The sequence below is a fragment of the Phyllostomus discolor genome, chromosome 8 (assembly GCF_004126475.2).
Source record: "Phyllostomus discolor isolate MPI-MPIP mPhyDis1 chromosome 8, mPhyDis1.pri.v3, whole genome shotgun sequence".
NCBI lineage: Eukaryota > Metazoa > Chordata > Mammalia > Chiroptera > Phyllostomidae > Phyllostomus > Phyllostomus discolor.
The window spans coordinates 15,805,651-15,877,739 of record NC_040910.2 but is presented as its reverse complement, the minus strand read 5'-3'; positions in this window follow the sequence as shown (position 1 = coordinate 15,877,739).

Sequence of the window (72,089 nt, the reverse complement as noted above, 5' to 3'; positions counted from 1 at the left end):
TGTTTCTGTAAGTCAAGTTTTCTTGGGTAATAGCCACACACATTCATTTACATCTTACTTGTGGTGGCTTCCATGCCACACGGGAGAGCTTTGCAAACCATAGGAGGAGTCTGGATTTCAAAGTACCACGGGAAACCTTTGAAGAATTTCAAGCATAGTCATTGGGCAACCAGCCCTAAGTGTTTCTAAATGCTTAGTCTTTTTGTTTTTTGTTTGTGTTTCTTGTTTTGCTTATATTTATAGAAACGATGAAGGGATACTTCAGCAAATGTGTGGTACAGAAGTGAATCCACATATGAAGGGTCCTAAGTCTTACGCAGTTTGGGAAGGTCTCTTGAAGAAAGAACTCAAAATACAGATATAAAATTGGAAGGGGCCCCGTGCAGGTGAGGGGGTCTGGGGCTAAGCTTCATTGTATCGCTATCTATCTGCTCACTCCTGGTGTGGAGAGGACTTTACAGGTACCCCTGGCCTCAGGCGGGATCCAAAGTTGATTTTCAGGTTTGGGAAGTGCTTGGGACACTCTGTGTACCATCTTCAGAGCCCAGTCCTTTTTTCCCTTCTCTTTTTCTCCCTTCTTGTATCCTACTATGCAATTATCCATGACTCAAACAGCTCAGGTTAAAAACTCTGGTTTCCCTATGATAATTGGTGCTGGAGGGAAGGGGGGTTCCGGGCAGAGGGGGACAATGGGGGAAAACTGGGACAACTGTAATAGCATAATCAATAACATATACTTAAAAAACTAGTTTTTGTGATCATCTCATAGCTGATTTGAAGTTTTTCTGTTGAACTATTTAGTCTTCCGTATAGTGTATACATCCTTTGTAGCAACCTACCTCTGAGGGTTAGCGTGGAAGTATCTGAAATGGTGTAGGCCTCGGGAGATGGAATGGAAAAAAGATAATGAGATTTATGTACATTAAGAGCCATGTTTTAGAGATTCCATTTTCTCAGAAGAAAAAGACTGGAGATATTCCAGGAGCCCGTTGCACTGATGTTTCAAAGTCTCCAAAGATCAAATGCCGTGGGAAGTTCAAGGTGCTTTATTGTGGCGAACCCCTGTCTCTTTTCGTTCCATGGTCCTGTCTGCTTAGAAATCATATCGAACAACCATTGCATATCTCTTCCCGTATCTCTTCTCACAGCGTATTTGTCAAACTGTTTCACTGCCAGAAATTGTGCCTATTCCATGAGCTGCTCTCTCTAAAGAAACAGTACTCTGTTCTTTCTGAAATACAGGGAAGGATGAGCTGGCTAATTTAGTCCATTCTGAATGCTTTGTAACAAACGTTGAAATGAATGAACATGATCGCATTCATAGGCCTGGTCTGCAGATATGAAAAGCTGCTGGAAACCATTGAGCGTTGGAATGGCTTTCATTTACGAAGTGGCTCTCAGCCCGTGATATGCCTGCTTTTTGTTAACTTATATAAAAGAGGAAGAAATGCAGAGAGCAAAAGCTTTCAGAGTGGCTGTAGCTGAAAAGAACCAGTGCCTGAAGTTCTAAGATCATTATTTACATTGGAAAGATGGGGTACGGTTCTGACGGAGTGGAAGAGGAGGGCGCAGGACTGCGGAGGGTACGTAGAGTTGGGCCGACAAGCTCGTTAGTGAGAACTCAGACGGAGGCCGGGTGATCATGTGGCTTCTTCCGGTGGCAGAAGGGCCCGGAGATGCCTGCGACAGGCAAAGCTAGGTCTTGGCGTGATAAATGCGCAGGTCGTGAGGATACCGTTTCACTCTGCACCTGGAATAGTGTCCCTAGATTCTCCACATGTGATGTAAATAACGTGTTCGATACAGACTGGGCCAAAGAGTGGTAAATGTTGCTCATTCTTTTGTCTTTCTGTGCTAGTGCTGATGCTTCATTAGACGAATGCAGGGGGAGGAAGGCCTGCGGTACACCTATTCTTTGCTCCTCGGTTTCCACGTGCTGCTTGAGTCACACGGCACTGCGCTGCTGAACACTGGGACCCCCGCCTCCCTTCAGAGTATGAGCAGTGGGCGTCCTGGATGATTTATAGCAACATTTAATCATCAGGCCTTTGATTTTCATGCCTTGTAAATACAAAGTTGGAGAAAACAGTCCCCCCCACCCCACCCCACAGAGGACAGAATGGTTATTCATGTCTCATTATCGAGCCCTTAATCTTCCTTTTTTTTTAAAAGGTAGTATTGAAACCATCTGGGCTGCTTTGAAGTCCGTTTATTTTACTAAATTAAGCTTTCTCGGACTGTGCCCTTCTTCTTTACACCACACCACGAACATTTGATTAATTCTGGCACAAGTACACCTGTGTTTATACGTCTGACAATTTAGTCTGTAGACGAAGGAAGCTGGAGTCAGAAATTTGGCCAAATTAAGTCTATTGGTAGGTTCCAGGTTTTTTTCTCTTCTTCTTGATATAATTTTAGATTAAACCTTTCTTTGTGTGGATTTAAGCATCAGGCTGCTTAAAGAGATAAGTATAGCATAGTGCTAAAAACATGGGACTTAGAGTCACAAAGAGCCAAGTTTAAATATTAGGTCCGCAGCTTCCTGTGTGACTTTAAGAAAGTCACTTTGCCTCTCTGGCCACAGTGGCCTCAGCTGTAAAACAGCGATTGTGGTACCCAGCTCCCTAGATGGCTCCCCTGGTCCCTGCCTCCTGGCATTCGTTCTCTTGTGTCTCCTCCCAAGCTGAACAGGGTTGGCTTGTGTCACCAGTGTGATGGCGTGTGACTTCTGAGTCTAGGAGATCAAAGGCATCATGGCTGCTGCACTGCTCTTCCTTTCAGATCGCTCAGTCTGGCGGAAGCCAGGGGCTGTGTTGTATGGATAGTCCAACACCTGAGAACAGCCCACATGCAGGAACTGGGGTGTCCTGCCGACAGCCAGCACCGTATGAGTGAGCCGTCCTGGAAGCCCATTTTCCAGCCTCAGCGAAGCCTGCCAATGTCTTCGCCCCTGGCTGATGTCCTGACTGCAGCCTCATGAGAGATCCTGAGCGAGAAACACCCAGTTGAGCTGCCTACAGATTCCTGACCTATAGGAGCTGAGAGAGATGAAAAATGTTTTTTGTTGTTCTGAGCTCCCAAGTTTGGGATAATTTGCCATTTAATGATGGATAACTGATACAATTACAATGATGGCATCCCTCATCGGATTGTTGGGAGGGTTACCTGTGGCAATGGAAGGGCTTTGCCCAGAGTCGGGCACTTGGCAAGTGTTATTCCCAAAGATAAAAACATTAGTCATGGGCGGAACTTGATACTAGAAGACAAGTCTAAGTACTTTACGCCAAATGTTTTATGTGGGCTTGCGTTTAGTTGATGGGTAACTTCAGATTTATAGCAGGCTCCCGAGTGAATGGCAAGTGGCGCGATCTGTCTGTCTGACAGTCCTTGTGTATTGCCTCACAAGCTCTCATCCCACTTTGTAATTTTAGCCTTGCTGTTGAAACCAAGTGTAGAGTAGTAGTCACTGATGATGCCTGCCTCAGCTACACGGGTGCCTTTTGATCAATCCTGGGGCTGCCTCAAGGCACCTGGCATGGACCCTTTCAATCTGTTTAATGCATGCACAAACTTGGACCCATTAGGAATGGGTGATGGTCCGTAAATCCTCTTCCTTTCCATCACTTGGCCGGATGATCCTAAGGCACCTTCTACGTGGCTCTTCGGAGCTGTCCCTTGTGGGGTGTAGACCTAACGCCCACAGCAGAGATCTGCTGAACTGCACCTTTGGATCGACTCTCTCTCCTTTGTCTCACTCCCCCCAGCTCCCCATTCCTGCTCCTTGGGCTCACTACCCAAAATAAACTACTGGCTCGCCAGTCCTGCTTGTGTCCAGCTTTGCTCCTCGGTGCTAACCTTCGGCTGAGACACATGGCTCTAATAAGAGTTGGCTGAGTAGTGTTTCCTTGATGTGTGCTCTTGAACTATTACCACGACACTTGCTTTACCCTCTTTCAATAGTTTTCCACTATTCTGAGGAAAAAGGCACAACATATCACGTGGCAGTAAGAGCTTCCAGAACTAGGTGCTGCCTACACTTTTAGCATCGTCCCCCAGCTTGCTGGCCCATTTCTTCTCTGCCTTGGCCTTACTGAGCTTTGTTTAAGTCCTTTTACTTGACAGTCTCTCTGTTGCCTTTGAACTGGGAGTGTGTTGTTTCTTCTTATTTTGCTTGGCCGTTTGTCACTCATTCAGCTCTCAGTCTAAATACAGTATTTCCAGGAAGGCCTCAAAGATATGACTTTAAATATCTGTATATCAATCTGAATGTCTGTTTTCTTAATATCTATTGTACTTACAAGTATTTTCTTTTTATTTTTTTATTGGGGTGACATTGGTTCATAAAGCCATACAGGTATTATCTGCATACTGCTTAGTGCGCTCATTGCCCAAAGTACGCAAGTACTTTCTTCAAGTTCATGTTTCCCTCTCGAGTGTAAACCGTGAGGACAGGTGCTGTGATGCTCTAGTTCTCCACTGATTAATGTGTAGCTTAGAGAACATGTCAGTGAATGTCTCGTGAATGGAAGAAAGAATTTACCTTGGCAGAATCCCCACGGCTGATGATTTTCTGTGTTCATTTTTTTTTAACTGCCTTAATCTGTCCCTTTAAAATAGGAATCATATCCAAAAGGGTTTCTTCAAGCTGCTGAGACAAGGTACCACTTTAATAACACAAGTGACAAATTCATTGGTAGTAAAAGGATTTATTTTTACAATTACATTTACTTTTTCACCACTTTCAAAAGGCGATATCATAGGCTCAGCTCAACTGATGAGCACCCCTGGTAATTTAAAGTTAGTTACCAAATTTGATTGACAGACAACTTGAGGAGATTATCTATATTGGAGAGAGTCTACCCCTGCCTGCCGAAGTGAAACTTGTAGTTTCAGTTCATGTAATCTGAGCTCTGTGTAAATAGAAAAGACTTTTTGCTTTCAGTATATGTAGAAGGAGCACTGTACTGTGAGTCAGTGGGAAATAGGAGGTGCCCATCCCAGGCAATCTTCTAGCCATTTTGACAACAGCAACACCATTCAGATGACAGAGGGTTACGTTAGGATCCTGCTTGTATATTTACGAAAAGAGAGTCTTTTATGAATGAGATCATTCTTCAAAATATATTAGGGCCAGGTCTAGTGGTATCTTGTAATAGTTAGCATCAGATGGTCTAAATTTGTAAACTAATTGTGAAAAACTGACATTGCATCAGATTTGAATAACGGTACAGTTAAGAAGCCTCTGAACAATGATGTATTTGAAAGAGGTTTCATTGATGAATATGTTTGCAAAAATGGAAGTCGAGGCACAAAGATAGCTCCTTTGATGTTTTACAAAGGACCGTGTACTAAGTTTATTATGTCCTTCACAATGATAAAGATCCCATACTTTATGGGGCAAGAAACCATTTCTTTATTTGACAGACATTTATTGAACACCTACTACGTTTCAGGCACATCTCGGAGCACATGGGAAGATGCAGCAAGAACAAAATATATCTTAGCATGTTCTTTTCAAGAGCAAATTTTGCCACGGCGAAGGGCTTTGCAAAACCTCCTGGAGAGGAAATGGCTGACATCAGTGGGAATTAGTGTTGGTCCTGCTACAGGAAATTGCCAACAGATTTCCCACGGTGGTTTCTGAAACACTAGGATCTTCCAAAGGGGAAGTAGTGTCATATATTTCATCTAGGTCCAGCTGTTACAGCAGTTTATTTGAAGGCTAGAAATGTTCTTTTTCTCTAAGGAAATTGAGATAGCAATGAGCTAAACTAATTGAATTCATGCCTCATGCAGCCGCAGGGGTTCCCGCTGGTGGAGCTGAGGCCCTTGTCCTCTCTCTAGGACAGGAGGAGCTCAACAGGACACAGCGGTTTGCTGCCGAAGACCAGAGAGTAATCAGTACGGAGAAGCCAGAGGCTGCAGGCAATCCTAGAAATGAAGGACAAACCACATTTTCGCCCAGATTTGATCAGGCAAAGTACGTTAAAAATTAATTCCTGGGACAAAATGGAAGCGATCTTGAACGGCAGCCTTGGGTGGGCATCCGTCTCACCTGTGAAACTGACGCTGAACGACTATGGGAAGGAACCAGAACATAATGTTAAACGGCTATTTAGCAACTGTTTGCAAAGCTTCCAGCATGTTGGGGAGGGAGCAGGAAATAGTAACTTAAAAATAGTTCCCAAAGCCAAAAGGAAGTGGGGAGAAAAAAAGCATTTTATTTCTTAATCTCTTTGGATTACCTCTGAGGAGATGAGTAATGAATAAAACTCAGGATTAGTGTGCAGGAAGGGCTCTTTAGAGACCGTCTAGACTCTGGGCCATCTTTCTCTTTCATGGAACTCCTCCCAGAATTTTTAGAGAGCAAATTCTGTGCCATATTTTTAAGTCCTTTGAAAGAAAGGCGATTAGGAAGCTCTCTGAATAATCGGTCCAGAGCCTGATAAAGTTCACCATCATAATTGTTTTCTTTGATATAATTTTTTAAATTTCTCTGATTGCTATTTCTATTTTCTTGGGACTTATACACTCAGTCATTTCATAGCTTGAATTTATATAGTTTATCTTTTCTGCCTGTTTTAAAAAAATAGGTCATAGTTATTTTTAATTCTAAAGCTCTTTGCAAAATCACTGCCTTTTGTCTAATAATTTTAAGTTGTATGTTACTTTAGCCATGGTGTTTCTCTACCTCATCAACAAAGATTATTTTTTCTATAATGATTGATATATTTGAACCTACTATTAGGAAAAAATTGTAGTAAAGTTGTTTTTTGTCTTTTCTAGGGTGGTTATGGAAAGGTAAAGTGTAGAACTCAGCTAAGACAGCCCCAAGGAAGGGTGAGTTCTCTGTGTATCTCCCAACTCCAGGGCCATATAAAGGAAGAAAGAGAATTTTGAAAAAGTTATCTGTTCATGCAACCTCTCTAAAAATATAAATGAATATTGCAGACCCTGGTGAGCAATTACAAAATGTCTCTAATGCTATACTGGCATTAAGGAACAACCACATCTTTTCCTTACGGCTCCCATGCAGCAAGGGACGGCTCGCTCACCTTACTGTATTTCAGCCCTTTCTACAGCAGAATTTGTCACCCGCCACCTGGTCCTTTACTCCGGAAACCATTTTCTGCTGCTGTGGGAAATCCGATTGTCCTCGATGAGCACTTCTGCCTGGCCGTAGAATGGGTAGGACTACTCCTGGGAACGAGTGCTCCTTGTGAGTCACCTACCGGGAGGCCCATTTTCCGTGACTGCCACGTCTCTTTTGAGACAGAATGCAAGGCCTTTCCCCGAAACCCTATCTGCATTTATTCCGAAGAGTTGCCTGGTGGTCTGAAAGCTCCTGGCTACTGCTCCTCTGCCCTCCTATTCCATCTTCAAGTTGAGTTTCCCCCCCTTTAACAAAAGGTTTCCATACTTTACACACAGATATGACTGTAAAACCGTTTAACAACTTACTGCTTTTAAAATCATCATCTGTGGGGAAATGGGTCTGTGAAGTTTGGTAAATACATGTGTTGGAGAGTAGGCCACCAATAAAAATACAGAGTTTGTGGTAACTTGGAGACAGGCTTAATCTTTAAATGAGAAAAGTGGGATGCAAAATGATGTGTGCACTATAACCAAAACCAAGTGAAAAAGAACTCTGCTTCCTTGTGAAAAAAAGTATGCTTAGAAAAAGTCTGAAAGCAAAGTTGACAATGAAAGGCAAAACCACTGGTAATTCCTTTTTTCCCACTTTAATAGTTTTTAGATTTTCTGTAATATGTGTGGTATCACTCTAAGAGTAGCAATAAAAATTTAATACTATTCCTTTTAAATAATGCAATATTCACGATCAGATTCCCGTTTGCTGTTCCATAACCTGAAAGAAGAATTCCTTGCTCTGTGGGTGATATTGATGGATGGAAGAAATAGAGAGGAAAACAGCATGGAAATAAAAGTAGTGTTGTTCACCTCATTTCATAAGATGTGTAGAGACTAATACATACTTAATGAGTAACTAAGTGATTGAAACGATTCAGTAGAAACCTAGTTGTGATTTCTTCCTTTGAATCATTACACTTTCCAATCCTGGCTGTGACAACAGAGATACAGTTTTAAACAAACCCTTTCTCCTCCTCCTTCTTCTACTTTCTCCTTCTCCTCCTTCTTATTCTTCTCCTCTGCCTCCTCCTCTTCCTTCTTCTTCCTCTTCTTTTTATTGTTGTTCAAGTACAGTTGTCTCCATTTCCCCCCACCCCTGCCCTGCCCCACCCATCCTCGCCTCCCACCCTCAATCCTAGCCCCTTTGTCTCCTTGTCTGTTTATAGGTTCCTTGAAGACCCTTCCCCTATTTTCTCTCATTGTCCCCTCCTTCCCTCTGGCTACTGTCATTTGGTTCTTTATTTCAATGTCTCTGGTTATATTTTGCTTTCTTGTTTTGTTGATTAGGTTCCACTTATATTCCTTTCTTAATGTGCAGAAAAGTTGTTGAAGACTTTAATGGTCTGTGCTCTATTTCACTCGTGATCATTAATTCTTGCTCTCAGACGAAGTCTTCAGTTCAGAGAGGTAGCAGTGGAGACTCAGAGAGCAGAGTGATTTGGCACAGGGAGCGACAGCACAGAGCCTAGAACACACCACCCCAGGCTGTCCTGGGGTGCCCTTCCCACCATGTTGCTTTGTCTCCTGCAAGCCAAATTACGTTTAAAGTGTTCTTTGGACTGGAACGGTTTTAGTTTGTGTTGCTGTTTCATCTGACATGTAAAGTGTAAGAGCCAAAAAATATGAGAAGAACAGTTTTCCTTACATCTGCTCTGCCAAAACTAACATGCATTGGCAATTGAACCACTAAGGCAATTAAGAAGCCTTAGGTCCCAGGGCAAGGCCCTCTTCCCAACACAAATCACTTGAACGGCGTGCATGACCACACGTTGTTGCACCAGACAATGGGAAGTGAACTTGGGAAAGGGTATTTCCAAAATGCAAATATCCACACAGAGCTAAGACAGAGACCTGGTGGGAAATAACTCCCCATCCAGCCTTTGTGTGTCTTCCTCTACTGAGAACTAAGGAAGGGGTGAGTGTGTATTCATGCTTTCATTTTTGTTTGTGTTGCAACACTCTTTTGAAGGCTGCTCTGTTTATGACTGCTTCAAAAACAGTAATTCCTCACCACAGAACAATTATTTTGGCTAGTTGGAAAGAAGTTTGCATGTTGTCTCTTCAGAAGATGGGGAATAAGAAGAGCATTTATTGAGGAAAATGTGGCACGCCTCCCGTCACTCTGTTAGGCAGTTCCTTGGAAGACTAGTTAGGTTAGCCTGGGACTTCTGTCATTGACTGCAATCCTGCGCTCATGGCTTGAAGCGGTGTATTTCTACGTTACCATCATAAACAATGCTCTCTGCGTTTCTGCCCTCATGGAAGCTTTGGAAATTAAAATAAAGTGAAGTTTCCCCCCCGCCCCCACATTACCTTTAAAAATTTTTGAAAACTCACAAACTTAAAAAAATGCATTTCATATATGATGTATCATATATTTCTTATGACATGCCTTTGGGAGTATGTATCATTATTTGTACTAAAGAAGAAGGGAAATTAAATTGCAGCTAAACATCGGCAGTGCATTATGGTCTTTCCATGGCCTCTGATCTCGAATTCCACATCCTTTTCCCCCGTCACCTGTGATCTATGGCCCCTCTGCCATCGGGACTCCATTCCATTTACAGAATAAAAATGCACTGAAACTCCTACACTTTGTGTAACGAAGCTCTTCTGGATTTGCACTTTATTGCTTGTGGGGGTTTCCATAATCTGCATCTCTCTCAGGAGAAATGGAGTGATGATGATAACTTTAGACATTTCTCATGTGTTAGGTTTTTTTTTTGAAAGATCCAGTTCATTTTGCTGGACATAATTATAAATGGTGGTTGAATTCAAGTAATGATTTTTTGTTAGAATTATCTATTATTTGGTTCATTTCTTTTAGAAAGTGCATGTGTGAGCATAGACTTAGTACAAAATATTAGTATTTTTAACTCAGGTTTTCTGTTTGCCCACTCAGGTAATTGCTTGGCCCCAGGAAGGAGAACATTAGCGTTGAAAGAAAGGTCTGTGCTTGTCGTGAGCAGTTTTCCTAGCACATTCCATGGTTTCTGTTCTTGATAATGTACTTTAGACTGTGACGTGAGTCAGGAACTGCTGGCTGCTTAGTTATGATACCGTTTGTTTTTTTTTTTTACTCCAACTCTATAAAATTGTCACAGATGTAAAAATATGATGCTGTTTGTCCATCTTCTGCTATACTACTCTTTCACATAATTTTAAAAAGCATTTTCTCATTAAAAATAATTATGGAGAAACTGCCGTGAAACCTGAATACAGACTGTCTGGTTACAAAGCCACCCAGTGAATGGCTAAGCCATTATACTATGTGCTGTGCTTGCACACACATGTGTGTGTGTGTGTGAGAGAGAGAGAGAGAGACAGAGAGAGAGTGCGGGGGGGGGGGAGAGAGAGAGAGAGAGAGAGAGAGAGAGACATGGTTTTCCCTCTCCCTATCATTTCAAAGGGCGATGCACTGGGAGTCATGCGGTCTGAGCTCAGCGTCACACAGACATATATCTTCATTATTCCCTAATGCTAAAAAAATATGGCTTGGTAGCATTTCAGTGGGGGACCAGAGATATGTGTGAGAGTAATCACTCTTTGTGAAAAAGAGACATTTTCTTAGTGACCTTTATTTCCTGACTTTGACAAATATTTTAATCTTTAGTATTTAAAACACTGGAAGAATACAAAGATTAAACTGAATTCTTTTATGCTCGAAAAATGTTGGAAGCTAATTTCAACCACACAGGTGATCTTTCCCCTCCGCAAAAACTTTAGTGCTAAGTGTTATGGAGAGGAGGTGACATGAAATGTGAACATACTCTGAATTATTGCCCTGAATCTGCTTAATTTAGGACAAAAGAAAGAAGGCTGGACCTGAACCAGTTCGACCCTGAGTGTGATCAACAGACTGACACTAACCAGACAGATTGTAAACAACTGTGACCAGATAGATACGAAAATGGAGAGTGTTTGGAAACTTCTTGCATAACTCAAAGAAACTTTATACTGGAATCTTAAGTTTTGAATATAATGGTAAAAACAATGATGCCCTGACTGGTATAGCTCAGTGGATTGAGTGCAGGCCTGCGAACCAAAGGGTCACAGGTTTGATTCCCCGTCGGGGCACAGGTCTGGGTTGCAGACCATATCCCCAGTATGGGGTGAGTGAGAGGCAACCACACATTGATGTTTCTCCCCCTCCCTTCCTCCCTCCCTTCCCTTCTTTCTAGAAATAATAAATAAAATCTTTTAAAAATGATAAAAATTATGACAATTGTTTTCTACACTTGTACTTTTTGTCTTTTGTTTTTGTTTTCTCTCTCTCCAGCTTTATTGAGGTAGAATTGACAAGTAAACTTGTGTATATTTAAAGGTTACAACTTGATGCTTTGGCATACATATACATTGGGAAAGATGACCATAATTGGGTTAACACAGCCATCACCTCGTGTAGCGCGCACGTGTGTGTGTATATGCGTGTGTGGTGAGAGTGCTTAAGATGTACTCTCTTACCAAATTTCAAGTGTATGTAAGGTGTTACTAACTACAGTTACCATGCTGTGGCTTAGATTCCCCAGAACTTATAGCTGGAGGCCTGTGCATTTTGATTGGCATCTCCACTTCCTAGTAACCACCATTCTACTCTCTGTTTCTACGATGTTTCTACGAGTTGGACTTTTTTTTTTAAAAAAAGATTCTATATGTAAGTGAAATTATATGGTATTTGTCTTTTCTATGTCTGCCTTTCTTCTCTTAGCAGAATGCCTTCTAGTATCATCCATGGGGTTGCAGATGGCAGGCTTTTCTTTCTTCTCGTGGCTAATACATTATCTATCTATCTACCTATCCACCTACCTACCACATTTTTAAAATCCATTTACTCATCAATGGCCAGTTAGGTTGTTTCCATATCTTGGTTGTTGTGGGTGGATGGGTGTTTTCATTTTCTTTTTCTGGTAATTCATCTCTATTTTATTTTATAAAAATATCTGTCTATTTTGGGTCCAAAATGAAAAAAGCAAACAAATGTGTCTTTTACTACAGAGTTTTGAGAACATTATGTTAAACCACAATTAAGTCAAGTTTGTTTTTGAATTGAAAAAATGTGTTTTTAAAACATATTGAATATAAAATGCCACATTAAAATATGTAAATTATAGCATTAGATATTTTTTCAATCCTTGCTTAACTAGGTGAATAGAATCCAAAGGATTCTGGAGATTTGCAATCATGTGGAGATAAATTTTAATTAATTCCAAGTGATAAATTTTGCCAAAAATTTGGGAGAAGGAAGGCAAGCTCTGTTAACTAGCCTAGTAGTTGAATATCTTTACCAAGTTATCATGAGACTTTTCTTCTCACTCTCTCACACAAGGAGTTACTATATAGCCAGTCACCTACTCACTTACACATTCACTGACTATTGAGCACCTAGTAAGTGCCCAGCTCTGTTCTCTGTGTGTGGGATGTACTTCAGCAATAATGTAAGGGGTTGTGTCTATACATACAGACACTCTTACAGATGATCTACATCCAAGCCCTCTGAGTTCTTTGAGCAACACTGGAAGAGCTCAGTTCCCTGAGCATTCACAGAATGTTCTTAGCTGACCAGACTTTAATCCTGCTTTATCTATTTTCCTGGCCCCATTATCTGTCACCCCAGTTTGCTCAGCTCCTAATTTTGGAATGGATCCAGGAGATATCAAGTGGAGCAAGATAATGGGATCAAAATAAAGAGCAAAAAAGTTAAAGCTGGGCCATAGCTGTAGAGGCTGCCTCCATCACACAAGAAATTCGCTTTGGCAGGGAGGCCAGCGGGTGTGGTAGGTGCAAGACCCCTGAGGACGCAGTGAGCTACACAAACACCGATACCATTTTAGCTTAAATTTAGCAGCATACGTGTCACATAGAAGCTGTACACTGCAGACCTTAATCCTGAGTCAGCCAGTTTGCCTCTCCATCCAGATGGGGAAAGCAAGAGCACAGTGAAATTCCTGCTAGAGCCCCATTTGGTGAAGTGCAACCGCTGACATCCCACCGCGGGGTCTTTGGGGAGTTCCGGAGACACAGAATGCTGTTGGAAAACAGCACAATCTTTTCTTTTCATCTTCACTCTCCTTTTGGCTATATTTTATTTATCTTGATGTATCATTAATAGGTTTGTTGTTATCATAAAAGAGAAAATCTTCATCATAGATGTCGTTTATGATGCCAAATTGTAAAACGGCCTGTTTTGCTGATGGATGTCCAGATAGCATTGAGTGGGGGAGGCCTAATCATTCAGTTGCCATCAGCAATTAGGCTGCATCCGTAAACAAGAACACATGTTCGGACTGAGGTGCTGACTAGAACAGCAAGGTACTTCTTTGGTAACGTTTACAGAGTCTTGCGTGTTCTCCACGTGGTGTGCATGGGAGAAGCTGGGGAGGTCAAGAGAAAATAAGCACAAGTCAAAGGGAGACTTGTAAAATAAGCAGCAACATCTGGCAAATGACTTCCTCCCATGCACATAGGAAGGACTCTTACTCAGAGCAGTGAATGAGAAATGTTTTTCTTGGCGGCGTGTTAGCTTAATGTCCATTAGATCTGGGAACAAGGTTCACTGAGGTTTATAATATTTCTCTTGCTGATGCTGAGGACGCTAAGGCTTGGTGCTCAGAACAGTAACCATCCATTTGGCCATTTTAAAGAATTACTAGGTTTACTTTGAAGTGTTTTCAAAGGATATTTAAACATTAAAGACCTTGTCATTCTTTATCATCTAAACTTTTGTTTATCTTCTGAGTGAAGTATATTATTTACATTGGAGACATCTCTAGTACTGCATTTCTCTTCACTTGGTAACGAAAAGAACACTAAATTCTAATAATTCAGTATATCGCTGAAGACATAGCAAGAGGGTGGAATTTCTTGATGCATAATTTCTTGATGCATAATTATTCACATGAAATGTTCAATAAGAAATTTTACTTGACTTATGTTATTCTCTATCTTACCATTGGCTTTATAAAGGGTACTTTCAGGCCTTTTATTACCAAAATGGACATATTTTTATTGTTTTCACAGACTCAAAAAATAAAAACATGTATATAATATGTGAAAAAATAAAACAAGTTGATACAATAGAAAACTTTCACCCCATTTTACTCAGACATCCTGGAGTCTTTCATCCTGTCCAGATCAAGCGACAATTTTTTGACTTTGTAAAATGAAGTATTAAAACATTATTATTTTATATGGCATTCACTATTTTTACATTAATATAAAGGTAGCAAAACTCCCCAATTTTATTGTGGTCATGCTGGACAGCTGACCCTTGAACAAAGTGGAGGTTCGGGGTGTCTAACCCCAGGTGGTCAAAAATCTGCGTATAACGTTTGACTCTATGGTGGCCTTTTGCATCTGAGGATTCAACCAACTGCAGATCAAAAACAGTACTTTCTATCCAGAATTGGGAGTCTGCGGTAAGGAATCTGCAGTTGGGAATGTGAAAATACCCTGTTCCATCTCAGTTGCTTGAATCTGTGGGTGTGAAACTGCAGATAGGGCAGAGACAACTGTATTTATTGAAAACAATATGCATATAAGTGAATCTGTGTAGTTCAAACCCATGTAGTTCAAGAGTTAATTGTAATGTACTGCTTCTCAGTGCAGTAGGGAGGTGTTTTCTTTCTATGGGAAATAAAATGGGATAATCGCACATTCCTCTGCAGGTGTAAGCAGGTAGAATATCCACTCAATTTCCCATCTCACTGCTTTTTCCTTCCTCCCATTTCTCAGTTATTGCCATTTATGAGAAGCAGATGGAAGCAACGTGATTTACACGTAGACTAATCCTATTTTACGTTATGGGAAATGTGGATGCCCCAACTTCAGGATTTTTATAACAATGTTGTTTTTTCCCCCCAGGTGCCAGCCATTCACATAGTAAAAACATCTGCTTTTCTGAAGCCACACACTTCTTGACACAGGACTCTGAGAAAGGCTCATGGACGTTAGAAGGGGATCTATGTTTATGATCTGCATGTGAAAGAAAACCCCTGGGATTTCCAAAGGGGAAGTTATCTGAGTAGCAGTTATATGAATAGCAGGCCTACCAGGAACGAGGCCACCCATGGAAGGTTGCTCAGCAATCTCACGTAAGTGGGGAAAAGAATCTCACAGACACATACACTGAGGTTAGTCACCTCTACCCCGTGTTGTTTTAGAAAGACAGAATAAAGAATATGCCCTACCTTTTTGAAGAGATCACACTGGAATTTAGACAAGGGAGAGGTTATCTCTGTCTGGTGATATTTGACACGGGTAGCTTTTGAGTTTGTGATTGGGGGGTGGAGGGATGTAGCAGAGCATCCTGTGAAGAGTCATTATGTTCAACTGTCACTCTCTCCAGAGCTCCAGACCCACACAGTCAACTGGCTGCTGCATGTCCCTCCTGAGGTAGGTCGCAAGTAACAAGTATGGCTTACGGCACTTTAGAACAGAAAGCAACTCAAGGAAATTTATTATAGACTCAGGGCTCGCTCATTAACTGAAGGGGGAGGAAAACAAACATAAGAAGGCGAAGGATGCAGGGTTCGGTCTGCGCTCTGAGATTCGTCTCTGCTCCTTGTTCGTATTTGCGGATGACTTCCTGTGCACAGCTGAGTGCGGCATGCAGCTTGCGGATTCCCTTTTGCCCACCTCCAGCTACCTGAAGAGGTTGAGTCAATTCTCCTGTGGCCCTTTGTCCTCCTAACAAAGGCTACCAGAGTCAGAATATTCCATACCACTAACTCAACCACCTGTCTATTGCACTGAGCAAATAACTCGTAAAAATATGTAGACAGTAGGACGAATTTTTGCCATTGGCAAAGAAGAGGTAGGAGGAAATCTGTTTTGTCTACAAGGTCAGTAGGCACTCTGGCAGTGGTTTAATTCATGTGTAATGAAAATAGGTGAGTTTGACAGCTGGAGAGGGGGAGCTTAGGGAGTAGACGGATTGAGCAAAAAGGAAAAGGGACTCATGGACATGGACAGCAGTGTGGTGATTGCTGGCGGGGAGGAGGGTATAAAGGGACTAAATGGTAATGAAAAAATATGATAAAGATTAAATTAAAAAAAGAAAGAAAACAGGTGAGTAGCCTGGGTGTGTGGCTTCCCGTGACAGAGTAAGTTCTAGGAAGGTTAAATGCAGAGGAATAGGAAAGGCCAGACTGGAACTGGGCACCCAGCCCGCGGGCAGGATTAGCAAGGGCAAGATTAATGTCTCATTCTAGAAGGTCTGCTCTGGATCATTTACTGAGCCACAGGTGGAATGGAGCTAAGTAGCCAACTAAGCAACAGGGAGGCTGTGGAAAAGGAGAACTTGGTTGTAGGAAATGGCAGTAGAAGTGAACTAAAGTGCGGCTTGTAAGGGCGGGTGCATCCCAAAGTCTGAAACAAAAACTCAGCCCACAGACTCTCTCTGAGGAGAAGAGGCCTCCGAGATCCAGGAACCAGGTGGGTCTGGAGGTGAGGGGGTGAGGGTGGGCTGGGCAGGGTGTGAGGAGTGTCCTCTAAGTAGTTAGTGGAGGTTTCTGACTCTTCACAGGAGAATGCCTTTGGTGAGATGAGGAAAGTGGGTGGGAATTTTGTATGGGAGTCTGCAGGAGGGAGGCTCTGGGGAAGGGAGGGCGTCAGGCCGGTGCTTCTCAGATTACAGTGCACATCCAAACGGCCTCGTTTGCATGCAGGTCGCTGTTCGGTTCGTCTGGGGTGAGGGTTGAGATTCTGCGTTTCTTTTCCTTTCTTTTTCAATTACAGTTTACATTCCACATTATTTCGTGTTCGTTTCGGGTGTACAGATTAGTGGTGGGAGCTGCATTTCTAAAAGACTTTTAGGCGATGCCAATGCTTGGCCCCAGACAACTACTTTTCTCAAGGGATTAAAGAACACAGGTTTTTATTGGCGGGGAGGGGGGGAAATACACTTTTGGTGTGGATGGATGAAAGCAGAGATAACATTAATGAACATTTATTAGGTTTACTATGTGCCGGGGGCTCTTTATAAGCTCCTATAATCCTTCTAGCAACCCTGTGAGGCAGGCACTGTTATTACTCCCTTTTACAGACGAGTAAACTTGCTCAAAGGTAATACAGCTGGTAGAGACAGAGCTAGGATTTGAACCAGGCAATGCTGACCTGAGCTGACGTGATTAGCTATTTATAAGTGTGGAAGGTTAGTTTTAAGAGGCTATACGGTGGGGTGGGGGGAACACTTTATAAAGTATATGATCGTCTAACCACTGTGCTGTACACCTGAAACTAATACAAAATAATACTGAGTATAAATTGTAATTTAAAAAAATGTCTGTCTGATGCTCTGATCTAGTGCCAAAGGTTTGATTCAGTATATATAACTGATCACACTCACCCGTTTGTGCTTTTTTTATTTTTTATTGGTGCTTAAAGTAAAGAGCTTATCCTTTGCAAGTCACCCACGTTGTTCCTTAGGCATTTTATCTTCGCTCAGATTGTGGAAGAGTGGTGGCTTGCTCATGGTTTTTGTACTTGTGTCTAATGCACGTTTTAACATGATAGACACAATGCCTTGTGTAGCTACAGTTTTCTGGAAAAGTCAATCTTTTAGGAATTGTTTTTCAGATCTTCAATAAATTTTTTCTTTAAATTTCAAAGAAAAAAAATGTCTGTCTGAGGAGACTGAGCACCGGGACTAGTGGTCAGAGGGCTTATGTCTCTTGGTAGGCACTTCAGAAATTTTTGAATAAAGCAGTATAGTATTTCGTTGTCACAAAAATCCTATGGAGTGGATAGAGATAATCTCTTTGATGGGAATTTGCAACGATTTCACCCACTTTTTCTTTACTTCTATTTTCATAGACGTGTGGACATAGTTCTGAATTTACATGAATAGCTGTAACTATTCATGCACTAGCTGCATGTCATCACTCACATATCGATTCCCCCAGGTCTTGCTCACGTGTTGCAAGCAGGACGGGAGAACACCCCAGCTCCCCTGTGCCCTACCATGTTACTCTTGGATAAATATTCTTACCTCTTATTTCGCGATCCTTAGGGCCCATTTTTGGGCAGACACTTGGATAGTTGTAAAATTTTCCATAGCTTTCTTGGAGAGCTTGGAGGCACTCAGAGGACTCTTGAAATGAAAATCACACTTATGACAGCTGGAACATAACATATCCGTCTACATCACGCTGGCAAGCTGGTCCTATTCTTTTGGCAAACTGATCACATTCTTTCCAGTTTAGCTTTCCCTAGATTTCTTCCTAAGGGAATCTACAAAGACAGCAATGAGTAGAAAGATTCTTTATCTTTCATGAAAAAAAATGAGTATTTTTTCTTTCTCAAGACAATCACTCATCTAGAAAGGTGGTGTTGCCTAAGGCAGGAGATTCAAGCGGAAATTAAAACTCAGTCCAGTGAAAGAGGACCATGTTTGAATTCATACAATGTTTAGCTAGAAATTTCTTATTGTTGGTCTTAGACCTAAAGGTAAAGGACTTGAAGGGCTTTCAAAGTTCAGATGTCATTATTAAATAGTCTGGTGTCAGGCCCTTGCTGGAAAATAGTTCATAGGTTACAAGAGTAGTGGCCCAAGAATTGCTGAAAAATAAAGCTGTCAGTGTCGGTAGTATATTTTTGATCAATCATATTTCTAGAACCAAACTCTGTTGAGAACCACCCTGACTGGTATTAGAAGCTGAAACCCCCACCTAAGCTAAGGCTAAGGGAACGCCCTTGGAACCGTAAACTAGCAAGGAGACAAAAGCTTATCTCCCTGGCAGGAATGCTGCTTCTGCTGCTGAACCCCAAAAAGCTTGGTCGGTTAGCCAAAGACGGGTAAGATTCCCCACGGGGGGAACGACCTAAGGCAGACATGATCACTTTGGGAGGCCCCCCAAAAGAAGGACTTTGGGGGCTGCAGCAAAAGAGGGTGTCGGACCCTTGCTCCTCGGCTTTGACATAGCTTGAGTTCTCATCGTCTGGGAGAAAATCTCCTTATTGCCTTAGTTCCCGAGCTAAGCCTGAAACAATGACAGGGTGGTATAGCTCTCTGCTGAAAAGGGGCGGATTCCCTGGGTGATCAGGCCTAAGAAAGAACATGTAAATTACTGTGAAACCTTCTTTGTTTAAAATGCTCTCAGCTGAATAAGAAGGGTCCAAGGAGGAAGTTTGTTCCTCAAAGTCTTACAGCTGTTTGACCCCGACTCAATAGACCAGCAGAGTTCCTTGTTTTCTATAGTTCCTTACTTCCCCCTGATAAGTACTGTACTTTACCTGAATTATTATGCAAAATGACCCCAATAAAAGCAAGTATGGACAGTAAATCGAGGCCCTCCCCACTGGGGGGGGGGTGGCCATTCTGTCCCTACTTCCCCACAGGACCTGGTTGTCTCTGTGTATGTTTGTTTCTCGCGTGTTTTACGGCAAGCCATCCACAGCGTTCCGTGGTCACTGCTGGCCGGTGACCCACGCGCAACAAAACTCTGGAAAGAGTAAGTGGAGAAAAAGATAAAAATTAGGTAGACAGTTCTCCATTGGAAAGTACCCTGTGCACCCAATTTGGTCACTTTCTGCCTGGAGCAGTATATTAAACACCTCTGTAGCTTGTCTTCCTGGATGGCAGCTTCAGTGTTTAGAAATGTTTATTGCAATTAACAACTTTTAACAGAAATGAAAGAGCCCTGACTGGTGTGGCTCAGTTGGTTGGGCATCATCTTGCAAAGTGAAAGGCCACTGGCTTGATTCCGGGTCAGGACACACGCCTGGGTTGCGAGTTCCGTCCCCTGGCTTGTGGTGTGTATGAGAGACCACTGATCGATGTTTCTTTCTCACATCAATGTTCACTCCCTCTCTTTCTCCCTCCCTTCCCCTCTTTCTAAAGATAAATAAAAGATAGAAAAAAAAGAGAGAAAGATAGCTTTTGATCACCAGTGTTGCTATGTGAAGAGTATGCAGTTGTGTTAATATTGATACTAAGCTAATGCTTTGTTTATTTAAAGGATAGCTTGCTATCTTCATTGGATACTATTATCTTCTACTTGGAACAACCCAATAATTCGTTTCCCACTTTCCAATCTTACTCCTTTGCAGTCCACTCTCCACACAGCAGCCGTGGAACTTGACAAAATAAACAAACATGCATCGGATCCCATTCTTGCTCGTCTTAAAACTTTATAATATTTTCCTTCCGCAGTTAAAGCAAAATCCAAGTCCCTGGTTGTGGTGTGACTCCTGATCAATTCCACGACCTTTCCTATACCGCCCTCCCTCTGGTCACATTAAGGCAGCCCTGGCAGCTGGCTTGGGCTCGCTCCTGTCTCAGGGTCATAGCGCCTGCTTTCCCTGGCCCGGAATGCCCCTCTCCAGAGCTTCACAGTTCTTCGCCCAAAGCCCTTCTTCAGTTCTCAGATTGCTCGATTGGGGACAGCACCTCCTTCAGTATGAATGAAGTGGTGCAATCACCTAGTTTTTGTGTCGTTGGCATAGTGATCCACTTCACAGCAATGTTCAGTGTTTTCAAGGCTTCATCACAAGTCTCAAAACTTTTAAATTTTTATTTCTTTTGATAAGAATAGATGCTTAAAATAATATGTCCTGTGCTTTTACACCTTACGAAATAGAATTCCTGATAATAACTGAACCATTTCTTGATGATGCAGGGTCGTTAACGCCCATAGAGCTGTTGCTGTGGTCTAATGGGCGGAAGCTCTCTGAGGCTGCTGAGAAGCCTGCCCCTGCACCAAATGGCCCCGTGCGGCATTCTGGGCGCTGAGACCTGATCTCTGTAGTTCTATGTTAAAAAAATCAATTCCTCCTTGTTAAGCTATCTCAGCTAATACATCTTACTGCTTTCAATGACTCTCTCTAAGTCTACTCCTCCTTTCTAGATTTTTGTTTCATATATGTTGCATCTTAGAGAAACAGATTACTGAGCCAAATAAAATTGTGCCCCAAATAAGGGAAAGTGGCCCCCTTTAAAAGTGTATTTTTGCAAATGAAGTGTACATAGGTTGGTACACAGAGTTACTTATGTACAATTTGACTTTTGGGGGTGTTTTCCAGTTCATTTCAGGTTTTTGATTGCATGGTATTTCAGGGCTAACATGAAAACTGGGTAAAAGCCATGTGACTATTACCATTTTCATTATTTTTAGAGTTCCACATGAGTTGGTCCTGTAGTCACCTTGTAATTTTGATTAAAATAAGCTTGTGAATTTCTAAAACTTATTTTTCCAGCTTTATTACAATATAATTGACATATAATATTGTGTAATTTTGAGATGTACAATGTGATGATTTCATACATGAAAGTATCGTGAAGTGTTTACTATATAATAAAGTTAACGCATCACCCAATTAAAGTTCCCTTCACTTAACCACCATGTTGTTGTTTTGGTGAGAACATTGAACTACACTCTTACAATGTCTATGTGTATAATTCAGTATAGTTAACTATAGTCACCGTGCTGCATATTAGGTACCTGGGACTTGTGCATCTTGTGATAGAAAATTTGTGCCCTTTGACAAACATCACCCAGTTTCCCCCAACCCCAGCCCTTGACAGCTGCCATCCCACTGTTTCTATAAGGCCAGATTCCACAAATAAGTGAGATCATGCAATATTTGTTTTTCTCTGTGTGATTTATTTCACCTAGCACGATGCCCTCATGGTTCATCCATGTTGTTGCAAATGGCAAGTTTTGCAACTTTCCTAATCTCGTGGCTAAATAGTATTCCATTATTCCGTATATGTTTATCTCATGTTTTCTTTATTCATGCTTTTGTTCATGGACATGTAATTTATTTTCGTATCTTGGCTATTGTGAGTAATGCTACAGTGAACATGGGCATGCAAACATCTTTCTGAGATTCTGATTTCATTTCTTTTGGATATGCACACAAAAGTAGGACTGCTGGATCATGTGATAGTTTCATTTTTAATTTTTTGAGGAACCTCCATACTATTTTCATAGTGGCTATAACAACGTACATTTCTACCAACAATATTCTGGTTTCCCTTTTCTCCACATCCTTGTCAGCACTTCTCTCTCTCTCTCTCCCTCTCCCTCTCTGTCTCTGTCTCTCTCTCTCTCTCACACACAGACACACACACATACACACACTCTTTACTCTTTGATAAAAGCCATTTTACATATGTAGGGTGATACCTCACTGTGGTTTTTATTATATTTTCCTGATGATTAGTGATGTTGAAAATCTTTTCATGTACTTCTTGGCCATTTGTATGTCTTCTTTGGAAAAATGTCTGTTCAGGTCTTCTGTACATTTTTGAAACTTTTTCTTTTTTTGCTATTAGGTTGTATGATTCCTTATATATTTTGTATGTTAATCCCTTTTCAGATATATAATTCACAAATATTTTCTCCCATTACATAGGTTGCCTTTTTTATTGATGTCTTCTTTTGCTTTGCATAAGTTTTCTATCTTGATGTAGTCCTACTTGCTCATTTTTGCTTTTGTTTCTTGTGCTTCTGGTTTTATATCCAAAAAGTGATTTCCAAAAAGTTATTTCCAATGTCAAAACAATTTTCCCAATGTTTTCTTCTAGTTCTATAGTTTAAGTCCTTATTTTTGAGTTAATTTTTGTGATTGGTTCAAGATAGGGGTACAATTTCATTCTTTTGCACGTGGATATCTGGTTTTCCAGCACCATTTATTGAACAGACTTTTCTTTTCTTATTGAGTACTCTTAGCCCTCTCATCAAATATTAATTGGCCATATATGTGTGGGTTTATTTCCGGTCTAGGTGTCTGTTTATATACCATTACCATACTCTTCTGATTACTATAGCTTTGTAATATGGTTTGAAATCAAGAAGCATGATGCCTTCAGCTTTGTTCTTTCTCAAGATTACTTTAGCTATTAGGAGTCTTCTATGGTTCCATATGAATTTTAGGATTTTTTTTCTATTTCATTGGAAGATATCAGGGGGATTTTGATAGGAATTGAATTAAATATATGGAAGGGACATTTTTAGCCAATTAACTTGTCTGATATGGACACAGGACATTTTTCCATTTATTAGTGTCTTCTTTAATTTCTTTCATCAATATCTTATAGATTTTAGTGTATAGGTCTTTCACTTCCTTGATTAAATTTACTCCTTAGTATTTTATTTCTTTTGATGCTATTGTAAATGGGATTGTTTTCCTTAATTCTTTTTCAGATAGTTTATTGTTAGTGTATAGAAGTGCAAAGAATTTTGAATTTGATCATAAAATAAACCTCATTTTTAAAAGTACAGAGTTGACCATAGCAATTAGCCCTCTCAGAGAGAATGTGTATGGAAAAGCACTAGTAAAATCTCTTGGGCCTTCAAATAGTAATGTTTTGTCAATTTAATAATATTTGCAAAGGGTGCCCTGACCACTGTGGCTCACTGGGTTGGGCATTGTCCCACAAACCAAAAGGTCACCAGTTCAATTCCTAGTCAGGGCACATGCCACGGTTGCAGGCCAGTTCTCCTATTGGGGACATGCTAGAGGCAACCGATTAATGTCTCTCTCACACATCAATGTTTCTCTGCCTTTCTTTCTCCCTCCCTTCCCCTCTCTCTATAAATGAATAAATAAAATCTTTAAAAAATAATATTTATGAAGGGTGCATCAGGTAACCAACTATTACCCAATCAATAATAATAACAATTATTATTATTGTTGATAATAATATTATTGATGATAATATTTCCATGGAATAGAATTTAAACACTGTTTTAGTACCTGTGTCAGGGCTCTAAAATATGTAGCCCAATTTGGTGCCTCATCTTGAATTCATATAGCCTTTTTTAAAACTGCATACATGCTTTACTTATCTGAATTTACTTGTGATACACTTAGGGATAAAGCTGGTCATACATTTGATTTCATAGAAAAGAAACGTGGACATAATATCAAATGGTATAGAAATACCCAGCTATTTTATGAATAAAATAAAGGAAAGAAACTGTTTAAAAGTTTAATTTAAATTTCTGTGAATGTAAGTCTACTGAGGCTTATATGTTCTTCGTTTAAAGCTGCATTCAGTCGCCGTCGATGGCAACACCTCAATACTTATTTGAGATTTCCTGAAAAATTATTCCCTCCCCAAAAATTCGCTGACAGGCTATGAACACAAAAACACAGTCTTTGGAGGTGGAAGATAATTAAAAGATAGAAGAAATCAAGAAAAAATGCAGCTGAAATGTTTAATTGTTCAGTCATACCTATTGAAATAATTCCTTATTAACTCTCACAGTATTATCTGAAACCTCATGCTTCAGTCAAAAAAAGCATCTAATTCCTTGCTTTCTGAGAAGGTAAAATCATTCTTGGAGACTTTCCTGAAAAGTGTTTCTTTCAAGAGCTGTTTAGATTTCTCTCCTTGTATATTTACTTAAGGTAGGGAGGGGCGGGCAAGGAGAAAGGGGAGATCAAGGGTGATGAATCTTCGCATGACCTTGTTATAGACGGCGGAGGAAGCTGGTCTCCATTGCCCTTCCCGCTATCAATGGCCGGGAGGTATCTCTCTGTCTAGTTGTCATCCTATAACAGCTCCGTTCTTGCCAGGTCATTAAGATTCTCTGTAAGCCTCTGTGACAAGCTCCGCTTCTCAGAAACTCAAGATTAATACTTTAGGGAGAGTTTGGGAATTTTTGTTATCAAAGGGGTCTATGAGAGCTTTTCTCTTTCTACTGGTGTCAGGAATACAGGGTTGGTGTAGAGTGAGTCAAGCTAACATACACATGTGTGTGGATACACATCTTAAATCCATTCTCTCTAGCCTTTCTCTTCGCTAGTTTATTTACCTGAATGGTTAATTATCTCTTTATGAGATATGTTTGTGTTAAAGAAACAGAACACAACTCAGTATTAGATTAGGGCTGATACTATAGTTTGGAGTAATATTTCAACTTCATGTGGATAAAATTGGTGTTACCCTAAGGTGATTTTTCTATTAAATCTCTAGAAATCTTCCTAATTGACTGGAGTTGTCTTAAAATCACACATTTTCCTTTCCCACACCTCACCGTTACTACTGGAGAAAGCGCTGGCAGACAGATCTTTGCAGAAGCCACTCCGCCTTTCTGGGTTGTGCTTCTCCATCTGTAAGGTACCAATTTGGATGAGGTGATTGCTCAGGTGATCCTAGCTGTCTGTGCTTCATAAATTACTGTGAGCACCACACCTACGCTCATTATTAGGTTTTTCAACACGATGGATAGGTTGATCTTGCCCTTTATCCTAAATTGTCAGTTGCAACATGTTGAAATAAGTAAGGATGATCTCTGAGACATAAGAGTTTGGTAAGGCTCAGATGGCTTACCAACTGCACTCAGGTTCCTCGGTATCCTCTGACCTCTGAGTGGCGTTGACATTGGCATTTATGATGGAAGAGCGGGAGCAGGACAGCTGTCAAGGGGCTGATTGCTCCAACTGGAGTGATGTTATGTTAAAATTGTAATGATTTTTGTGATAGTCACAGTCACACAGTAAATGCCTGTTTGATTCTGGAACTGTCCTTGTTGAAAACGACCGGTAGGTCGGGGCCAGGGTCGAGGGGACTTAGTCAGGATCTCAGTGGCTTCTATGCCAAATGGTGAGAAGGTGCGGCTCAGTGAAGAAAGCAGGAAACATGCCATGTCAACCAAAATACAGATGGTACTGAGGACAATTTGGGGAGGAAGAGGGAGATCTTTTAAAAGTCTAAAGAGAACAGACATTCTGTGCATTTGAAACAAATCATCTTGACAATAAGAAAATAACACCAACTATAAACTGTCACAGGTAATCATTGTCAGTTTGAGGTTGCTCCCGCCAATGACTTAAGACCAAATATTCAAATATAAGCTAATTATTTCAATAGTACTTTCAGATCCCCTATAGTCTATTAAGTAAATTGAAGGAAGCACATCTATCTGTCGATAGACTTGCAAGAGGGTGCAGTTATTCTCCAATAATAACAACAGATAGAAGCCTCATGTGGGAAGGGTGGGGGGTGGAGGCTAAATTAGGCAACTTTTGGAGATGGAGTAATTCCTTTAGGCCCTTAGGGTGTCTTTCAGTTTAAACATTTTTTGCACTAATTAACACCCTTGGGTCCAAGCATTAATGCAGGCCAAGAGGAGAACGGTCTGTTCCCAGGCATCCGGAACATAAGGCCCATTATTATTGTTTATAATAAAATACTGTACTTAGTCACACCTTTGATCAAAGACTCTTATTTCTTTTCTTTCCAAAACACTCTCATTAATCCTAGCACCATTACTGGGATTAAGTTGCTGAAACGCTGTATCATTATCTCCATTTCTGAGAGGAAGGGACTAGCCCAGAGAGGCAGCAACTTGCTCAGGTCACAGTGAGTCGGAAGTAGAAAAGGGACAAGAAATCAGGATTCCTGGCTTTCTTTCTTGGGCTAAGAATATCTCAGCTGATGAGAAGATGTCAGGACCCGACTCCAGGAATCAGCAAATACTTTTATCTCTCCCACTCTCCTTCTTACCTACAGTACTTTCGTGTGATAGAAGAGCCATGAGGAGTCCCCCCCCCCCCCCAAGATGATTGAAGAGGGTCATCGGTCTGCTGGGTTCAGCATTTAAAAAAACAAAACAAAACATTGCAAGCCTAGTCCTGTTATCACATTTAAAGACTTTAAAAAATGATCTGACAATACATTCTACAGGAAAATCCATTTGTGAAAGGCAACATTAAAAAGGAGTCTATCCTCTAAGTATTTAATAGGACAAGGGCCTGTCTCAGCAATGGGAGCAACTGAGAGATCATGAAGATCATTGGACAAGGACATGTGATCATTCAAGACTTGGGACTCCCACTGAAAAGGCAAATGACCTTTAACCCATGCCATTTTGTGCCTTGTCCTCCCTATAGAGTTTCTGGTTTTCCTCTCTAATTTCTAAACAAAGTTTTCATTCTTTCAAATTATGATATTTGTCTGGGAGCTGATTTGTAGTTTCAAAATAGAAGACTGTACCTTCCATGCCAAATTGGCCTATAGCAGACTCCCCCTGGAAGTGGGGTTCACTGAGACACTTTTTGGGTTTCCTGCATTGACAAAAGCATTGTGACTTTTGGGAGTAGGGACTTGTTCATCAGAGCTTGGGTGATCTGGTATGACAGAAGACTCATTTTGGGGCCAGAAATATATTTTCCTTTTTCTTCTTCCTATGTGTTTTCCTACTACAGGGTGGCTACTGGACCTTCATTTAAACTTACAGTACTATCAAAGGGATTAAAAACATAGGCTTTGAAGTTCTCAAAACCTTGTATAACCTTGGGCATTTACCTAAACCTCAGTTTGGTCTTCTGTAAATAGGCAGATGATTGTACTTACCATACAGCAATAGATGAGATAATACACTTAAAGTGCTTCAGGTAGTGCCTGGAGAGGAGTAAGAAGTCAACCAATACTGGAGATTATCATTAATGACAGGTACTCCTGACTTGTAAATGAAATAATTAAGGTGTAAGAACTTATTGAATAATGCCTGTTGGTGGCCATTAATATGTCTCTTCTACCCAATTCCTTTGTCCACATGGAAGAAACAAGAAGGATTCCAGCAGGTCCATGAAATCCCTGTTTATCTCATTTATCCTCAGGGGTTGCAAATGCTACAACTTTACTGCTCAGATTTCTCTTCTTGTCTAACATAATTCAGTCACATCTCAGACAGTTATTTAAACTATTTTATGTCCCAAATCTTTGGGTTGCCCCATATAATCAGAGAATCACTTCAATTTCTTAGCAGTGTGTGGAAATCAGTCACAGAAATTTGCCTATTTGATCATAGCTATTTTATGATTATGTCTTGTTTTCTACATGATTAGGAGGATATAGAAGAGGTTATTATTGGGAAGAGACTCGATTACAGTAATTCTTAACTTTGCCCGAGCATTAAAATCACCCAGGGATGATCTTTAAAACTCCCAATGTCCACGCTGCACCGCCAACAATCCAACAGACTTTCTGGGTATGGGGTCAGGCTTTACTCTTTGAGTTCCTCAGGTGTTTCCATAAGTAGTTCTGGTGTTAGCCCTACACTTGGGCAAGCATCAGGTTTATGGGGGACCCGGTGGCTCTAGGGCTCTGCCCTCAAAGATTCTCTCTTCAGTAGGTCTAGGTGAAGGCCTGGGGATTTTCATTTTTAACAAGAGCCCCCTAAAATTCCCCTCCCCTTGGTGATTCTGGCTGGGTTGTCTTAGGACCACACATTGGGAAAAATTGATGTTGACTAGTAATTTACTGACTCCGTTTTAAACTCATAAGGCTATAAACCAGAGTAAAGACCTCATCAACAACCCATCATTTCATCTCCTCCAAGTCACCATATAAGGAACTTTTTAGATGTGTGATACAAATTTAAATTAGCACCTCAGAGTTTGGGGGTTGGCTTTTTGTGAAGGACTGTGAAGCGGCCTTAGTTCCCCAGAGACTGGCTTGTGGAGATGTGCCTGGGAAGGTTTCCAGAGACCCTGTCTGCTCACATCACTAGATTTGCCCCCAGGGTTCAGCCTCTTGTTTTCACTGATTTTATTAAATTTTGAAAGTAGGCTTTCACAATAATTATCATTTAGGTTTTCAACCATCCACTGAGAGTTCTATAACTTTACAATGGTCTCATGAAACGAAACCCTTTCTGATGAGCCTCATGTAATGCTCTTAACGTTTAATGTTGGACTTCCTGTTTGCTTTGTAATAAAATACAACTAAAATTTGCACATGTTTTATTTTTCTCAAGTCCCCTTTCAGCTTCTTGGGCTTGACATTCCTTGGAGACACACCATGCATTTCCCTGCTTGTGAAATCTGAGCTGTAAGCATACTCTGTGTTTAACCCCTGCAATCGACTCCAGTATAAATTGTTCTTGGGAAAGGCCAACAGGGTAAGACTTTTAAAATGTTTCTTTACTGAGTTTCAAGCCAAGTATGTTAAATACCCCTCAAAATACAGAAGAAAACAAACAAAAAAAAGAAACAGAAAACAAACACTGTGAAAAGCCTTAGGTTTTCAGGGAAAAGCGAATATAATGTTCACTAAACAGAACCAAGTATATAGTAATGTAACTGGCTTTTTAAAAAGTTGGTGTATTCAGTAATTAACATGGCAATGCGATTATATCACGGGCCCTTTTTCAGAAGCCAACTTTGTAATTTATGACCTGTGGGACCAAGATTTTGTAATCTGTAAATGACATGGCAGATTGAGAATAGACATTTCAGCTTCTTATCCTTGACTCTGAGAGCTGGAACTTAAGCAGCTCTGCACATCTTTACTGTTCACCGTGTGAGAGTTGTGAACATTACACTTGTCTGGACCTTTACTCTCAGGGCCTATGGCAGAGATGTGCTGGGAAGAACCACCTTCCAGCACAGGGGTTATGTGTAACTCTGGAATAAAAGTCTTGCTGGTGACCCATGGGCCAAGGATCAAAGAAAAGTTGCCCCACTGAACTGAAGTGAATGAAGATTAATGGACGTGTACATAGATACATTTTGCCTCCTTGCACAACCAAAAGAGGGATGACAACAACAAATTTAAAAACAAAAAATCAACCAGAACTGCCAGAAAACCAAACTGTATGAAAGTCCGACAACCAAGAAGTGAAAGAAGAAACATTCATCCAGACCAGTAGGAGGGGCAGAGATGGGCAGCTGGGGTAGAGAGGACTTGTGGCAAGGTGGTACCTGGAGGACAGGTTTGGCGAGATGGTGGCTGGTGGTCCCACATTTGCATGTGGATAAACAGGGAGGAACAACTGGGGAGCAAGACAGACCACACAACCCGGGGTTCCAGTGCATTAAAAGAAAGCCTCAAAACCTCTGGCTGTGAAAATCTGTGGGGGTTGCTGTAGCAGGATAAATTCCCAGCCTCACAAGAGAGTTCATTGGACAGACCCATGGGGTCCTAGAACGTATGCAAAGCCATGCACCTGGGAATCAGCACCAGAAGGGCCCAATTTGCTTGTGGGTAGAGGGGAAGTGACTGAAAGCCGGCAAGGACTGAGCAAGTGGCATCGTTCCCCCTCAGACCCCTCCCCCATATACAGTGCCACAATGCAGCGAGGTGGATTGCCCTGCCATGGTGAACACCTAAGGCTCCTCTCCTTACTACATAACAGGAACACTGCGACAAAGAAATATGGCTCAAATGAAAGAACAGATCATAGCTCCAAAAATAGAACTAAGGGATGAAGAGATAGCCAACCTATCAGATGCATAATTCAAAACACTGGTAATCAGGATGCTCACAGAAGTGGTTGAGCAAGGTCACAAAACAGAGGAAGAAGTGAAGGCTGTACAAAGTGAAATAAAGGAAAATGTACAGGGAACCAACAGTGAAGGGAAGAAAACTGGGACTCAGGTCAACGGTTTGGAGCAGAAGGGAAAAATAAACATTCAACCAGAACAGAATGGAGAAACAAGAATTTGAAAAAGTGAGGAGAGGCTTAGGAACCTCCAGGACAACTTTAAGTGTCCCAACATCTGAATCATAGGGGTACCAGAAGGAGAAGAACAAGAGCAAGAAATCTTATTGAAATTGAAAACTTATTTGAAAACAGTGGAGAACTTCCCTAATCTGGCAAAGGAAATAGACTTCCAGGAAGTCCAGGAAGCTCATAGAATCCCAAAAAACTTGGACTCAAGGAAGCACCCACCAAGGCACATCGTAATTTCATTACCCAAGATTAAAGAGAAGGAAAGAATCTTAAAAGTGGCAAGAGAAAAGGACACAGTTACCTACAAAGGAGTTCCCATCAGACTGTCAGCTGATTTCTCAAAAGAAACCTTGCAGGCAAGAAGGGGGTGGAAAGAAATATTTCAAGTCATGAAAGGCAATGATCTACATCCAAGATTACTCTACCCAGCAAAGCTATCAGTTAGAATGGAAGGGCAGATAAAGTGCTTCCCAGATAAGGTCAAGTTAAAGTAGTTCATCATTACCAAGGTCTCATTATATGAAATGTTAAAGGCACTTATCTAAGAAAAAGAAGAAGATAAAAATATGAACAGTAAAATGACAACAAACTCACAACTATCAACAACTGAACCTAAAAAGACAAAAACAAAAATGAACTAAGCAAACAAGTAGAACAGGAATGGAATCACAGAAATGGAGATCACAAGGAGGATTATCGGCAGGGAAGGGGCGGGGAGGGGTACAGGGAATAAAAAGCATAAATGACAGGTGCAAAATACACAGGGGGAGGTTCAGAATAGTATGGGAAATGGAGAAGCCAAAGAACTTACACGTATGACCCATGGACATGAACTAAGGGAGTGGGATGCTGGTGGGAGGGGGCATGCCGGGCAAAGGGGAATAAAGGGGAGAAAAAATGGGACAATGTAAAAGCATAATCAATAAAATATACTTTAAAAAAGAGGAAAACCTAATTTTGCCCAGAATATATCGATTTACCAAATAGCTCTGCAGTGAGAGGCAATAGGTGGAGGGACACTTATCTCCCAATGCATCCAGGGACCCACTCATTCAGCAGACACTTAGATCACTCACTGTGTGCTGGGTACTGTGTGGGCACTGGGCACACAGCAGTGGGCAAAAACTCCTGTCCTCATGACATTGCATTCTAGTGGGAGAAGGTGACAAAATATAAAATAAGAAGGTGAACTAAATAGCATGTAAAATGGTGGTAAGTGCAATGGAGAGAAATAAAGCGGCAAAGGGGAAAAGGAAGGATATGAGGGCAGGGAGTGTTACTGACATTTTATTAACAGAAGTCAAAGAAGGTCTCACTAAGAAAATGACAGCTGGATAAGGTCCAGAGAGAAGAGACAGAGTTCTGCAGGCCCTGGGGAAGAGGGGTCCATGCAGGGAGAGGAGGATGTGCAGCGGTCCTGAGGCAGAGCGCCCAGCCAGTCAGAGGCAAGAGACTGAGATCTTCAGGGTTAGGTGGGATCTACCACTGGTTGGAGTTCACCGACTGAACGTCATCATCTTAAAATGCTATTAACTAGACTTGGAAATGGAGGCCCTCCTAACTTCCAACTTCCCCTCATCGTCCTCTGCTCACCCCCTACTCCTCTTCCTCTTTCCCTGACTGGTTGGTGGAGCTATCCTGTGCTTAAAGTGTTTCAGGTTTTCTTCTCACAGCTCTCCCAGGAGGAGACTAAAGAGTCAGAATTAAATGGCCATGACTTGTCTCCCAAGGGGACACTCCAAAAGGTAACCGATACCTTAGAATCTTTTGTGAAGATACTTCTAACCACGTGAGCAAACCGCATGCAAGAGATAATTGCATTTGATAACCCAGCTGTAGGGTGAAAATGACAAATGTCAGTGTGAACAGAAGACAGGCTTGTGTTCTGGCCTGGAGATGACAGAGGCCAAGCTGGCGTGGACGTCTCTCGGACGTGCCGGGGAGATGGTGTGGGAGCCACACGTAGGCCTTGGCATCAGTCAATGTGGAGTTTGAACTCGAGCGTAACATTTTCTAAGCCTCAGTTCTTACATTGTCATTCCAAGTGCGTGTGAGTGTTAAATATATGGCAAACACCTCATTCATAATGGGAGACTAATACATTGTTGGAGTACTCTTAGAAATGTTTAGGCAGAAACGGTATGAGGAGTTCATTGAAGGAAGACAAGAGAGAAGGAAATGGACTAAAGAGATTTCTTTTAGGAAAACAGAGAGCAGCATATTCATAGGATAAAGGCAAGAAGCCAGTGAAGATTCAAAAGGTGAAAGGCCGTGCCCTTTCCCTTTCACGCATTCCTACAGGAACGGCTGCAGGTAGCCCTCTGCTGTCAACACTTCCTCATAAAGCTGCCTCCGGGTCCCACTGCTGGGGCCGTCATGCATAGATGCGGAGTGGAGGGACAAGCCACTGGGATCTCATGGGCCCATGTTTATCGATAATTACCTTCTGGGTGTGGACTCAGGTGCTGATAACAATCGTAGGTTTCACTAATGTGATTTATGGCCTGTGAACTCGATCTGTCTGTGAGAAAGCATTAGTGCAAGTCAGCTTTGGTGGACAGGTGATTTTTAGTTTGACCCCTTTGAACCTTGAAGACTGTGGAGAGCTGTCCCCAGATCCCTTTCAAAGAAATGAGAGCATGAATATAAGGCACGTGGCGTAATGTCTGGCACATAGGAATTGTTCAATCAATGGCTATTGGTTCTTATGATAATTTCAGCAACAGCATGTACCTGTATTTAAAGTATTATTGGGTTTTTTCAGAATGTAGTACAATATTAATACATTTAAGAATCGATGGAATAGTATCATATGAGGGTAAAGTTATCACAGTTAGAAATAAGAAAATAGAAAATATTCATCTCAGTAGGTGTGGGTTTAGCAGAGAGAAGAGTGTACCGAATCAAAACACGCAAACTTTTGTCCAGAGGAAAGAACATACTGGCATCAACACCAGCTTGGGACTTTCTTTGATTCCAGTCTCTCAAAATAAAAATGTAACTTTTAATTTATCATCTGGTGTCTCTTACAAAAACAGAAACTGTTTTAAACTGTAGATCATCATCACTCATGTGAAATGAGAAGCTGCGGCTTCTTATAATAGATGAAATGATTCTGTAATCACGTACATGTGGGAATAAAAATGAACTCCAGAGAGAGAGATACAGCTTGGTGCACTTGAGGACTGTGTGTCACTGAAAATCTGGTCAGGACACGCTGACTTCCCTCTCCTTGGCTGAGAAGATCATGCTGTCCACGTGGAAAAACAGAAGGGACCTTTGGGAAATGACCCAAGCGTTTCCTCCTATACCCTGAAAAAGGAGCACTTGTGCTCAAGAAACGTTTGTGTTGTTCATTGCTTCTTACGATGTGTTGGGTGCTGCAGTATATTTCCCACATTGAACACGTGCAACAGTCCCACGAGAAAAGCATCATTATTTCCACGTATAGAGGAGAAAAGGGTTTAGAATATATCTGTACACCAAATAGCATCGCTCTCAGCACCAGAGATGAGATTTGAATGTGAACTTATGTCCATGTGACTTAAGTTCACTTAAGAACAGGTGTTCTTTCCATTGAACTACTTGGCTGTATGTGCCTGCCTGAGACGTTTTCTCTTCTCTTCCTACATGGTTTCTATGTGACCTATCTTCTTTCCCACTTCTTTATGTCCTCTGCCTTTCTGTTTACTCTAGCCTGCATTTGCCCCTGTCTTACTGCCTCATCTACAAAGATGTCTAGGGATCAGGCAATTGTTGACAAAAAAACTGTGTCATGCAGAAAGTCCCTCTAGGGTAATAATGAGTGCGATCCTGGAAGACCCGAACCTGGCCATGAGGGGTTAATGGGTAAGTATCTCAGTTTAATGGGAAGCTCTGAGGGGACCCCATTAAATGAAAATCAGAATTTTTAAGGAAATGTATCAGGCCTTAGCTTTCTTCTATTTGCTCACCTAAAGATTCCCATCTCATATGCGCAAATCGGATCTTTTTCAGTAGCTTATTTTGAAAGGAGACACATTTCTCATCCATGAGTCATTCAAACACCACGGCAGGATGCTCGGCAGACTTGGAACTCCTTTCAGAGTGGACTCTCTTCGAGAGATTTATTTGTGTGCAATAGGAATCTTCACACTAATGGCGAAAATTATTGTCTAGCCTGGAGTGAATATCACTGGAAGTGTTTTTATAGCTTAATGTCCGTGAAAGCTGCCCACTGCAAAGCATCTCACCGTGGGCCCTTCACTGTCCAGTGCTTCAGGAAGGCGGGCTGTTAGTGGTGGCCCTGTCCTCGCACAGGGCTGGAGAGAAGGCTGGCTGTAGGTGGTCCCACTGTGTCCTTGAAACGTGGTGATTGCCTGAGAAGTCTTCTCCGCTGCCTGACTGGCTCTCATTTGCGGATGGTTGAAGCAAGTTTCCACACCTCGGCGGGCTGGGGCTCCTCCCCAGTGCCTCCCAGTTGGCCTCGGCTCAGGCAGACGATAGAGAGACGTACCTGAGGACGGTGCGTGTTCTTTCATTTCAAAGTTAGTTATGACACCTTAAAACCCACAGCCTGAAAATGCTTGAAAGTATATGTTCTCCTGTGAGAGAACATGTGACCAAGTGGGGCAAAAGTAGGTTTATAGTTGTGAACCTACAGTTTATTCTTATTTTCCCATGCAAACAACTGTAAACCTACTTTTGCCCACTCCTGTATTTGACTTTCATTTCTGGAAAAAATAAAAGATGAAAAACCTTATTTCAATCTTCACTGTTTAATTGCGTTGGGTCTAATTACTTTGTAGCCTTTGCCTCTGCTTTCGGCCAATTTGGTAATCTACATGTAGGAACCATCTGGAAAACAAGTGCTCTGAAAAACAAAGAATTGTGAAGTATTTGTTTCATATACAGTTTGATTTTGGTTGTCAGTAATCTCTTGGCTTGGAGTATTATCATATGGAAAAATGACCTGAAATGTGAAATATTTTGTTTTTAATGACTATATCTAATTCTCTTTGCTTGCCCCGTATTCTATAAACATGCTGTGTGTGGTAGTGAACGTGATGGAGAACTCTTCTGTACTCTGGAGTGATACCGGCTCCTATTTCTTTTCACGTGTGTTTTCCCGTCTGCCCTGTCAAAGGGAAATCACAGCAATGGAGCTGTGTGTGATGAAGCAGAGGGTAGTGACGGGTCCAGCGAATGCAGATCCTATTCATGCTCAACTAACGTAATCCATTCCAAAGAATGGAAATATTTACAGAAGGAGTTGGTTCTCACTTTTTTTGAGTGATAAAATAAAAATCTATTTGGCAGATTTAAAAAAAATACTCAGAAAACATGATATGAAAAATCAGACTGGTGAATCAGTGGATAAATCAGGGTCAAACCACAACCATCTGAGCAATGTGCTTTTTCCCCCTGCAGCTGCAAATATTTCTACTAGCAGGGTGAGATCGCAAACGAGATCTTCTGCTTTAGGCTTCGTGGCGCTTTCCTTTTGGTTTTGTAGTCCTCAGAGATAGGAATTGTGCAACTGGTTTATCCTAAAACTCTGTACCTCAGTTTTCTCTTTAATAGGTAACGAGTATTAACCAGCTATGAAGAAAAACCCAAGACATCGTTCTGGATTAATATTCAATGTGTATGGCAAGAGAAATTAAAGTTTTCTTAAATATCCACATGTGCACAGGGACTGGAAATGAATGAAAGCTGGCTAACTGATGACTAGATTTTCGTTTGTTTGTTTTGTACTCTGAATTACATTTTTTTGGTTGATGTTGTTTCAGACAGTCAAAAATAAGAATTTATTGTAAATGAGTAAATGAGAAGTACAAATTAGGGTTTTTGCTAGATAATAAGAGCTAAAATCAATTGCATGCTTACTACGGGCTAGGAGTTGCTCTAAACATATTAGATGCACTGTAAACAGGTGTGGGAGGCAGGTGGTGTCCCCTGCCTTTCACAGGTGCAGAAATCTTAAATCAGCTGCTGACATAATAATTGAGTAGAGTGGAGGCTTGGGTGCGCACCATCTGTTTCCACGAGGTCACCTGTGTTTTCCTGCTTGCAAATGACAAAGCAGAGAACTTGAGGTTAAATTGTATCAAGAGAGCTGTCTTTTCCCAGACTACTGCTTCCATCTTCCTCTTAAGAGTTTGAGGCTTTGGTCTTCAAAACTGGAAGAGCCTTAGATTTGCATCACACACCTTCTCGTTGGGGACTTATCACTGGGATGTGGTTAAAGTCGACTGACTAATGATACATGTTTATCATCCCTTCCTTCTGAGGCCCAGTTGAATGGTCAAGAAGTAAAAATTACATAGACCCAAATAGACGGGAAGCCACGGCCTACTGAGGGGAGTGCTAATGAGAAAAGGCCGGCTGTTCTTGGCAGAGCCTGTGCAGGCTGAGATTGTGGGAGAGGCCAGTGCTGGGAATAGGGCTGCCCACAAGGCAGTGTTCCGAATCGAACAGCAGCCGCAGGGTGACTCACATTCCGACTAAGGACCGTGGTTTTCTTCTGTGGAGAGGTGACCTGCAGAGGCTGGGGAGTGAGAGCCTTCCCCTGCTCTCCCCAGGGTGTCGCCCCCTGCGGCGGCATTCACCCTGAGACAGGGGTTCCGGAGTCACTTCTTTTTGGAGATAATAAATTGTCCCAGGAAAAAAAAAAAGGCAAACAGAGGCGAGTTTTATTTTTCAAATAGAAAGCTATATATGTACGTATGTGTATACACTGATACACCCACGGGAGGTGGGGTATAGGAAGATGCCAGGGTGTGCGGTCTCTGCACCCGCCCCTTTATTCTGGGAAGGGGCTTGTCACTGCTCCCACTCATCTGGCTAAAGTCACGCTCCGTGACTTCTGGGTTAGATAGTAAAAGGCTACAACCATACAGCTTTGATTGGATCACATGCTTTGGGAGCCCCGAGCCAACATGTAAAAGTCTGGCTCCCCCGAAGCTGCCGGGCCGGAGCGATCCCACGCGAGATTGCCCAGAGGTAGAGCCAGGTGTCTGAGGGGCCCTGAGTGCTGCGGCCGCTGGCCCTGGGCCGCTCAGGGTGATGATACCAAGTAGAGCCGAGACCAAATGTCCCTCCTCCGATTCCAGATGCACAAGCAAAGGGAAGTCTGCTTCTGAGCTACATCATTCCGGGTGCTTTCCATGCAGCACGAGACAACTGGTGCAGCCACACACCAGCACTGGGGCCCTTAGAGGGTTCTAAAGGGGGGTTCTACCCCAGAGCACCCTGAAGTGAAGCTTCCAATCAGTGGTCCTCGTCTGTAACCAGAGTGTAAGGTCATCTCCTCGGGGCCTTAGTGCCTCCTTGTTACATACAAATGGGCAATCACAGACTGCCATCTGAAGACAGCTCCCCCCAGGAACAGAGAGACAAAAATAAACAGGTGAGATGAGCCCAGAAGAAATGAAGATAATTAGGCAACAGAAGGAGCATTCTACTTTGCCTATTCAGAGATAAGGAGGAATTATTGTACTCACCAAATGAGAAGAGAATGCTTTGAAAAAGGAGAAATTAGGAGAAGAGAAGGATGTTTTTCAAATCTGATATCACTGCTGAAGTAAAGAATTAAGTAAAAATGGCTGGAAGATAGAGAAACCTACCTGGAAAAAAGGGAAAGAATAAAGAAACTGCCCACCATTCCCACACTACCAGCGGTTTCAAGGACATAGCCTTGAGAGATTAAGGTGTTACTGAGACCATTCAGATTGAAGGCATGGCTGAACCCAGTTGAAGCCTGTATATAAACTTAAAATTCTCGCGGCCAGGTGTGGAGATCTACTCATCTTGCAGCTGACCAAAACCAGCCCCTTATGTAAGTTACCTGGATTCTAAACCTGCCACCTACCAGTGTGGGGTGGTCGGCCTGTGTCATCAGTCTCTCCCTCCCCTCTGTGTCCAGGGGCCAGTGTGTGAAACGACAGCCAGTCATTATTGTGAAGCTGAACCACTGTTAAAGGTTGTTTTTATATCTACTCAGTATTGATCCAACAGTTGCTTTGCTCTGATGATTATAGATCCTTCTTAGGAATGCGTTTTGCATTGTGAGTGTGTGCCTGGTGCCAGGGAGCAGGTGTCGAGGCTGTGAAAGCTGTGCGGGGGTAGAGCCCTGGTGGTTTCGTGCGTGAGTTGCACCGTCTGAAAGGTGTACGTTTCTCACAGTCTGACTTGCATCTGTGGCACCTCTGTTTGGTAAAAGGCCACTTTTCTCTTTAACTACCTCCACGTCAGTCTCCTTCACTTTTCTCTGAGCTGCTTGTATTGGTATTGGAAGAAAGTAAGAGGAGATACTTAGTAATTTCTGTGGAAAATCATGTATTGCCACTAGTGTATGCTTGGCTCGAGTTTTTTGTGGTTGCTGAAGTTCTTTTTTTTTTTTTTAAATTGATAAATTTATTATTTAATTGAAATAGTAGCTAAATAAATATATATTTATACACATTTTTATATATCTATATTACAAATATATGGAAGTCAAGAAGAAATAATTAATGAATATAAAAGTAAAAATTAGTAATTTATAAAAAGGATAACAGCAAACAAACTTAACATTAAATGAAGAAAATAATTTACATCACTACATGATCAATTTACGTCAGTACATAATTTACAACACCACATGATGTAAGATTCATTTTAAAGATATAAAAGTATTTCAATATTATATGTTACTATAATTGGTAACATCAATAGGTCAAAGGAGAAAATTTGACCTATTGATCAATTTTAGAAAGCTGGAGAAAAAAATATCACTATGTGAGAGATGACAAAAATTTATTGCATAAAAGTTGTTGTTACTTGTGTTAAACATTCTTCAGTGAAGTAGGAGTAGAAAGGCACTTCCCCGGGGGTAATGGGGGGAAGGGGGGAGGGTTGGGTGGAGGGGCTGGAACGGGAGTAGGGGGGAGAAAACTGTACTTGAACAATGATTGAAATAAAAAAAAAAAAAGAACAAGTATGAAAAAAAAAAAAAAAGAAAGGCACTTCCCTAACTTCTCTAAAAATCTTTTTTAATTCAATAGCAAAGTTAAACTCTGTTAAAATATTAAAATTAGGAAAAACAACAATGTTCACCATCATCTCTATCATATAATATTATTCTAGATATTCTGATAAATTTTAAAAGATAATAAAATAAATATGAAGCACGTATTACAATTAACTATAGATGACACATCTGACCTATCTGGGCAGTCAAAGAATTATTGAAAATACTTACAGCATTTAAAGAGATTTCACTATAATTCATTCAATGAATTCAATATAGTGATTGGTTAGAAAAAACCTGTATATGCATATATATATTTATACATATCAGCTAATTTCATATATTTCACATATATAAATTGTAGTAATACAGGGGAACAAAAACCCATTTATACTAGCAACTAAAAATATAGAGTATCTAGTAAAAAATTAACAATAAGTAGTCCTATTTTTCTTAAAGAGAACCTCAAAACAATAACTGAGATACTGGGGTGGAGAGATTCAGGGGTGGAGGGGTTGAGCAAAAATAAAAAGGGACTCATGGACATGGACAACAGTGCAGTGATTGCATGGGGGAGGGGGCTATTAGGTGACTTAATGGTAATGGAAAAAATACAATAAAGATTAAATAAAAAATTAAAAAAGAAAAAAGATACAGAAAACTTAAATAAAAACAAAATTATACTCCGAGAAGAGGAAACTCAATCTTATAAATTTATTAATTACACAAATATAATTTATAAATTCAATGTATTTATAATTGCCATAAATCTCCTATTATTATATGTGCAAAATAATTATAAAATCCACCTGTAGAATAATGAAGAAATTTTGAAAAAAGATAATGAAATGGATTATTTTACCAGTTAAGATTTTTAGATATTGTGAAGACACATTTGTTTTAACAGTGTGATGTTGTTCAAAAGTAGACAGAACAAAATGAAGAAAGTGTTTGCAGTGTATATAAAGAAGAATTAGCGGGTTAGTATGTAAAGAGTTTTTATAAATTATTAATATAAAAATGAATGTCTCAGTAGATAAAAACATGAGCAAAGATTTACAGAAAAGTGAAACTCAAGTAAAAAACATGTTGACTCAAACAAGAAAATGAAAATTTAAAAATTCTCTACCATTTTGTCAAATTGGTAGCTTCAAAAATAACACATTGCAGTAGGTACAGTTATATCATTAAGCATAAACTTTGGTAGAATTTGTTAGGGATATTTGAGTAACATATCAATTATATGTTACTGACTAATTCTGATTCTAGAAATTTCCTCAAAGAAACAATCACCCACAAGTCCTCTAACATAGTTTTAGGATAAACATTTAAAAGTTAAACTTAAAGTTATGGGATTACTATGATTGAATATAAGTTTTTTTTTTTAATATATTTTATTGATTATGCTATTACAGTTGTCCCATTTCCCCCCTTCTCTTCCCTCCACCCTGTACCCCCCTCCCACCCACATTTCCCCCTTTAGTTCATGTCCATGAGTCATACTTATGAGTTCTTTAGTTTCTACATTTCCCGTACTATTCTTGCCCTCCCCCTATCTATTTTCAACCTACATTCTATGCTACTTATTCTTTATACCTTTTCCCCCTCTCTCCTCCTCCCACCCCCCTGCTGCTAACCCTCCACGTGCCCTCCATTTCTGTGGTTCTGTTCCTGTTCTAATTGTTTACTTAGTTTCTTTTGGTTTTGCTTTAGGTGTGGTTGTTGATATTTGTGAGTTTGCTGTCCTTTTACTATACATGTCTTTTCTTTATCTTCTTTTCTTAGATAAGTCCCTTTAGCATTTCATAAAGTAAGGGCTTGGTGATGATGAACTCCTTTAACTTGACCTTATCTGAGAAGCACTTTATCTGCCCTTCCATTCTAAATGAGAGCTTTGCTGGATAGAGCAATCTGGGATGTAGGTCCTTGTCTTTCATGACTTGGAATATTTCTTTCCAGCCCCTTCTTGCCTGTAAGGTCTCTTTTGAGAAATCAGCTGACAGTCTGATGGGAACTCCTTTGTAGGTTACTGTTTCCTTACCTCTTGGTGCTTCTAGGATTCTCTCCTTCGTTTTTACCTTGGCTAATGTAATTATGATGTGCCTTGGTGTGTTTCTTCTTGGGTCCAACTTCTTTGGGACTCTCTGCGCTCCTTGGATTTCTTGGAAGACTGTTCCCTTTGCCAAATTGGGAAAGTTCTCCTTTATTATTTGTTCAAATACGTGCTCAATCTGTTGCTTTTCCCCTTCTGATTCTGGTACCCCTATAATTCGGATATTGGAACGTTTAAAGGTGTCTTGGATGCTCTTAATCTTTTCCTCAATTTTTTGGATTCTTATTTCATCATGCTTTCCTGCTTGGTTGATTCTATCTTCCTTCTGGTCCACTGTATTGTTTTGAGACTCATATTCCTTCCTTTCACTATTGGCTCTCCTCTGCATGTCTTCCTGCATCTGTTTTATGGTAATCTGCATTCTTTCATCTAAATTTCGTCCAAAATCAACCAGTTCTGTGAGCTTTCTGATCACCAGTGTTTTGAACTGTGCATCTGATAGATTGGCTAATTCTTGGTCGCTCAAAAGGATGAGTCCTGGGGGACTGATCTGCTCTGTTGAAAACATATTTTTTCCCCCCTGTCTCTCCTTTTTTTTTTCGGTCTGGTTGCTCTTGTTACGGTGGGGGGCAGAGCCTTAGGTGCTCACCCGGGCTGGGCACCCCAGTCGCTAGATTGTGACGTTATAAGTGGGGGCGGGGCTGGAGCGGGAGCGGGAGCGGGCGGGAGAAAACAATGGCGGTAGTTCCGTTCCCCTGGACTCAGACCCTTGTCTGGGCTTCTGGGCCGCGAGCTCTGCCCTGGTCCACAATCGCTACCCCTCTGGGTCTGCCAGCCGCAGCTTGGGTACTCAGGGATCACCGCTGCCTTCTTGCGCCCCCAGATGGCTTTTGCACCGATTTCACGCCAAACCTTCCCCCGACCTCCGCGCCGCCTACCCGAGCCAGCCCCGCGCCCGCCCGGCTCGTCTTCTCCTACCAGTCCGGATGAACGCGTCTACTTCAACTTCTTGGCTGCCCGACTTCCATTCAGATAAATCCTCCGCCGGATCTGGGTGTTATTCTGATAGTAAATTATTGTTGTAAATTATTGGTTTTCTAATCTTAGTTGTACGAGGAGATACGGTGCGTCCACCTATTCCTCCATCTTGCCGGAAGTCCCGGTTGCTGAAGTTCTTTACGGGTTTGGTTACTTGCTTCTTTCTCTCTGCTCAATGACTAATATTGGGACACACCTCTGTCTATTGGCAAACTTTACTGTTGACAACGAGAGCCGAGATTTTATCAAGTGCAACTACTGCTAATTTGATATTTGAGGAGAATACAGCATTAGGTGTAGGGTGGGGGTGAGGTGATATAAATATATTTTTTATTACCTCTTCATTATAGCATTAATAAATGCCCACTATGCAAAATTTGAAAAATTGGTAAAATAGAACATGACATCACCAACAGATCAATAGAAAAGGATCAATGTTGTTATTTGGTTGTATTTCCTTTAATCATTTTGCTGAGCATATTATTTTTACATGACTATTATCACACAAAATTAAATATGTCAGTGTTTTCAAGAATATATTTTTCATTTAAAAAGTAATACATGCTCAGTATAGCAAATTTGGAAAATAAGGCATTTTTCATAAGAAAGAAAACTAAAGTTGTTGTGAGTCAAAGCACCTGAAATAATCACTTTCAGTATTTAACTTATTTCTTTATAATATTTTTCACATGAGAAATGTTATTCAAAAATGAGCTTTTCTTGAAAGTTCTAATAACCCTTTGGATATGAAATATCAACAGCTTTATATGATAGCTTTCATTAAATCGAATTATCCTTAATTTAACAAAAGTAAATTTAATTTGTTTTGTCCTCACTCATAAATATTAAGTTCTGAGAGCAAATAATAATAATCAGGCTAATTGAAGAACAATTTATGTCTAATAACTCCATGATGTTGACAGTATCAAGTGGGAGGTCAGAATGCCTCGCATTTACCAAGAGGAAAAGGTGTTATTTTAAAGTTCCCAAAGGAAACGTGAGGAGTTACTCTTGGACCTTACGTGAATGAAAGCTGAATTAACAACGATGCAGTCAGGCTAGTTGATGTACAACTAGAAATAGGAACACGGCTACACTGAAGGACAGACCGACGGACTCAATGACAGACAGACACACTTACACATTCCTACACGGGCTGAAGACAAAACCAGCTTAGGGTGACTGCATGGAAAATCTGTTATAAGGTAGTCCCGGCCTGATGTGTACTTGAATGTACAGGCTGGTCTTCAGCAATCTGTCTCATTTTATTGTGCTGTTAGTTCCTTAAAAGACAATGTATTTGACTCTCTTCTTGCATTTCCTAGCAGGGATACAGGCTAGAGCAATAGTTTTCATTAATCCAAAGTTCTAAATCTTTAGTAACCGTGTTGCTGTTTCAGGCATTTGTAATCACACTTTTCACAACAAAAGGGAATCTAATCCCACCTTTTCATCTTGGTGAAAACCTTCCAGCTAACACGATCTTGAGAACATAACATGCCTCACATGTGGTAATATTAGTTACGTGTTTGGTAGGAGTGTCTGCAGACTTCTGATTTAGTTATAATGACAGGTTGATGAAGATATTCGGTAAATTAAACTTTTCTATTTTAAGATAATTGTAGACCTACATGAAGTTATGGACATACTGTGAAGAGTTCCTATTACCTAATGCACCTTACCTAGATCCCCCAGTGGTCCCATCTTGCAGTATGAGAAGTAAGATACTGACATGAATAAAAGGCACCGATTTTATTCATATTTCTTCAGTTTCATGTGTACTCGTTTGCATGTGTGTGTGCCTATTTGGCTCTAGGCAGTATGACCGCATGTGTAGGCTTGTGTGTGGACTGCCACACCACAGTCAAGGGGGGAACAGGAGGCCGCAAGGATGCCTCGCGTTGCCTTTTCTAGCCGTGCGCATCTCCTCCCACCCCCCACTCCCGCGTTTAGTCGCTAATCCGTTCTTTATGTCCCCAATTTTGTAATGTCAAGGATGTTATGTATAGTTGCTGTAAATTTTGCGAGAAGTTGCAAAGACAGTACGGGATGGTCACATGTCCAGTTTCCTTGAACCACAAAGTTGACATTTTACAACTCAGTGTGCCCGGCTCTGTACCATTGTGTCTCATGTGCAGGTCTGTGCAGCCAGTACTGCTTACTTTTTTTCTCCATTCCATACGGACTGTTTAGTAAAAAAAATTTGGAGTGTGAAATATCTATGGAGAAAAATCCAATAAGTATTTGAAATGTTCTGGTTGGCTTTAAATACAGGTATGTCCACACATTCTTTGATACTTTTCCCTTCAAGAGGTAGAGTCTGGAGTCTGATTCCCATCCTATTGACTGCGGACTGTACTTAGAGACCCCCTTCTATCAGAAAGAATGCAGTGTAGCAATGATATGTAACTTCACACACAAGGTCCTAAAGCTCCACTTTCTCCAGTGGAATACAAGCTCGCTCTGGTGGCGTCAGCTGCTATGCGCTGTTATCTTGTGAGCAGCCATGTGCAGAGGCCACATGGTGAGGAACTGCGGCTCACCTGTATGTGGCCAAGCAAGTAAGCCACCTTGGGGCTGAACCCTTCAGGCTCAGTGAAGCTTTTGAATATGGCTTTGGCTGACCTCTGGGCTGCAACCTCATGAGATACCTTGAGCTACAATTGCAAAGCTAAGCTACTCCCAGGTTCCTGAACCCACTAAGTTTTGCAGTAAATTGTTGAGCAGCGATATATAACTAATCCAAATATCAATATATAGGGAAGGTGTGTAACATATATTAGAAAGTCAGGAGAAGATTTTTAACATTATTGAAAAATCCTTCAGATTACCTTAGCTTTTATAGTTACGACAGTGGATAGGCAAAAATAATTATTATGAGGCCAAGAGACAGATCGCTAAATTGCCTGAACTATGAAGGATGTTTGTTTTCGCTGTTTCTAATTGGGGCAGAGGAGAACCTCGGTCATGGGATCTTTGAAGTTTCTCCACGGCCCCCTCCCACACACTTCTCTGCCTTTTTCCCCTCCCTGAGGCTGCTGGCTGTGCGGTGTCTTTTCTGAGGTTTGTTTGTCGTTATCAACCTTGATCATATATGGAGACATCCCAAAACCTTTGTGCTAGCATGTCACAAAATAATTATGCAATGTCCAGTATCTGTAACGACTTACCGTTATCATTTGAAGCCCAAACTGGCATGTCTTTTGACATATTATTTGCTCGGTGCTCCAGTTTAATTATAGGAAAAAAACAGAGAAGAGAGCCTAGTCACCCATTGTCAACTAGTGTGTTTGGCCCCCACAGTGCTTGTGCTCCACTACCCTTTCCTTATTTTGTAGCTGTCTTTAACAATTATTTTCTCATGATAAACGTGATATCTTTGAATCTTATATCATCAGCTTATGTAATTGCTACAGCAACACTAGAGCAATTGCAGGTGCTTCACACTTTTTCATACAGGTGCTTATGGGAAGAGTGTGGCAATCTAGTGGGAACTGGGAGATGGGGCATTTGTCTCGGAGCTACTACATTGGTAAAGTGACAAGAGGTTGTGGGGGTGGTGGCAGCTAAACTCCCCTTCCTTCAAGCCACTTGTCGACACTGTCATTTATTTCACTGTGGAAATTTTCTTTTTCCATCTCTCTTTTTTAAAATCAATTTTAATTTTATTTTTTTTCAATTGCAGTTGACGTTCAGTATTATTTTAGTTTCAGGTGTATGCACAGTAGTTAGACATTTGTGTATCTTACAAAGTGATACCGCTGGTAAGCCTAGTGCCCACGTGGCACCAGAGAGAGTGACTAGAGTATTATTAGACTATTTTCCCTATGTTATACTTTACATCCCCAGGATGATTTTGTAACCTTTTTCTTCCACCGGTCCCTTAACTGTTACTCCTTAAAGTGATGGTTCTCAAACTTTAGTATGCGTGGTAACCATTTCACAGATATATGTCAGACAGAGTGCAGAGTTTTGGGCCCACCCCTAGAGTTTCTGGCATCGTGGGTCTGGAGTGGGTTCTCTGTGTGGGTGGGGTTGATTTCAGGAGGCCGTATGAAGGTGGCAGCCAAGGCATAAAGGAGATTGCCAAACGGCCTTGAAGAGGTGATAGAAGGAGTAAGTGTTGGTTCTTGAGAAAAAGGAAGTGAGGAGGGGGAATATCAGTAAGATGGCCTGAGGCCGATGGGTCAGATGAAAATCAAGGCAGCTATAGAAACACCCTGGTCGGTGAGTTTTCAAAGACTTCCAAGGACGTCTCTGCCCGATCACCTTGCCGTCTCAGGTGTGCTGTGTCTTTGCTGACCTGGTCACCCAACCAGAGAAGCAGTGTCCAGAGGTGATGCATAACACGTTGGTCCCCCCCACCACACCGCTGGGTCTGTGGTCGTCTCGGAGGAGAGGGGTCTGTGCCTGCACAGGACAGGGACATGGGGCCTTGAATCTGTCACATCTAGTTTTGTAGGGGCCAGTAGGCCTCACCTAACATCTAGGGTACTTCCTCTTCTTGTTCTCAGCTATTTTGTGTTTATTCTGAAGTCTTTCAGGTAAGCAGAGTGCAGTCACTTTTTCAAATCACAACCTCAAGAGGCTGCTGTTTATCTCTCCCCCCGCCCCCCCGAAGTGAGGGGATTCACTGGGTGTCACAGGAAGGGAACAGCGGCTGAGCTCCAGGTGAAGGCTGGGCACGCTGAGGTTCCGGAAGGAGGAACTGTCCCCTCAGCCCAGGGCTGGAGGAAAGAGCAGGAGGACAGGACTTTCACAGTCCCCTCCCAGTTGAGGGGAGCAAGAGAGGCGTTGCGGGGGAGTACCATGAACATCATGCCTACAACTTCTGGTCACTATTTCTGTTCTGAGGAAATTCAGAGAGCAGGGGTTTCCACCCTCCCTGCTACAACTCATCTTCATAAAACTCTGAGTGTGTGAGGGAAGGAAAGGAAGAAACAGCCACCTTGGGATGTGATGCAAACAGCTCTGCTTCCTGCCCCCTCTTCCTTGCTTGCCCATGTGGTCTCCATGTGCTTGCATTATGCTAGGAATTTATTTGTTGGTTTCAGAACTAGTTCAGAATGTTTTTAAGCCACAGAAGAAGGAACAGCTAGCGACAGGATCTCATGTGAGGCTAGTGGTAGACCTCCGTGTGGTACCAATTAAGTGTAGAGAGTGTTGATTCTCAACAACTTGTTCACCTAGATGACACTCAGTTGTGAAACGTTGCAGGGACTACGGTGGTGACGGTGGGAGTCACGGTGAGTCAGACCATTTTTGCCTTCAGAAGTCTGCATACAACCTCATGATCTCCCATAGAGTAGCTCAATTATTATTTTTCTTTTTTTACTTTATCGAAGCATAATTAAAGTACGATTGGAGAATAATTGATCAAAATTACTTGTTTATGGTGTGCAACTTGAGGTATGTATATACACATTGTGAAATGATTACTGCAATCAAGCTAATTAACAGTATCTCACATAGTTACTTTTTTAGTTCAATTATTGATTCAGTTTCATCCCTGCTCAGGGTGAAAACTTATTTTCAAGCACCAAAACTGAACGGCAAACACAGAGTGTTGGCGTATTCCACAAAGTTCCGGAGAGTGCCTCATTCCAACTGCTGGAGCAAGGCATTACTATTCCTGCTCCGGACTTGCGTCCTCCCCCCACCCTTTACTGCTGATTTCCACCCCGCCCCCACCCCACCCCTCCTTGCTGGAGCCCTTTTCCAGCGTGTTTATGACCCTTCTCTACCCACAAAAGGAAAGGTGTGTGAGAGCTGGGTTCCCCCCTGACTGTCAGTTCTAGGCATTGTACCAACACCAACAGATTCCTTATCTGGGCTCTTCCCAGAGGGTATGCAGTCTGCATTGAACAGACAATAAACAATAGGGAACAGGGAGGATGGCCTTGGGGTTGCACAAGAGGTGCCTGTTTTTATTATTTATACTCTTTGGCTCTCACTCATGGATCCTTTATTCAGACATGGGAAGAACAAAACCAAAAAAGGATTCACAGAGGAAATGGTATTTTTTTTAAAAAAAATCACGAATAAAAGCATTTCTGATAATTCTGCAAACTTGGGAAAAGAAAAAACTATTAGAGGAATATTGGCAGCTGGCAGGATTGATAGAGGGATTAAATAAACAATTGAGCCTGGGGAAAGACAGGAAATAGAGGAAGGATCTTTATGGAGATTTCCCAGTTCGTGCATGAGGGAATTTGACTGGGTCAGCCAGAGTTTGTCATCTCGTCCTTCGTTCCAGCCATCCACAGCGCCAGGAGACGGGACAGGGGGCACAACGCTGTGATTGGGAGAATTCTCTTGAGCTGGGCAGTGACCCTCCCAACAGCCCCACTGTGTATGTATTTTCATTGGTGAAATATATATTTTGTTGTTAGAAATTCTATCTATCTATCTATCTATCTATCATCAACCAATCACCTTAGACTTTTTAAAGAGCAGTTTTAGGTTTATAGCAAAACTGAGAAGAAGGTAGAAATTTCCCATATACCATCTACCCTGCAAATGCCTAGCTTCTCCCGTTATCAACATCGCCAAAATGATACTGTTTAAAAAGAAAACAACGGTGAACTTATACTGACACATCATACATACCCAAAGTCCATTGTTTACCTTAGGATTCACTCCTGGTGTTGCACATTCTACGGGTTTGGACAAATGTGCAATTATATATGTCCATCACGATACTGTGGTATGGAGTATTTTCACTGCTCTAAAAATTCTGCCTTTTGATCTCCTCTCCTTGCATCTCTGACAACCACTGGTGTTTTTTATTGTCTCCATAATCTTACCATTCCCGAAGTGACAGATAATTGGAACCTTATTACAATATGTGGGCTTTCCAGGTTGGCTTCTTTCACTTAGTAACCTGTACTTCACTCTCCCTGTGTCTTTACGTAGCTTGTGAGCTCATTTCTTCTTAGCATCGAATAATATTTTGTTGTCTGGACACGCCCTGGTTTATTTGTCTATTCACCTATATTGGTAGCTTCCAGGTTTTGGGAATTGTGAATAAAGCTGCTATAAACATCCACATGCAGATTTTTCTGTGGCCATATGGTCAAATATAGTTTTAATCATGTTTGGAGCTATTTGCCAAAACTTAGATTCTTGCCACTCATTATTGTGCACGAAATATGAGTAATCTGTTACCCAACCAGGGGCAACGCACAGCATCCTCTGGTCCAGAGCAGTGGTTCTCAGAGTGTGGTCCCCAGACCATCGGCATGAATATCACTGAGGATTTGTTAGAAATACAGAGTTTGTTTTTTTTTCCCCCACTGCAGACCTCGTGAATCAAAAACTCAGGGAAGGAGCCAGGAATTGTGTTGTAATAAGTACTCTAGATGATTCTGACACATACAAAAATTTAACGTGCATGTGAGTCACTGGGGATGGTGTTAAAATTCATGTTCTTATTTTGTAGGCATGGGATAAACCAGAGATCCTGCATTTCTAACAAGCTTCCCGGTGATCCCACTAATGCTGGTGCAGATACAAACTTCTAAGGAGCAAGACTCTGGAGAGAATGAAGGAGAAAACTTGTATACCACTGTTGACAACTGCTAACATTCTATAGACAAAAGAGCCACAAAACCCAGAAATCCTTGTATGAAAAAGTTATCATTATTGCTGTTGGATGCTAATAATTTGCATAAACCTGCAGACAGTTGCATTTTGTGGGGGATGACTCATCTTCAACTGGCAGGTCTGAAAACAGGATTGGCGACAAAGTCGATGTAATAAGTCACCTTTAAGTCCTGCCTTAATTTCAACATGTAACAGCATATAACAGGAGTGGTATCTATGTCTCTATGTTCCCTTATTTTGCCTTGTTCCTGATAGAAATACTAGATTCCACATCACTTAAAATGATAACTCCAAGTTTAATGCTATAACGATGCCAACTGCGACCTAAAAAAGAGAGCAAGCCTGGCCAGATTGCTCAAGTCACTGATGATAACTTCTTGAGTGTGTCTTTCTTGCCTCAGATCGATTATATCTAGTGGGTTTTTTGTTTGTTTCCGTTTGGTGAATACACTTAAAAGCTTTTGGGAATCTGCTCCCATTTCCAATCGTTTGTTATTAGTGTCACTCAAATCCGATTGCATTTGCTTGATAAATTTGACTTAATGGGAGTGGAGAGAGACAGACCAACTGGGTTTATGAATGAATCTTTCTGGCTTAGGATTCTCTTAAATGATCTCGGCCGCCAGTATTTTCACGTCCAGTTTTATTGCTTTCATTATCAGATGGCTGTGCTACTTTGAGTTTTTGCTTTGAAAAGGTTACAGATGGTTTCATTTCACATAATGAATTCAATAACGTTTAAGAGGACCACTCCCACGTCAAATCTCCCAAGAGATTTGATCAGCATAATACATATGAAAAAAAAATTCACATCACAACTGAGAGTAAAGTGAAAACGAAGGCTTTTCCACAGAGTAATTTCTAGTAGAATTCTTTGGAGAGGCCAAAGAAACATGAGAATGAAGATACACTAGGAAGCATAATTCATCTCATCTTTCAAAATTATTCGTCAGCTTCAGTGAGAACGAAGTGAAATTATCTGTGCTTGAGGGGCTCCTCCTCTCCGTAACATCTCTGTTTGTTGTCAAGCAATAAAAGGCAGAGACCAACAGCAGTTTGCAGAAGAAAGAGAAATGAACAGTGTGGCCTTCCCTAAATTATTCCTCACACATGTCTAACACATTATATTTCAGCTATGATCCTAAATTTAACAGAGTTATGTGGAAGGGTTGATCCTTGAATGTCACTGCTGAGATCTACAAAGGAAACAGAGCCCCTCCCTGGTCTCTAACTGCCCTCATGTTGCTTCCTGGGCCCTGTAAGCTGTGCTCAGTGGAGTGCGTGTCTGTGTTTTGCTTCCATTGGTCAATTACATGTAATTTATTCTCTTCTAGTGAAAAAGAGGCTCTTTCGTTTTAAACGTCTTGGGCAAATCTTCAACCTGTCACAGTTCTTGCCCCTCCACCTTCTCCTGGATATGGCTTCCAGGTGTACCTCACTAGGTACCTCACTAGGTACACCTGGCTGGAGAGAACAGCCTTCATGTTTGCAGGTCCCTGGGTGGTCCTCTAAGTTGCTTTGCCCTGTTGTTGAGAAATATTATCCCACTCGACTTGGCACTGGCCTTTCTCATGAGCCTGCTGCTATATTGCTTGGTTCGAGCTGGTCCCTGGGCCTTCTGAACCTCAGAAATATATGTTTGCTGATTCCAGGCCTTTTTTATGGCAGCAGTCTTCCCCCTTGGGTAGGGGTATTAAATATTAAATAACATATCACAGACCTGGGTGGCTTATAAACAACAAACATTCGTTTCTCACAGTTTCGTAGACTGGGAGCCCTCGATCAGGTTGCCAGTAGAGTCGAGTGAGGGCGCTTTTGTTCGCAGACTTCTGGCTTGCCGCGGCCTCGCGTGGCAGATGGGGTGAGGATGCTCTGTGCGGTCTCTTCCGTAGGAGCACTAATGCCATTCAGAAGGGCTCTGACCTTGTGATCTAGTCATCTCCCGAAGGCCCCCCTTCAGTACCATCACGTTGGGGGCTTGGATTTCAATGTGTGAATTTGGTGGGAGGTGGAACAAACATTTAGACCGTAATACCACTTCTGTTGTATTTTCTCTTTATAGATTTGATTATTTGGGATATTTCATATAAATTAAATAAAAAAATGTGACTTTTAAGTCTGGCTTCTTTTACTTAGCATAATGTTTTCAAGTTTCATTTGTGTTGTAGCCAGAATCAGTACTTTATTTCCTTTTATAGCATGATAATATTCCCTTGTATGGATTAATAAGGTAGGATTTACCTTTGTTATTTTCTTATGTGCACTATACCTATCTTTTGCCTTTTATTTCTCTGTTTCTCTATTACTGTCTTTTGTGTTAAACAGATAATTTCTGGTATATCATTAAAATTTCCTTGTCATTTATTTTACTATTTTTGAATTAGTTTCTTAGCTACTACTCTGGGAATAACATTTAACGTCTTAATTTATAAGAGTAGAGGTTGGATTAATACCAATGAAATATAAAAGCATATAACAACATATGACAACTTCCTTTCTATACATTTCTGATGTCTCCCCCTCATCTGTGCTGCTGTTGTCACACAAATTGTATCTTTATACACCATGTGTCCTGTGATACAGATTTATAATTATTGCTTTACGCAGCTTTCTTTTAAATCATATATAGACAGAAAAGGGTTATGAGCAAACAATACATTTATACTGTCTTTATATTTATCTATGTAACTGCCTTTACCAGTATCCTTTCTTTCTTCCTGTGGATTTGAGTCATTTTCTAGTGGCTTTTCATTTCAGCCTGAAGGACTCTCTTTAATATTTCTTATAGAACAGTTTTACAAGTGACGAATACTTTTAGGTTTTGTTCACTTGGAAATGTCTTAATTTCTCTTCCAATTTTAAAGGATAGTTTTGCTGGGTATAGAATTCTTGGTTGAGTCTATTTTAGCACTTTTAATTTGTCATACCCACTGCCTTCTGATCTCCATGGTTTCTGATGAGAAATTGGCTCTTAATCTTACTGGGATTACTTGTATGTAATGAACCATTTCTCTCTTGCTGTTTTCAAGATTTCCTCTTTGTATTACTTTTTCAACAATTTGATTATGATATATCTAAGTGTGGACCTCTTTGGGTGTATCCTGTGTGGATTTCATTGGGCTTCTTGTATGTGTAGATTAATTTTTTAAATAAAATTTGGAAGGTTTTGGTCATTTAAACATAATCTTTCTGCATATTTCTTGTTTTCCTCTTGTTCTTGGACTCCTCACATGCATATGTTGCTTCAGTTGCTATTGTCCCTGAGGCTCTGTTCATTTTTCCTTATTCTTCTTTCTCCTGTTCCTCACAGTGAATAATCTCAATCAGTCAGTCTTCAAGTTTGCTGATTCTTTCTTCCCATGGTGAAAGTTGGTACTGAATTTTATTAGTAAATGTTTAATTTCAGTTATTGTATTCTCAATCCCAGAATTGTTCCATGTATGTGTTTAAAATAACTTCTATCTTTTAATTGATTTCTGTATTTTGGTGAGTTATTATTCTTGTACTTTCCTTTTGTTTTTAAGTCATGGTTTCTATTAATTGTTTGACTGTATTTAGAATAGCTTCTTTAACGTTCTGGTCTAGTAAGTTCAATATCTGGTCTTCCTCAGGAGCAATTTTTGTTGATAGCTCCTTTTCTTATGTGTGGGCCATACTTTCTTATTTTTATATTTAGTAATTTTTGATTGAAAGATGGACATTTTCAGTAATATAATGTTGATGTGGACACTGACCCACAGTGTCTGCCGTGTTATGGATGGGACAAGACAATTTCACATGGACTACAGAAATCCTGTGGAGAAAAGGGATGACACAGCTACTCTCTCAGTGGAAGAGAGGGCCGCTCCTGACCCTTGCCTGGACAGGCCTTTATTGGGTTTAATTTGCATAGGAATACAGGGCATATAAGGAAAGCTCATCAATCATTGTCAGGCAGTAATGATCAAATAGATAACATTCAAAGAACTCTGAGGGCCTATTCTGAGTCAGGGTCAGATGGTTAAGGGTCCATAAAAATTTGGGGAAACAAACTCATTCCATGCTTGGACCCTTATCATTTAAATTGAGGGTATTAGCAAAGTAGGTTTCATAGGATTTTACGCATTCTGTCTTAGGCCTGAATGCCCCAGGGAACCCGCCCTTTCCAGCACAGGGCCACACTGCACCCACCTCCTGCATTGTTTCAGGCTTAACTCAAGCAGGGGAAGTAAGGCAGCCAAGAGATTAGGAGACTTCTGGCAGACAGAATGAGGACTCAAGCTATGTCAAAGCTGAGGGGTGAGGGTCCATCACCCCCTTTTTCTATAGCCCCCCAAGTCCTTCTCTGAGGGCCACTTCATGACCGTGCCTGTCTTAGGTCATCCCTCCTTTGAGGAATCTTACCCGTCATTGGCTAACCAGTCATCCACCCGGGGCCAAGCAGGGTGAAGAGAAAGAGGGCAGAGGAGGGCCCCCTGCCAGGAAGATAAGCTTTGTCTTCTGAGTGGCTTATGGTCCCAAGGTCTTTTTATTCAGCCTTAGCCACAATGGGTTAGTTTCTAAAACCAGGCAGGGTGGTTCCCAACATAATATGACAACTTTAGAAATTCAATGCTCCTCCTTCCTGAAGGTTGTTATTGATTTGCTAAGTATCTTTTCTGAACTAATCCTATAAAGTCTGTCCTTTGTGTATCCGGTTTCTATTCAGTCAGTTTAGTAGCCAGCTAGTGATTGAACAAAAATTTTCTTGAGTGCCTGCATCAGCATTTCCCTGTATTGCTGAAGAAGCCTATGGGTGTGTTGCAGAAAACCTTCAACACTCAAGAAGTTAATAATATTGCCTTCTTTCTTGTGCAGAGCCTCGACATCATCCCACAGTGAGAACATAGGGCCATCTCAGACTTTTCTTGGGCATGAGCACAGCCCTGCACGTGTGGGTAACCCTACGCACCATGTGGGCCTCTGGACTCCCTATGCACCATGTGGGCCTATGGACTCCCAGGAATGTGTTGGAGCTTTTTGGTGCCCCACAGCTGCCTCTCATTCCCCAGGCTTTCCTTTTCAGTGTTTTGATTAGCTTAATGTATACTACAATTGTCATCCACTGCCTTATAGATCTATGAAGTTAATCAATTGTCTCTGTTTTTGACAAATGCTTCTGAAAAAATAACTTTTGTGCTGTGTGAGCTCTGAGTCAGGTAAAAAAACATTGCCTTGAGGGTGGGGTCTTCCATGGAACCATAAGATGGGTCAAATAATGACCCTGGGAAGGAGCCCCATCCTCCTTTTCCCCTGTGGTGGCTCTAGGGTGTTGGCTTACACCGTGACTGCGGGCTGCGGGTTGACAGTGTGAAGGCAGACTGTTCGTTTTTGCCACAATTGCAGGCTTGGGTTTTTAGAGCTACCGCAGCGCTGTCGAGTAGAATATTGGGCTAGGACAAGTGAAAATGCCACAAAGCTGGCGCTTTATACCAAAATTCAGCCTTTTTTTCTTGAAATACTCTTAGGCTTACTACGAGCTTTAGGTTAATTGCCAGAGTTCCAAAAACATTTATTCTGACTATTTTTACCCTTGTTTTTATGGGACAGGGAATTTGCCGAAGTTCTAACTGTGCCATTTTTATTGTTGTCATCTCTCCAAAGATCTTACCATATAGACTGTATACCTGCTCAGGCTGTTAATTTGGAAATGTGTGTGTGTGTGTGTGTGTGTGTGTGTGTGTTACATGCCCTAAGGTCAAATTTGTTTCAGCTGGTTATTTACATTAAGGAGTCAGGAAAGTTTAGTTCTTGGGAGGTGTGTGCTACATCCATAGTGACCAATAAGATGTAGAAGGCTACTGAGAAAAAAATTGAACATTTTCACTGATTTCAAAAATAAAGTGAATGAATGTCTGGAATATTTAATCAAGTTCTGGTTTCTATATGTTAAGGAATCATAATTACCATGGAGGTATACATATAATATAAAATTAGAGCTTTTAAAAAATAAAGGCTGAAGAAAACTCACATTTGGTCAATGAATTTATAGAAACTGTTTTCTCAAGGGCTTATTGAGGCTAAGAACATAAGTAAAAGTGAAAAATTATATTAAAATTTTGCTTCCTTTTACTCTCATTTTTTAAGAAAACCAAATAGAACAGTAGAAATGAGTTAAAATGTAGAAAGTCCTCCTTACTTCAATGTAAAATATGTCACACTTTAGATTTAGCAGAATTTGACCCAATTTAAATCCTTACCTCTGATGCTGTAACAGATTTAAAAGTTATACTTTGATACATTATTTCATTCAGAAGAGTATTGCCAAATATCAGGTTAAAAACATATTTTTCTGTTAGGCCAGGATTTTATAGGGTATAAATTACATAAAAATGAGAAATTACTTTATTGCTAATTGAAAGGAGTTAGTACATGCTGGGGTCAAATGTTAGCAACAACCCTAAGGCCCCTGTCAAGATTTGCCTGTCACGATAAATCCTATAGGAAACTGGCATTTGTGAGGCCTGACCCTTAAAAGACTAAGTTGATTTTAGTCGTTGAACATGAATTTTGGCCATTTTATTTAATTTTGGCCAGTTGACTTCCTGTGTTTTCTGTCATTGTGTGAATATATGTATCCATGGATGGTTATGGGTGCAGTTTTACAAGAACCACCTGGAGATACTTGTAAGTTTCTATTTTATTGTCCAAAAGCAATTAGAACTCTCCATTTAGAGTTCTAAAACAAATTAATATCAGCATACAGGATGAACATGTAGGGCCGGTGTACTTAGTTAAATTATATTATGGTTGAACTCTTCCATGCAAAAGTACAATTGAAGCAGATTGCACCCGGCACGATGCCTCCCAGTCGGAGGGCTCAGTACCCCGCCGTGCCGGGGGCATGTGCTGGTGGCCTAGGCAAGGCTGGTGGCAGGGAGGGTGTGAAATGGATGGATGAAAGATGTTCACGAAAGTGAAATACCAGTATTTGTGACCTCTTCTTTTCCCGCTAATATAATTCACTTCAGGCAGGTTGTAAAATTTTATGGCTTTGAATATTTCATTCTATTCCAATAAAATGAATTTTCTTTCATGTTGGTCTTCCTCAGAATAAATACTGCTTGTTTTACTATTTTTTGAAAATAACTCTAAAATGGCTTAGGGAAAAAAATCTTAGAGACCTCCAGACTAAAACCAGCACAAGAGCATTTTTCATTTGGCCTATTGAGTGTTTTAAAAAATGAATTAGTTGGCCACCTTTAAATGTAGGGAGTTTCTTCACCTCAAAATACAGATTCTAGCTTTCCTTGACCGTGTGGCTGTCTTGGCATGACGCAGCCAGTTGGGGCCGACCAGCTGCTCAGAGACTGTGTGCTCTCCAGACTCCCCTGGTCCCCACCTGACCAGTGTTACTCACATACACCTTTCCAGTCTCTCTAGAGGCACTGAAGTTTGAGACTTCTGCACAAAGTTCAAAAAATTCCTCCTTTAACTTCCTCCCTCTTTCCCTCCCTCCATCCCTCCCTCTCTTCCATTTCCCTTCATCCTTCTGCTCTTTTCCTTTCTTTCAAAGGATGCATTGAGCACACGCTGTCCTAGTGATGGGCTCGCACATAACTGACTGTCCTCCGAGGCCGTGTGTGTTTACTGCTGCGACAGAGGTTCAGTGGGTGGTAGGAGAGGAAGTAGGCTCCACCAGGGAGGGTAGTGTGGTGTGAAAAAGGAAAGGGGTTTAGAGTTAGATACATCGGGGTGACATTTTTTTCATTCATGGTATAAAAGCATTTAATAAGAGCCGTATCAGTATAGAACAACACATACCTTATCCCGTGAAAACGGAACAGCCAAACGAAGTCAGTACAGATGCCTATGTTTACTAAAAAAAAAAATACCTAACGTACACATTGGGAATTGAACTACTATGTTTTTTCTTCTTTCTAAATATGTGACATTCATGTTTTCTGGTCGCTAATGTTCGATCAAATGTTGTACTAAACCAATGTACTAAATCAAGGCAGACAGATGACCAGGAAAGCCATTTGCTGTCTCCTGCTCACCCTGGGCTACACCAGTGGGACATGATCTGGGGAGGAAGGTTTGGAGAGGAAGGACAGCAGAGCCCCTACTCCACCTAATGAACTGATTCCTAAGGAAGGGGTTTAAGACCTGCTCACACACTTCACATGCTATTTTCTGAAGAGGGTGCCTTCATTCTCCTTCCAGCATAAACATACATTTGTTGGTGCCCAGTAAAATAGGAATGCCAGTATAGAAAGCATTTTTGCTTTCACAGAACTAACAACTAAAAAGCACACAGTATATGATACTTGGATCTTTAAGTGGGATGTGGTGGAAGTTCCAGGGTTGTGTCCACGTGGTTAGCCTGAGTATTTATCTGTACCTTTGGGGCAACACTGTTAGCAGCTTGTAGAGAAAAATAATTGTAAGAAAGCCTATTTTTAATTTACTTCACAAGTTAATTGCTTCTTTACACATGTAGTTCTGAATTGTTTAACCAATATATGATATTCCTGAAATGTCACAAGCTCTCTAAATAGTGTACCCTATTATCAGGCAGAGCTGAAGATCCCTGAAAATCAATCCCTGCTTATGAAAATAGATTTTCTAGTATTTATTTGCTGTAACTCAATGATTTACTACATATGTGGGCAACTTAAGTACGAGTCTAGTTCATATTATTGTCAGTATGAACCCTAGTAAATAACGATTTTTCTAGTTTTATTTAATGGAATGGAAAGTTAGTATCACTTTTATGTGTGGAAATAAATATAAGTCAGTTTTCAAAAACACAAACAATTTGGTTTAAAGACATCTTTCACTAGAAAATTTAGAATCTTTAGAATGAAAGCTGCAGGAAAATGAATATATTTCCCATTAATTTGGTGAAAGCTGGCTTTTAGAATGGAAATAGCTGATTTCTTTTCAATGAATTTGGGCCAGAAGATGGAGAAAATTTGCCAAAATGACAATGATTAAGTACAAATGTCAGAGTCAATACAATCCACTCTTAAAATGGAATGAAATGCTCAGAGCAGCAAAAACATTGGAATGATGAAGCCAAGGACTGAAAACCACTGTGGTGTGAATTGTTTATTTTTTGAGATTTAAATATTTTATTTCAACCGAGAGTCACTATTGTTTAGAACAAACAGTAGTTGGCGAAGATCACTCTTGCAGCATTTAATCAAAGAAGGGGTGAAAGGAGATTGGCTTTTGTGAAATATTCTTATGCAGGGGTCACGTTAAAAGTGACTCAAGCCCTGGCTGGTGTAGCTTGGTGGATTGAGTGCGGGCTGCGAGCCAGGCATTGCAGGTTTGATTCCCAGTCAGGGCACATGCCTGGGTTGCAGGCCGTGGCCCCCAGCAACCGCACATTGATGTTTCTTTCTCTCTCTCTCTCTCTCTCTCTCTTTCTCTCCCTTCCTTCTCTAAAAATAAATAAATAAAATCTTAAAAAAAAAAGGTGACCCAGTAAGCATCCTACCTTATATACAGTGCCTTTAGTGGGTCATAGGATTTGCAACCTGAAAAATCAATCCCATTGCTGGACTATAAGAGTGACCATCCTCTATAAAATATATTTGAACGATAGTCCCTCCAAGAATATACTTGGACTGTAGCTGAATTCTGTGTTAGGAAACATCTATTAGGACATTGCCCTCTTTGAAGAGACTGTAATTAAGGACCAACCCTACACCCACAAAGTGCTTTAACATTTGCTGCAATTTTGAGTCCAACTTGAGTCTTGTGTAAGACTTGGGTTGTTGAGTTTTGGTAATGGCTTCCTCACATGTATGATCGTGCTGGTGGTTTGATGTCCCCAGAACATGGATGGATTTCCATCTGGAAAGAGAACCCTAGGGCTGCATTAGGATCAGGCCAGCTGAGAGGAGGGAGGCAAAGGGAGAGATCCAGCCAGCCAGCCGCTGCTGCTGTGGGGTCCTTGCTTCTCGTTACTCATCGTCCGAGTCCCGGGACCAGCATCCTCTATTGTTTTCTGTTTTAAACCACGACGATCTCTGTAAATTTAAGACATATGTAGTAATTTTTTGTAGTCTTTCAGAAACATCCAGCGGAAAGTTTATAATCAACCCTAGATGTTTTAGAAAAGTTCTTGTGTAGTTTCCACATTACGTGGATCAGTACACAGGACATCCGAACTTGAAGCATTTCGGTTGATGGGGAGGGGTTCCAGCACCAATACGAATGTTTTGTTTTTCATTTAAATGCCTTTGATTCAGGAAGGACAACCCATATGTGTGCTCTGCTCAATAAAATCATGTATTAGAAGTCCCCTCAAAGGCATTTGATCTTCAGAGGTGCTGCCAGGTCCTTGTTTATTGCAGTCACACACTTGTGATGCATCCACTTAGTGTGTAACTTAGAGAATGACTGAGATGTTGGTTAGGGTAGCATTGACCACCTAGGAAGTGAGAGGTACGATGCCAATGCTGTGTATCTACAAGGCTTGTGTTTAACCTTCAGGGAGTCTGAGTGGGGATGACAGCATTTGCCTCTCTCACTAAGCACACAGCTCGACTCTGTCATAACATCTTCCTGTGGGTTCGTGGGAACAGGAGAATAATGTGGAATATACTTCTGATTAGGAACCTCACCCATGGAAAACTCACCTTACTCTTCTTGGTGTGGCATAGTTGGGAAGGTGCACTGATGTGACCTTGACTCTCTGCCCTTCCCTTCGTTTCATTGCTTTCTCCTTTGTTATTCTCTCTAAATTTCCTCTCCTATGAAGTAAAATACTACCACCTTGGCACCCACTCATTCATCCTCTGATGCTTTTTGATGCATGCAAGACTTGCTGTGAGGGACATTAGCATCTGGTGTCACCCTGACCGATGGGCCTGTCCTTTCACCCCTTTAAATCTTAGCTTTCCTAGGTTGGCTAAGTACATTCTATGTGCGTGACGCAACAGACGCAGAATTTGTTAATGCCTTTCCCTTGTCAGATCTGTTAAGTCATTCAGAATAGTGCAATTCATAGGGTTTTTAAAACTTCAAAGGCCAGTGATGTGATAAATCCAAAGTGCATTTGCTCATGCTTCATTCAGATAGGACGAAGAGGGTGTATGTGGCCAGTGATATTTCTGTGCCTTGTCTGACGCACTCATTACAGATGGGTACTGTCCCCACAATAAACACATGTGCTGTGTTTGAGCGCATGAGAAGACATAAATAATTTCTGGGCAGGTAGAATGCTGTTTCAGCTTTTATTGTACCTTTTTCCATAGCTAACCTATTATTTTAAGGTACAGAGAAGGCTAACAGGACTATTTTGAAAGACATTTTAACAAATCTTGCTCTTGGGAGTCTAAAATGGTACAAAATTTATGGAGGGTCATTTAGCAATATATTTTAAAACCCTTAAAAGGCTCATACTCTTTGAAATCAATAATTTCACTATTTTGAATTTATTCCAAAGAGAGAAAAATCACAAATACACAGAGAGATTTATCTTCCCTGATTTTTCATGTCAGAATCAATAATAGTGAAACATTAGGTGCCCTCTATGTGCCCAAAAATTGAGAATACTTAAATAAATCATGGTGCATATATATATATATGTATACACACATGTGATGAAATACATATGCATTTCAAGTGTTATTTATGTATAAAAGCATAAAAGTAACCACGGACTCCTAGTAATAGTTTTGCTTGGTAGTATGCAAGAAAATTTTATTTCCTTCATTATGTTTTCTTTATTTTACAGCTTTGTCTGCCTTGAGTATTTATTGATTTTTCAATACTAAAAATAGTATAAGAAATAAAATAAGAAAAAAACTTTGTTTTAACTAATCTTAAATTGAATTTTTCAGGGATTTGATTGCTCATCTTTTTGATCACCTAAGATTTCATTTCATTTCTTCTTTTTACTCCTGAAGCTCAGCTTCTACTGATTTCCCTATTTATTTGCCCCATAGTCCAAAGCAAATAAACAGGGAGAAGAAAAAGCAGACTCCTAGGACCTCCTTGTGAGCTGGATTTGAATATAGCTTTTATTAATAACAATGTCTTTATGTTAATAGCAAATTATTTTTTAATAAATTCTTTTTAGAAATTGCTTCAGTATTGAGATTACATGACAACCAGCAGCAAAATTTCTAAATGGCTGTAGTTCTTTGTCCCTTGTCAAAGAAAAAGTAGGATCAGCGTACGTGTGGTCAGAATATCACACCTGCTTCCTCTCGGGTAGGAGTGGCCACCACGAGGTGTCCTCCCTAGCGCAGCCCTGAGGGGATGGGCTGTTGACCTACACAAGGGGCCCAGGTTTGTTTTCCTTGGCCTCTTTTTCCTCTAACCTGGTCTCTTCTGAAAGTTTCTCAGCCGTGTACTTGATATGCTTGAATATTTAAAGTATTTCAACTATAGAGTACTGAGCAAGAAATTACTTCAACTGTCTGCTCCGTGTAATGATTATGACGATGGCTTGGAAATGAAATCTGTATGAGAGAGTCATGTTCTCATACACATGTGTTCTACTAGGTAGGCAGATGGACTTTTCTGTTTACATTATAGTAACATAGTTGATAGCATGGTCCTTTTTGTGTTATGTTGTTGGTCCAGAACAAGGGAAAATGCAGTATAAAGGGTTATGTAAAAGCACATGCATCCCAATCTTGGTTTGATATCTTTTTAAATGTCTGCCGGTTAAAAACTTTTTGTTTAGTGACCTTTATGGAGGCTGAAATGAGCTGATTTGCATCTAGTTGATTGGCCCAGGAGAAGTTGTCCTCAATTGCTGTAGTACTCAAAGCCCAAAACTGATTTATTACATTTGGAGAGTTAGAAATCAACACTTTATTCAGTTATGATTGTGTCCAATCTATGCTAGGTGAACGAACTTCTAGGCATTTATAGGAAAATAAAATTATTTTAGGAAAGGCACTCACACATTTAGATACCACATCTTAAAAATGCATCAGCCAGGACGTCAGACCCATAGTGAGGCAAAGCTCGCACGTTCAGGGCAGGCACTGAGTGAGTGTGTTGCGGTGATGCATTTTTTAAAGTATTTAAATTGCTGACATTGAGTTGTCTATGTTCAGTTGATTTGCAAGAGACCTGTGGCGTGTTGGGACTTTTTGATATATCCAAACAGAAACTCCAATGTTTTATTTTCTTTTTCTAGCTATTGAAGTAAGTGATGGTCATTGGAGAAAAATTGGAGAATTCATACAAGTTTAACAAAAGAAAATTAGAATTTTCTACAGGGGTAAATATTACCATTCTGTTGTATTTCCTAACATTTTATTAAAAGGCATCAAGAAAAGTAGCATTCTGCTGCTACTTCTTTTTCCTTTCCATATTTGTACATTTAGCAAAGTTGAGATCTTTGAGTATTGTATTTTGCTCTTTTCACAAATGTTATACTATGATGATTTCTCTTGGCATGAAAAATGATTCAGAAATATATTTTGGATTTATAATACTTTATCAAAGAATTTGAAGACTCACCTATTTTGGGGACATTTAGTTTGTTTGCAGTTGTTAATTACGATAAGTAATGATGTATCGAACATCTTGCGTGTATATTTTTGCCCTACACTTAACTAATTCCTTAGGACAGATTCTTAGAAGTGGAATTTTTGAGACAAATGGTACATTTAAATTTTTTAAATTCATATTGTCTAAGGTACCTTAAAATTAGATTTCTATAAAATCAGATTTTTTTTTATTGAGCAAAGATAAGGCTGAAAGTGGGAAGATTGTGGAGCAGAGATTTTCAACCTTTTTCATCTCATGGCACACGTAAACTAATTACTAAAATTCTGTGGTGCACCAAAGATATTTTTTACACCTCTTGACAAAAAGAGGTGTAATTTTGATGCATTCACACTGGACAGCTATTGTTGTGTTGGCCATTGTCACTTTTTAATTTGACAGTCTAAGGGAAAAGAGGTCAGTGCTCTGACTAAATAGTCAGGCGTTGCAGGTTTTAGAAATTCTTGCGGTGCATCGGTCGCAAACCGCCATTTGTAGAGGCTTATAGCCTAAGAACTGAGTCTTTGTTCTGCACTCCTGATTACTCACAGTCGTGCGACTCTCAGCATTGTCACCTCCACTCTTTGTGCCTTTATTTCCCCATTTCGTGGAAGAATTCCATGACACTGCTCCCTTTTTTTTGTTGTTACCCTTTAAGAACATTTTAAAGTAGGCTGAGTGACGACAGTTTTTAAACTACTTAAAAATCTAAAAAGTGCTGCGAAAGAACAAATAATGACAAGCCGGCTATTTACTTTGTGTTGGCGAACCAGAATCAGATGTTTGGACCTCCAGTTGTTAGAGGTTTGGCTGGGGAAGCCGGCGACAATGAGGCTGGCCAAAGCAGCACTTACTGCTCAGAATAATTTCAAAGGTATGCTAAAAGAAAGGAAGCTCAGCCAAGAATTTATGACTCGGTCAGAGGCAAAGTTGAGAGCTATCACCTGCTTCAAGGAGGACAGCTTTGGATGAGTTCATATATATGCATGGCACACCGCTGCAGTCTAACTTTATGACTTTTAATGACTCCGACCACCTAATCACTTGTGAAGGGATGTGCTGGAGTTTGCCTTCACTCAGCTTGACAAGGTGATGGGAGGCATATATCTTCCTTACATGAAAACACTTGTCAGTTGCATCATATTTGGTAAGACAAGCACCAATGTCACCTTGGGGGGAAAGAAAAGGAACTCAGCTGACATCCAATGCATATGAGTTCCCAATATGCTGCAACATAGCCTAATTTCAAGTGAAATATGCAAATACGCCTATTTCGTCTGTAGTTTTTATTTTCCTGATGCTTTCTCTGAGTGCCACATCTTCTGCTGATGGAAACATTGTGTAACTTCTTCTGAGCTGATGCATATTTAAATGCGCAAGGCAAAGAATTTTCAGCCTTTGAGTAGAAGCAACATGGCAAACCAAATGCAAATCCGTCCGTCACTTGTTCTTGTGTTTTAAATTTTATTTTCTAGGGTTGTCTTTATTTTATTTTGGGGGCTTGGGATGCACTTATATAACCAATTTGCTGAATTTTAGACTTTTTATGGGTAGTAGGTCAGTTGAGCTTAGTCAGGTTTATTACCGTTTTGGACTAAATTACGTGGGCAGGAGAGTGTGTTCTGTAACCCACAGGGTGGGTTTGTATGTTTATTTAGTTTTGATTTCTAAATGACTTCTTCATTTAGGCAGTGTACTCAGAGAAGTCGAGGTGTAAATGCAAGAGACAAATATCAGGGATCAAATGAACATCCCGATCAGAACAGTGGATCTGCTGGCTTTCAGAGTGGCACGGATTTGTTTCCTGGGACGAGGAAAAGGTTACGTTGGAAAGGAGGTTGCTGTTGAAAAGGCTTCCAGGCCAGCTTTGTCCATAACAGAAGGAGAGAGTCATTGAGGTAGTTAAGTGTGACTGCATGTTGTGTCCGGTGGAAATAGCGAAGCCGCTTTGCAGACCATCACACCCTTCCTCATAAAATGTCCTTGTTTTATAAGAAGATGGATGGATCTGACCAGCAAGAGTTTGAGGTTTCTGGGAACTGGTAAACACGTTCAGTCCTCGTCTCTGTCGCGTGCCTTTTCTGTGTGTGTTGACCATATATTCACTTATTGCAGCTGGCATTCTCTTATAGCAAGTGGTCAGATGTTGCAAACACAGGGGCCAAAGGTTCCATTTTATTTCATGTATAGGTTTCCTTCCGTTGCTGCTGGCCACATATATGGGATCATTTCTGAGTGGACCCTTCCTCCAACTGAACTGGGCCGTAGAATTCTGCCTACTTTGGGAGCAAAAACTGCTGAGGATTTATGTGCCCATATGTGTAGAGCAAACACAATTTTTGTTCTCAGTTTACTATAACTTTATTTAGGTTTCACTGTTTCCCAGCCCAGAGGAATGAGGCCAGGGGATGTGCTGAACCAATTTGTTTCTGCCCCCAAGAAACAAAACAGCCCCATTGTCAGAATCTGCTTCTTCATCTGCTAAGTCCATCCAGCTGCTAATGAAAACAGTTGATGATTACTTTATAATAGTTTTTAAAAGGTCAAGAAATGAAGAGCCAGCTGCCTGTAATTGTCTTCAGAGTAGCCTAAGATAAACACACAGATTGTGATGTGACATAGTTTCACTGGACAGTGGTACACACCCAGAGAAAAGAGTTTTCGTACACTCCAAAAACAAAACAAAACAAAAAACCAAAAAAAAAAAACCCAAACAAAAAACCGCACATCTAGAATTGGAAGGCCCACTGTTAAATACTGTCCTAGAAAATAGTGGAATGAAATTACACTTGGCTTTTCACCATAATTCAATAAGGGACAAAAGTCAAGTTTGTTTGTGGTCATCCACGAAATACGTTTTTCTTACAACTACTGATCAGAACATGTGTGAGACAGCCATGTGGTTTTCCATGTTAGTGAAGACAGAGGTCTTTGGGGCTGGTAGGCCATATGGAAATTTTTCATTTATGTGTCAAAGCTATTGTTTCTTCCCCAAATTCAACATTCGTGGCTATGTGATTTTATTATTTTTTTTCCCAAAGTTGGTGCAAGTTGTATTCCAGTGATCAAATCACAAGTTTGATTTTTTTTGAAAACTAGAAGTCATTTGAAATTGAAATAAGCAAGCATCACTATTAATCCGAAATGAAATATATGTTAGGAAACACACTTTCTCTCATCATGCAATTGTCTCTTACAAGATAGCTGGGGAAAATGATCTACTGCAGCATTTATTGTTGTGTAGCTCTCTCCACATTTGGTCCATTGGTTACAGGTTTCCTGCTCTTGCTATTGTTCAGCGGCGGAACAGGCAAACAAAGGATACGCACTGAATTGTCACATGACTGTTTGGGGTAGTCGTGAGCAACATTCTCTTCTTGTATGAAACAATAACATTTAAATTTTGTGGTTATGTATCATGAGTGTCTGACAGCAGAAACCATCGTGATTGGCAGGCAGTAGATTAAATTTATGGGTTTTAGGCTTTTTTTTTTTCTTAATAAGGATACCTTGAGAAAGTCCAAGGGAAATGAAAGTCAGTTTTGTCATATCGCACAGATTTCAAAGGCAGGGGGCTACACCAGGGCTTGAAAGGTCTATATTACACTGCTGCTGTCTAGCCATACTTGACAATGAGACACTGTATTTGCTCACGGTGCTGGAGTTTATCATGCAAGAAGAGTAATTATATTTGAATTGTGTCAGCCAGCCACCCTAAAATGAAGGAACGTCAACGAATGTTGCTCCAAGGAGAAGGAGATGATTAGTTATAATTATACTCAGTGTCCAAGAAAATGCTTCATTCCCTCATTCCGTTGCAAAGGGGAGAGGGAAAAAAAAACCAACAAAATTTTTCAGTACTTCTCAGTATGTAAAAAAAAATCTTTTAAGGTGGCCATTTATTGTAGAAAATTCAGATAAGCTCTCCAGTGTGACCATTTAACTATCTGAGGACTTGCCGCATCTATGCACACTTTTATCATGAAAAAAATAGAAAATATATAATACATTGTCTAGATTTTTGTTCTTCACCGTGCGTGGATAATCTTCTAACAGGGGAATAGTAGACAATAGAGAGCAAATTTCTCAATTCACCTAACTGTGATTTCGTCAACGTAGTGCCAAGCCGTAAAGTACGGCTTTATAGCCACTCATGAATATGGTGATTTGATTTATAATTTTTGCCAAACAAACTGTTTGAGAAGATGGCATAAACACCTTGGAGTGTTGCTATTGTGTGTGTGTGTGTGTGTGTGTGTGGTCAGTGAATGGTTACCTAAACTTTGCTTTCATTTCCAAAAAAATACATACTTTGAAGTTTATGTGTCTTTGAGACTTTTTAGCGGGTGCATTTTGCTGAGTGTTCTTTCTTTGATTTAGCTTCCCACAACTTGCCTAGAGTGAGAATTTTGGCAGTATTAATTTGTTGATTAACTCTCATAGTGGTTGATTTCTATAATTTCTTGTGTTTGGGGGCAAAATTCTCAGTTCAGTACATTTTTTATAATGTTGAGATGATATAGTTAATGGACTTGGATTATTCCTCAAATAATGTATCATCTTTATGTTACAAGAATAAGCTTCACTTATAATTATTGACATTTTGTGGTTTCAGTAACTTCCCGAGACATTCCCATGAAACCAATGTTATAAGTAATGGGAAAATGCATAGAAATAATGGATTTAAAAAGGAATGATGTTCCCAAGATATATCTGCTGAAAAAAAACAGGCAAGTACTAGCCATTTTATGTATTATTTAACTCAACTTCCTTAGCAATGAAGACATGTCAATACATTTTAAATATTACTTTTGTTATCTAAGTAGTATACTGTATCTGTTATGTAACTATAATTGTATAATACATATGTATCTGTTTTCATTAGAAACTGAAATAATAAAGTATTTTCAAAGATCCGACAATGATACAAGTCACAGAGACTCTCTCTAGTGTCCGTAATAGTATCTGGCTGCATGACTGTTGTGGATCACTCAGAATAGCTTGATTGGTTGCCTTTAACAAGAAAGCAACTTTGACAGAATTTTGCAAACTCTTTTCAGACTGTGTAACTGTGCCTGATCCCCATAAAGTGAACTGGGGACATGGCCACAGTCCTCCTGCAACCCCACACTGCCATTTCCCCTCTGACAGCTAGGTCACCGAGACAGAAATTCACACACACGTGTATTTCTGTTCCACTAGCTGCGCAACTCCCACAACACGTAGCACAGCCGTGCAAGTGCTGCCTGGTGTGACGGTCTCTCCCTGGGCGGTGGTGGCCCTCTCAGTGACGACCCCAGGTCCCCGAGTTCAGTACAGCTGTGCCCTATGAGTGCCGTGGCCACAATGAACTGTTCAGATGGTCTCTCCTTACTGTGACTCTCCTTTTAAATATGTTTAAGTACAGTCAGATCCATCAATATGTTTTATAACTTATAAGTTTCAGTATAAGCTTTTTAAGATTTCCAAACTGTACTTGGCTATAAACATTATAGCTGAAGGTTATCTCTCATCGATATCTATACTTTGTGTGGTGTCTTCCACAATATCATTGTCTTGCCCTTCCGATGAATTTTATTTTGACCTATGGCTGGTTGTTTAGATAAGTTGGTCTATCCTAATGTCCATAACTATGGCTCCAAAGTCTGTTCTGTGTTTTTGTTTTGGTCAAGCATGCAGAACTGTCTATCATGGTCTCCATTCTGAGCCCACCATGTCAGAGACCGACTGTCTGTAGCTTTTCCATGTGGCCCCCTATCTCCACTGCCATTCCCTTGCCCCGTAGACATCTACCTGCTGTAATGCTCTTAACATATGTACCTGTGATTATTGTTTTATATGCACATGTATAGATATACCTAAAATTATATCATATGCAAACATATGTGTAGACAAATTTAACTATACTTTTGAAATATATAATATTTAGTATGTTTTAAAATGTATATAAAAGATACTATCCTATAAATCTTGTTAAATTCATTACTTGAACAAAATTTAGTATTACATTTTTGCTGCCAATTGTCTGACTCATGACATGAGGCCTGCCTCTGACGGGACTCCCTCATGTGCACACTTGATGTTTCCTTTGATATCACCATTCCCTAGAGATGGATATTGTGGCTCCTCCCTGCTAGTAACCACAAGCAAAGCTTCTAGGAGTATCCCTACATGTGTTCTTTTGTGGACCAGCGAGGGCCCATATTCAGAAGAAGGATTGAGGGCTTGAGGGGCGCACGTCTATTTTCTTTCCATACAGGCTTTTCTAACTAGATTTGTATTGAATGAATGAATGAATGCTGCTTTGTGTTTTTGGATCACCCAGAATATTTCCCCCTACTAGCTTGGGCTTCCAAGAAGGTTAACAAATATCTCGAAAAGAAAAATGCGCCCCTATTTTTGCCATCAGCTAATCAGCTAGAAATATAAATATGCTTCTATGTATTGTCACCTATTTTAAACTTGGGAATAAAATTGTGCAAAATATTTATCCTAGCATTGAAGTCAAGTTGCTTTTACAAGTAAACATTTTTTATGATTTCACATTTACATAGATGATTCATGAAATATAATTTTAATTATGTATTGGCCATTTGAACACTTTTTTTACTGTGTTGCCCATTCACATAGTAACAATGAACAGGAGTGTCCCGAGTGCACAACCGTGTGCTGTGTGTGTGTGTGTGTGTGTGTGGTTTTGAGCAGCTGCCTGAGCTCTACTTTTCCTGGTTAGCTTGTCTTTGTCAGAATTTCTTCCTTACTTTACATGTATGTTCTGTCACCCAGATGCAATAAGCATTCCAAAACAAGAGCTTCAGAAAGGAAGTCAAAGTGATATGTGATGAATAGTATTATTTGCTGAACACTTGGATCAAGCCTCATTGCCCAAAGAGCCTCCCTTTACCTGGGTCCTCGGCTGCCCTGCCGAGCATCTTTTGTTCACTGAAACCTTAGACCTTGTGCCAGTCACCTTTCCACCCAGGTGGGGGGTCTGCTTACGTGAGATCTGCAGTGACTTGAATACTAAGCTGAGAATCTCTTAGTTTCTTACATGGAACTGTATGAACTCACGAAATTACTTTCAGTGCTGGTTATTTTCCTGTCTTTCCTGCTGTATCTGTGTTTCATATACCAAACACTGCAACACACGTGATTGTAAAGGGAAATGTGTTACTTAGTTTGGTCATGAGAAAGATGTTATATGGTTATTTATATAAAACCTAAATGACTATTTCTTAATGTAGGAGGTCTGGTTGTAATTTTACACAAAATCATTTGTTTTTTTTTTTTCTGTTACAGAAAAAAGAAAAAGAAAAAAGAACTCTTAGGTATTCTGCTATTCCACCTTTGTATTAATCACCCTCTACTAGCTTTACATATTGGATAGGAGCAGTGATTTCTTTTTCTATTTCCATTGCAACCCTTCTTACTGTATTTAAAAATAATAGCTGACATGAACACTGATTTATGTTAACAATTATGGGACCCCTCTCTTTAACACCTAAATATTTTAACAGCTCTCACAACAATAATAATAAAAAAATAGAAACCAAATTGTTTAACTTTTAATGTACATCTTTTAAAGATCCCGAACACTCTCTTTGGAATTGCAAAGTCCTTGCTGGCTGGCGTTGGGGCGGGCGCAGGGGCGGGGGCTGGTTATTAATTCATTAGGGAATGGTGGATCCATCTACTCTTAGGCTCTTCTGTCTTTCTTCAGTCCTGGGAGCCAAGGGAGGGGGGCACGGTGAAGACAGTGAAGGGAAGAGAGAGACAGGGAGACAAAGCCTGAGAGGGAGACGATGACATTAGAGGTGACACATAGCTATCAGGAGCTTCCCCAGTCGGAGGGGAAGAATAACGAAGGGTCTCCCCTGCCTTCTACAGCCCGAGGACAACCCGACGGCCACAGCACCTTTTCTAATCCCATTTTCTGTGTGCGGTGTGTCATAATCTGTAAGGCACTGGTTCCAAGGGAGAACACTGAATCCAAACAGTGCCTGCGTCTTGTATTTATTTGCACTTGAAAACTGCAGTATGTGGGAAAACTCTGGAAAAAAAGAGAGAAAGAGAGAGAGTGGTGGGGGGCAGCAGCAAAACCATTCTATGATTATGTTGACATTAAAGTGGAGTCGCTGGACCCAACAAGCCTTCAAATATTAGTCCTTTAATTTACAGTAGCATTTTACCAATGAGACAAAGGCTGGTGGTCCTTTTATAAAACTTTTAATAAAAATCTCCTTCTCTGGATTACCTTTGCTTCTTGCAGTTGAGGGCCTTGAGAAACAGCTGGCAGTCACCTTAGCTAGTGTCTAGCTGACCCTAAGCACCCCCTGATGTCTGCAGGATGCTAGGAGGC